Here is a 66402-nt window from a genome sequence, read left to right on the forward strand (position 1 = left end):
CCCCGCGGAGCCAGGGCTTTCTTCCGTCTTCTTTATTCTCCCTTCCTTCTTCTGCCTGTCTCCTCCGGGAGCCCAGGGCTTGTCTCCGCTGTCTTCTCCCTTCTCTTCCATTGGATGTTGACACGACGAGGTCCGGCGCTGGAATGCCGTCTGAGCAGTGGGCATGGACTTATATAGGGTAATGCCACCATGTGACCTCAACCCATGTGACATCACATTCCCATCATGCCCAGGGAATGTGATGTCACATGGGTTGAGGTCACATGGTGGCATTACCCTATATAAGTCCATGCCCGCCGCTGACACGGCATGTCAGCGCGGAACCTCGTCGTGTCAACATCGAATGGAAGAGAAGGAAGAAGACAGCGGAGACAAGCCCTGTGCTCCCGGAGGAGACAGGCAGAAGAAGGAAGAGAGAAGAAAGAAGACGGAAGAAAGCCCTGGCTCCGCGGGGGAGCCAGGCAGAAGAGGGAGCAGAGAAGACAGAAGAGAAAAGACCGGGGAGTTGGCGCACCCCCGGCAGAAGACCAGGAAGACCGGAACCCTGGCGGAAGGCACCGGAAAGACCGGGGGATAGGCGCCATCCCCCGGCAGAAGACCCCGAAGTCCGGATGCCCCTCCCTAATGAAAAAGAGCTTAAATGGGGTGGGGGCATCCGGCGGAAGGCTCCGGAGAGGACCGAGGGATGGCGCCCTCCCCCGGCAGAAATCACCGAAGCCCAGGGTCCCGGCGGAAGATCGGGAGAGAAGAAACCCCCCCTTCTAAGAGAGCTAAAGAAGAAAGGGGGGGGCTCCGGAGCAGATTAATAAAATATTTTATTCTGTGTGGTGTTTTTTTTTTACTTTACATTTCCCCCATGTGAATGGGTAGAGGTACGATGTACCCCATACTCATTCACATAGGGTGGGGGGCCGGAATCTGGGGACCCCTTTATTAAAGGGGTCTCTCAGATTCTGATAAGCTCTCCGCCCGCATACCCCGACAACCAACGGCCAGGGTTGTCGGGAAGAGGCTCTTGTCCCTATCGACATGGGGGCAAGAGTGCTTTGGGGTGGGGGGGGCAGTGCCCCCCTCCCCCACAGCACACACTCCCCCATGTTGAGGGCATGTGGTCTGGTATGGCTCAGGAGGGAGGGGGGCGCTCGCTCGTCCCCACCCCCATTCCTGTCTGACCAGACTGCGTGCCTGGGATAAGGGCTTGGTTTGGATCTTGGGGGGGGGCCCACGCTATTTTTTTGGGCCCCGGTTTAACCCCTTATGTTCCAGACCAAGCCTAAGAGCCTGGTATGCACCTGGAGGGAACCCACCTTATTTTTTTTGGGGGGGTCTGGAGTTCCCCTTCATGAACAGCGATCTGTCATTTACACATGTCAGTCCCATCCCCCCCCCCTACAGTTAGAACACACCCAGGGAACATATTTAACCCCTCCCTCGCACCTAGTGTTAACCCCTTCCCTGCCAGTGGCATTTTTTGAGTAAGCAATGCATTTTTTACAGCACTGATCGCTAGAAAAATGCCAATGGTTCCAAAAAAGTGTTCGATGTGTCCGCCATAATGTCGCAGTACCGATAAAAATCGCTGATCGCCCCAATAACTAGTTAAAACAACAAAAAAAAAAATTTGTAGACGCTATACCTTTTGCAAAAACCAAACACTAAACGCTATTTGCGAATTTTTGGAACCAAAAAGATGTAGAATACGTATCGGCCTAAACTGAGGGGTTTTTTAGTTTTTTGAATATATATTTTTGGGGATATTTATTATAGCAAAAAGTAAAAATATTTTTTACATATGTGGGCGGGACTTACGCAAGTCCCGCCCACATATATAAACATCGTTCAAACCACACATGTGAGGTATTGACGCGTGCGTTAGAGCGAGAGCAATACTTTTACCACTAGACTTTCTTTGTAACTATAAACTGGTAACATGGAAAAAAATATAAAAGGTCGCCTATGGGGATATTCACGGAATTCATTTTGGCCCCATTGCAGGAGTGTTTCCAATAGTAAAGCGTGACATGTAAGGTATCTATTTACTCAGTGTAACATCATCTTTCACATTATCCCCAAAAATTGGGCTCACTTTTGTGTTTTGTTAAATTTTAACCACTTGAGCCCGGACCATATTTCTGGTCAATGACCGGGCAAGTTTTTGTGATTCGGCGCGGCGTCGCTTTAACTGACAATTGCGCAGTCGTGCGACGTGGCTCCCAAACAAAATTGGCAACCTTTTTTTTCACACAAATAGATTATTAAATGTGCGTGTTTACTTCTGTCTTTAACACCTCCCCTTCAGGCTGGAAAGCATCAGATCAGGGGAAACAAAAAAAAAAGCTCTCATTCCATTGCAGCTTGGTTCCTACATGTGTGATGAACTGAGCATGCTCAAACACTTAGAAAAAAATTATCCTTTCTTTTTAAAAGGTGAAAAACACTCATTGGATGCTCATAGAGCGTGGTTTGGATTAATTGCAGGTGTGCCCAATTACAAGCTCACCCAAACTAGAGACTGCAATTTGTTCATGTGATTTCAATTGCTTCATTACTAGCACTGTTATAAAAAGCTTGGATCGATCAGTCCTCAGCTGCCCTCAGAAGGGGCAGGCTGGCAGAAATGCTGTTGCTAAACACAAATGTGGTTTGTTGCATGGGTTTTGTTTTATTTTGCCAATGGTTTTGGTTTATTTTTAAATAATGTTCACTTTGATGTATTTGTCTATGTGGCCTTATTTTATGAAAAATGTGTAAAGCTATGGTTAATTAGAATTTTGAAATGTATTTTTGTTTGTCTTTTTTTGCTTTCCTTGTTTTGTTGACCAATAAAAATTACTTTAAAATTGTTAAGTTTGTCTTTTGTTACTTTTTCATGCTACATATGTTGACAGCTGCAGCTGAACTAGGTTTGGGCCTAACAAATTATGTGTGATTTTTGTCTAAGCTTCTTTCCTGGTGTGTAATCATGAAATGTTTGCCATGTTTATTCTCCCTGACTTTAAAGACAAAAACTGGTAAGTATTTTATTTATTCTGCAGTGGTCCTCAGCCCTCAAGTACCCCCGACAGGACATGTTTTGGGGATTTCTCTTATCAAGAATTGCTGTCCAGACTATTTTAAAGCACATGTGCAAGATGAAGGAAAACCTGCAAACATGGCCTGTGGGGGGGGGGGGTTTGCTATTGGTGGACAGGCTTGACGTGCTGATTTACAGCACTGTGCTTAAATCTAGCGCAAGGCAATCCTATTCAAATTGTGGGTGTTTGAGGGAAGCCAAGTGAGTGTTAGAACCCCTGCTTTGTGTTTTTTTATTTTTGTGTTGAGCTTTGTGTCCCTTTTCTTAAAATTGGCTTCACTTCCTGTCACACAGCTGAACAGGAAGTGAGGTTAAAACCCTACCAGTGTCATTTCTTGGGGACACCGGTCAATCTAACTAGTGTCCCTATTAAGCAAATTGCACTCCAGCACTGCTGTGTACACCCCAAATCATGGGTCTTCAAACTACGGCCCTCCAGTTGTTCAGGAACTACAATTCCCATCATGCCTAGTCATGTCTGTGAATGTCAGTGCATTACAAGGCCTCATGGGATGTGTATTTCTACAACAGCTGGAGGGCCGTAGTTTGAGGATCCCTGCCCCAAATGATTATTTAGTTTGGGGTTTAGTAAAGGCAAAGCCACTCTGCAGTACAAGCATAGTTGCTGAAAATCAGAGAGGAAGCACTGATGGTTTTAACATCCAATCCTGTAGAAGCAAAGTTGTTTTGTTTTCTTTCTTCCTTGCTTTGCACTTGTAGGAGTGGATTTGCCTTTAGTAAATGGACCCCAAAGTCCAAGATCCCTAATAATTTGGGGTGTACACAGCAAAATGCTAGAGTGCAATTTACATAATGGGAAACTATTTAGATTGATCTGTGTCCACAAGAAAATATATTAGTAAGGTTTTACCCTCACTTCCTGTTTGGCTATGTGACAGGAAGTGAATGAATTAGAAAGGGTGAAGACACCTCACAAATGTTGTCACTATCAGGGGTGCAGACATCCCCAAAAAAATGAGCAGATAATACTTATTTGCAAATTAATAATTTTTTAGTTAACATTGGGTGGGGTGCTCTAACACACACATTCCTACATATTAGCAACGCTCTATCCTGGCCTATTGGCATGGTTATATTTTCTTAGGGCTCTCAATAAAACTCTATGAAATTTGTGCTTAAACTAGAACCAGGGGCGGACTGACAACTCATGGGGCCCCCGGGCAATAGAAGATTATGGGGCCCCTCTGGCTTACAGATGACCACCACGCCAGGAGGTAGTGCAGAGGCGGGCAGCTAAAATCTTGGGATATTCACATTAAAAGCATGTCATTTTCGGACATATCAGGGACAGATCTAAAAAAAACAGATTTTTACATACTGTCCCTGGTTTTACTGAGCCTGGCAACCCGGATGGGGCCCCCTAGTGGCATGGGGCCCTCGGGCAGTGCCCGAGTGACTCAATGGTCAGTCCGCCCCTGACAAGAACTATAATCAACAAGTTTTATTTTCTTTCATTTTGGATAGAGTGAGGGAGGGTTATAGGCCCTGTCAGTTTATTTTGTATTATCTGTGTCCAATTGGGGAGATTTGCCTTCACTTCCTGCCCCATAGCCAAACAGGAAGTGAGAGAAAAACTATGCAAATTAACCACTTCCCGCCCAGCCTATGGCCGATTTACGTCCGGGAAGTGGTTACACAATCCTGACAGGACGTCCTGCAGGATTTCATGCCGCACGCGCCTGTGGGGGCACGCAGCGCGGCGATCGGTGATGCGGGGTGTCAGTCTGACACCCTGCATCTCCGATCTCGGTAAAGAGTCTCTCACGGAGACGGAGACTCTTTACCACGTGATCAGCCGTGTCCAATCACGGCTGATCACGATGTAAACAGGAAGAGCCATCGATGGCTCTTCCTCACTCGCGTCTTACAGACGCGAGTATAGGAGAGCCGATCGGCGGCTCTCCTGACAGGGGGCGTTCGCGCTGATTGTTTATCAGCGCAGCCCCCCCTCGGATCACCACACTGGACCACCAGGGATGCCCACCCTGGACCACCAGGGTGTGCAAAAACAAAAAAAATATAGAACAAAAAAACAAAAAGCATTAAAAAATAAGAAAAAAGATGCCAATCAGTGCCCACAAATGGGCACTGACTGGGAAAATCAGTGCCACCCCACAGTGCCCATCCATGCACAGTGCCCACCTATCAGTGCCCACCTGTGCCACCCATAAGTATCCATCAGTGCCACCCATAAGTGCCGCCCATAAGTATCCATCAGTGCCACCCATAAGTGCCGCCCATCTGTGCCGCCCATGAGTGCCCATCAGTGCCGCCTATGAGTGCCCATCAGTGCCGCATAGCAGCGCCGCCAATCAATGCCACCTCATCTGTGCCGTCAGTACTACCTCATCGATGTCCATCAGTGCCATCTCATCGGGGCCCATCAGTGCCGCCATATCAGTGCCCGTAATTGAAAGAGAAAAACTTATTTACAAAAAAATTAACCTAAAAAAAGAAAAAGGTTTTTTTGTTTCAAAATTTGCAGTCTTTTTTTAGTTGTTGCGCAAAAAAAAAACGCAGAGGTGATCAAATAACAACAAAAGAAAGCTCTATTTGTGGTGAAAAAAGGACGCCAATTTTGTTTGGGTACAGTGTTGTATGACCGCGCAATTGCCATTCAAAGTGCGACAGTGTTGAAAGCTGAAAATTGGCTTGGGCGGGAAGGTGCGTAAGTGCCTGGTATGGAAGTGGTTAAGGGAATCCAGTGCCCCCCCAGAACTAGTGTGTGGGTCCCCTGAAAATTACTGGGCGGGGTTATACAAAAACAGGGTGTGACCTTGACAGGAAGGGGTGGGTCATTTTTCTATTAGGAGGTGCAGATATGTAGTCAGGCCTAGGGCAGAACCAAACCTTAATATACTACTGCATATTAGGGCTTATTTAGACCGGAACCGATTTACAGCGTGTTTTTATATTGTGGGAGGAAACCCACGCAGGCACAGGGAGAACATGCAAACTCCATGCAGATGCTGTCACGGGCGGGATTCGAACCAACGACTCTTTTGCTGCTAGGTCAAAGTGCTATACACTACACCACTGTGGTGAACGAACATGATTGCAGCTGAAAGCATGAGATCTTTTTTTTTTTTTTTCAATACCATGCTTTCCAGCCTTATTGACCCCGCCTCTCTCCATAAAGAGGACCTGTCACACACTAGTCCTATTACAAGGGATGTTTACATTCCTTGTAATAGGAAGAAAACTGATAATTTTTTTTTTATTTTTTTATTTCAGTGTAAAACATTATAAAACTAAATAAAAATAAATAAGAAAACCCCAAAAAAAATTTTTAAAGCGCCCCGTCGCGACGAGCTCGCGCACAGAAGCAAACGCATACGCGAGTAGCGCCCGCATATGAAAACAGTATTCAAACCACACAAGTGAGGTATCGCCGCGATCGTTAGAGTGAGAGCAATAATTCTAGCCCTAGACCTACTCTGCAACTCAAAAAATGCAACCTGTAGAATTTTTTAAACGTCGCCTATCGAGTTTTTTAAAGGGTAAAAGTTTGACGCCATGCCACGAGCGGGCGCAATTTTTAAGCGTGACATGTTGGGTATCATTTTACTCGGCGTAACATTATCTTTCACAATATAGAAAAAAATTGGGCAAAATGTATTGTTGTCTTATTTTTTAATTCAAAAAAGTGATTTTTATCCAAAAAAAGTGCGCTTGTAAGACCGCTGCGCAAATACGGTGTGACAAAAAGTATTGCAATGACTGCCATTTTATTCCCTAGGATGTCTGCTAAAAAAAAATATATAATGTTTGGGGGTTCTGATTAATTTTCTAGCCAAAAAATTGTGATTTTCACATGAAGGAGAGAAGTGCCAGAATTAACCCGGTGGGCAAGTGGTTAAAGTACTCATGGCTATAAAGAATAGAGTCATTGCTCATTAAAAAAAAAAAAAAAAAGGGGGTCCCTCCAAATTAAATTACCAGGCCCTTCAGGTCTGGAATGGATATTAAGGGGAACCCCGCCGTAAAAACCCCCAAAAAAAAAGACGTGCGGTTCCCGGCAAATATCCATTCCAGACCCTTCAGGTCTGGTGTGGATTTTAAGGGGAACTCCACCCCAAATTGAAAAAAAAAATGGCGTGGAGTCCCCCTAAAAATCCACACCAGACCCTTATCCGAGCACGTTGACCTGGCCGGCCGCAGAAAAGAGGGGGGGACAGAGTGCGGCCCCCCCCCTCTCCTGAACCGCACCAGGCCACATGCCCTCAACATGGGGAGGATGTCCCCATGTTGATGGGGACAAGGGTCTCATCCCCACAACCCTTGCCCGGTGGTTGTGGGGGTATGCGGGCGGGAGGTTTATCAGAATCTGGAAGACCCCTTTAACAAAGGGGACCCCCAGATCCTGACCCCCCCCCTGTGTGAAATGGTAATGGGGTACATTGTACCTCTACCATTTCACCCCAAAAAAAATGTCAAAGTGATAAAAATGACAGTAGCCGGTTTTTGACAAATCTTTTAATAAAGTCTTCTTTTCTTCTTTCCTTCGGGGTTCTTCCGCTGCTTCTTCTCGTCCACATCTTGCCCGACATCTTCTTCTATCTTCTCCGTCCGTCCTTCCGCCTTCTGGTACCGCATCTTGCCCGTTGTCTTCTCCGTCCGCCTCCTCGTCCGCATCTTGGGTCTTCTGCGGTCTTCTTCTCGGTCCGCCACCTTCTCGTCCCCTGCGTTTGAATTGTAATTGGCCGCCGTTTTCCCGCTCCTGGGACCCGCCCCCCTCTGACGCCACAAGTAAACTCCTTAGAAGGTCATGTGCGTCAGAGGGGGGCGGGGTCGCAGAGCGTCACACAGCGGGGGAATTCAATTTCAATCGCGCCGCCCGGAGAAGAAGTTCCCGCCGTGTCACACTCATGTGACCCCGCCCCCCTCTGACGCACATGACCTTCTAAGGAGTTTACTTGTGGCGTCAGAGGGGGGCGGGTCCCAGGAGCGGGAAAACGGCGGCCAATTACAATTCAAACGCAGGGGACGAGAAGGTGGCGGACCGAGAAGAAGACCGCAGAAGACCCAAGATGCGGACGAGGAGGCGGACGGAGAAGACAACGGGCAAGATGCGGTACCAGAAGGCGGAAGGACGGACGGAGAAGATAGAAGAAGATGTCGGGCAAGATGTGGACGAGAAGAAGCAGCGGAAGAACCCCGAAGGAAAGAAGAAAAGAAGACTTTATTAAAAGATTTGTCAAAAACCGGCTACTGTCATTTTTATCACTTTGACATTTTTTTTGGGGTGAAATGGTAGAGGTACAATGTACCCCATTACCATTTCACACAGGGGGGGGGTCAGGATCTGGGGGTCCCCTTTGTTAAAGGGGTCTTCCAGATTCTGATAAACCTCCCGCCCGCATACCCCCACAACCACCGGGCAAGGGTTGTGGGGATGAGACCCTTGTCCCCATCAACATGGGGACATCCTCCCCATGTTGAGGGCATGTGGCCTGGTGCGGTTCAGGAGAGGGGGGGGGCCGCACTCTGTCCCCCCCTCTTTTCTGCGGCCGGCCAGGTCAACGTGCTCGGATAAGGGTCTGGTGTGGATTTTTAGGGGGACTCCACGCCATTTTTTTTTTCAATTTGGGGTGGAGTTCCCCTTAAAATCCACACCAGACCTGAAGGGTCTGGAATGGATATTTGCCGGGAACCGCACGTCTTTTTTTTTTTGTTTTTACGGCGGGGTTCCCCTTAATATCCATTCCAGACCTGAAGGGCCTGGTAATTTAATTTGGGGGAACCCCTACACATTTTTTTGTTTGTTTTATGAATGAATCCCTTTAGAATTGTCAGAGCCGACAATTCATTATAGCCGCGTGTGAATTTTTAAATGACTTTTTTCCTTCAGAATGTCACTTTGTGCAGGGGGAGTTCTAAGTGCGGGAAAAATGCGCTATTTCACATGCTGACATTACACCCCCCCTAGGTACGAAATTTAAAGGAATATTTCACTTTTATTGTTTCACTTTAAGAATTATTAATTTCACTGCTCCCGAAAAAACGGCCGTTTTAAAAAATAAAAAAAGCATTGATACATGTTCCCTGGGGCAGGACTGAGGTCCCCAAACACTTTTTAGGACAAAACTTGCAGATTAGCCTTTAAAATGAACACTTTTGATTTCTCCCATAGACTTCTATAGGGAGTTCGGCGCGGCTTTACATATTACTTTCAATGCGCCGGCTGCTACGCTGGTTCATGCGCCTGATTAAGCCTCCACCCGGAGTACTAATTAATGCATGAACCAGCGCAGCGCACATAGCTTAGTAAATCAGGCCCAGTGAAACCTTCATATTTATGACAAATCTATGTTAAATGCCCATATATAAAATATATATATATATATTAGGGCTGTTACTGATCAAAATTTTTCTGTTCGATTAATCGTTTGTTTTTGTTTTTTTATCGATTAATCGACTAATTTAGATTAATTATAACGCACATACAGATCCAACTACTTTTAGCTGATCTCCTTGCAGGCTGATTCCCAGTGCAGCTACCAACCACTGAAAAAATGGATAGCAGGATACAAAAAACACACAAAGGCAGCTCTCGATGGGAATAGCATTAAAACTTTTATAGTCTTCAAGTAGGTAACCAAATAAATATTGCACTGGAGATAAAATCGATGTAGCTACATAAACTGTAAAAATGGTGCGAGTAATACCAAACGGTACCAAAAGCAGTCATAAAACCATGTAGCTAAGTATGATACTGGTATAAAAATGTGTACAACGATACCACTGCTGAATCCAGATGAGGAGGGGTTAACATCAGTCCGTCGGCATGTAGATGTCCCATGAAGGGAACTATCACAACTCCCAGTGGATGGTTGTAGAATCCCAGGTTGATAGAGGGAAGTGTAACAGCCCTTGCGTGTGGCAGATAGTAAGGTCCCGCCGGCATGCAGATATGAAGGCACGGCAAAGGAGCCCTTCAGATGGACACGGCAAGCCCCGCCGGTGTCCGTGACGTTACTGGATCTCCGACGGATCTCCCTGAAGGCCCAGAAGCCGGCGGAGAGGTGAGTACCAATCAAAGGAATTTTAATCGATCAAAAAGGTTTTGATCGATCAAAAAAATTAAAGATTAATCGATTAATTAAAAGTAAATTTGCACAGCCCTAATATATATATATTGTAAAAGAGGAAATAGGCTATATATGGGGTACAAAAAAAGGGTGGTCTAAAGCGCTGGCCAATAGTGAAACGTGAGGAATAAAATTAAAGTGAATATACAGACTAACTGCTGCTCGAATCTAAAATGTTACTAACAACAAAGCAAATGGTATGAATAAGAAAGTGATGAGCGCAATTATATACTAAGGTGATAAGCCTCAGTGATTCTGAGAGCAAGTGCAAACAAATAAGTGCAAACAAATGTGACTAATCAAAACAGTCAATAAAATACCACTCAAGGGTCAAAGTGGATAAAGAAACCCCAAAAAAAAATATGAAGCTTACGCATTGCGGAGCCTCTGATGAAGTCACGTGCCGTGACGCAACGCGTAAGGCCGTAAGCTAGACGTAAACCGGAAGTGACGCGGAGCCCCGTTCGTCTATCTGGAATCATTGTATTTGGCGTCTGGTTGTTTTATGCGTGTAAGCATATTTTTAACTTAATAAACTGCTCCTGATTTTTACATCTTCACGATGGGAGTTCCCTTTCTCTTATTTCCCTATTTTGGCTATTAATCTACATCCCCTGGTGAGCCTCCATCTTTCTGAAGCCCGACATTGCGGATCATAGTGGAAAAGCCCAGCAATCTTCATTACTCGTTCTGCGGATGTATTCAAGGCATTTCCCCCACATCAGGGAGGTAAGCGCTCTGTGAGCCCAACGCCCTGGGAAGTTTTTGTTCAGTTATTATCACTTTGCTGTGTGATTCCCTTCAATGCTAGCAATTGATGGACTTTATTGATTCATTTATATGGACATTTCTTAGCTGTATAACAGCAGCTTCATATTTTTTTTGTTTCTTTATCCACTTTGACCCTTGAGTGGTATTTTATTGACTGTTTTGATTAGTCACATTTGTTTGCACTTATTTGTTTGCACTTGCTCTCAGAATCACTGAGGCTTATCACCTTAGTATATAATTGCGCTCATCACTTTCTTATTCATTATATATGGGGTACCTCATCCATGAATGGCATGACCAAGAGAAAAATAGAACCTTGTGGACTTTACTGGTACCTAGGGTTGCCAATTTTCTTTATTGTATAAACTATACATATATGTTGCTATTAAATAACATTTCTAATCATATGAAGTTAATAACAAGAGTAAAAAGGGGGCGAGTGGGAGCGAGGGACCAGTAGCTGAAGTTGGACCCGGCGCCACCCATTCAATGGTTTGGGAGGGACTATCTCGGTACTGATGAAATTGCATAAAACATGATAATGTAAAAAAGTTTATTGATGTATAAAAATTGCAGAACAGATAAAAACACTTCAATGATTGGTCAAACGTCGACTAGTTTCGCGGGGTTGCCGCTTCGTCAGGACTGCCAATCTATAGAGTAATGCAATAAAAATATGTAACAAACATCAGCTATACAATAAACAAATAATAAAAAACATTGATAATCGCTTACCAAATGAGTCAATTGATAATATGTGGAAACCAGGCGGCCCAGGGGGTTCCCCCCGCGGCGGACAAGGGGATGGTTGGTTGTGGAGATCTGGGTGTAGATAAAAGTAATATGTATATACATATATGTATTGAGCCTCATAGAATAAGTGGATGAAAAGGTACTATTTTTAATTCATACACTTGAGGCAATACTCCCCGTTTTGTTAATAACAAGAGTCCCACTTTACATCAGAGTCCACAGAGTTCTCCTTTTACTTTTGAACTCGCAGAGTATCCTTACTCTGTAAGGGAGGACTCTGCATACTCTGATGTAAGGGAGAGCTCTGGGGCTTCTAACATAAGGGGTGCTCTGGGAACCCTGGTTTAGGGGGAACACTGAGTACTCTGATGCACAGAGAGGACTCTGATGTAAGGGGTGCTCTGAGAGCACTGATTTGCCTTAGTGTACTCATGCAGATGTATCTGAGGCTGCTGGACTTCAAATTTCCGACCCCAACTTTCCTTTTCTAAAGGCACAGCACCGGAGATTGGAGTGTACACAGACAGAGGGGTAGTGGGGGAGGAAGAGGAGCAGGTTAAGCTCTCTCTCCTCTCCTGTGTGTGTAGTGTTGGCTTTGGGCAGTGTAAAGGAGTGTAACAAACACACTCAGCTTAGACAACTGCAGCCAGCAACCCTACTGGAAAGCCACAGTCCAGTCTGAATAATGTGTCCGGGTTTCAGGCAGTCTGAAACCCGAGCGCATGATTCCAAACCCAAACTGTCCAGGTGAATCCTTGACCAGTGGCAACCCTACTGGTACCAGAGAGAAACAGTCAAACATTTATATGTAAAAAAAATAATGTTTATTACAAAATGTAATTAAAAAACAATCTTAAAAGCATAAAAAAAGTACTCAAATTGAATGATACAGTCCATATAATCGGACCACAAGAGTAAATCTTTGCTATATGTTCCAAGAAATCACATATGTCCAGCCTATGACTTTACATTTGGCCTGTTGGCATATTGATCTCCATACAAATAGGTGGATTCAGAAAGACTTAGGCTGGCGTGACAGTAGATACGCCAGCCTAAGTCAGAATTTGCGTCGGCGCTAATTTAAGCGTATTCTGGTAATCAGATACGCTTAAATTAGGCTCAGATACGAGCGGCATAAGTGTCTTACACCCTTGTATCCTAAAGTGTAACTTTTAGGCTGACCGCTAGGTGGCGCTTCCATTGCGGTCGGCGTAGAATATGTAAATCAGTAGATACGCCTATTCACGAACGTACGCCCGGCCGATGCTGTACAGATATACCGTTTACGTAACGCATTATCAGGCCTAAAGTTATTCCATCAAATAGCTGGAATAGTAATGTTAAGTATGGCCGTCGTTCCCGTGTCGAAATTTGAAATTTTTACGTTGTTTGCGTAAGTCGTCCGTGAATAGGGCTGGACGTAATTTACGTCCATGTTGAAACCAATACGACAGTGCGGCGTACTTTGCCGCAATGCACACTGGGATATGTACACGGATGGTGCATGCGCCGTTCCTAAAATACGTCAATCACGTCAGGTAACCCCCATTAACATAAAATACGCCCCCTCAGCCGAATTTGAATTGGCTGCGCTTACGCCCGCCCGATTTACGCTACGCCGCCGTAACTTAGCAGGCAAGTACTTTGTGAATCATGTACTTGCCTCGCTAACTTACGGCGGCGTAGTGTAAACACGATACACTACGCCGCCGCAAAGTTAGAGCGGTCTATGTGAATCCAGCTAAAAGAGTTTTGGTATACAAAGAGATTGGGGACTGAAACCGAAGTTCTTCTTCAACACCCAAGTATACCTGACAGGACAGGATAATTCATTGTGTTTTCCTCAGTTGTGAGAGTTTGCCTAGTGAAATTTACCTGCTGATATCAACTGGTGGTGTACTGCTAGCTGATTGGCTGCAAGTACTTGTGGCACCTATTGTTATACAGTGGAACCTCGGGATACAAGCATAATCCGTTTCAGGAGAATGCTCGTAATCCAAAGTACTCGCATATCAAAGCGAGTTTCCCCATTGAAGTCAATGGAAAACAAAAATAATTTGTTCCGCATTGACTTCAATGGCATGCAATACTGTATGCGGCCAGAGGTGGGGGGGGGGGGGCGCCAGAGAGCCTCGGAAATGGCCGGAAAGGCCCGAGGACACCTTGGCTGACCTCGGCAAACCTCAGAAAGGCTCGGGAACAGAGTATTTTCGTGTCTTTCCGAGTCTTTCCAAGCATTACCGAACGGTGCCAACCGGCTGCGATCGGCGCCGTTCGGGTCCGGCGCCCCCCACCTCAAGCCAAACACGGTACTGCACACCGCTTTGACCTGGATCCTGCTCATTTTGCGAGACAAACCGAGTTAGGATTTTTGTTAAAACAATGCTCGTATTGCGAAACGCTTGTTAACCGCGTTACTCGCAATCCGAGGTCCCACTGTACTTTATTCCTCTCCGTGCAGGATTTTGAGAGGACTGGAGGTATAGTGGGGTTGAGATCCCAGATGAGGAGCAAGGAGAAGTCAACCTTTTTTTATTATGTGGTTCTTTCAGGTGCTGTTGCCATCGTCCTATGTCTTGTCAAGCATATGGTGCCCAAGCGGGTGCTGGTCTGGCCATGGTTGATCCACTTCAGACATAGATTGCAAACCGTGTCGAAAAAAGCCCACACCAATGACATTTTGGAAGTCAGCGAGGAGCAGTGTTGCCAACCTACCAGATTGAAATTTACTGACACAACAGCCACGTTTTTACAAAATTACAGTTTTAAGTGCAAATTAGAGTACTTATAGCTAGATTCAGGTAGATGTGTGTATCTTTGAGGCGGCGTAGCGTATCGTATTTACGCTACGCCGCCGTAAGTCAGAGAGGCAAGTGCTGTAGTCACAAAGCACTTGCCTCCTAAGTTACGGCGGTGTAGCGTAAATGGGGGCGGCATAAGCGTGCCTAATTTAAATGAGGATGAGGGGGGCGTGTTTTATGTAAATGATTGGTGACCCGACGTGATTGACGTTTTTTACGAACGGCGCATGCGCCGTCCGTGTACATATTCCAGTGTGCATTGCTCCAAAGTACGCCGCAAGGACGTATTGGTTTCGACGTGAACGTAAATTACGTCCAGCCCCATTCACGGACGACTTACGCAAACGATGAAAAATTTTCAAATTTCGACGCGGGAACGACGGCCATACTTAACATTGACTAGTCCAGCTATTTGTTCGACTAACTTTACACCGGAAAAAGCCGTACTTAAAAAAAATGCGCCGGGCGCACGTACGTTTCTGAATCGGTGTATCTAGTCATTTGCATATTCTACGACGAACTCAAAGGAAGCGCCACCTAGCGGCCAGCATAAATATTGCACCCTAAGATACGACGGCGTAGGAGACTTACGCCGCTCGTATCTTAGCCTAATTTAAGCGTATCTGGTTTTAAAAATACGCTTAAATTTAGGACGGCGTAGATTCAGAGTTATGGCGGCGTATCTACTGATACGCCGGCGTAAAGCTATCTGAATCCAGCTATTAGGCTACAAACAAATACAATATGCAATTAGCAATATGATTTAAGGTAGATAATAAGGCAAAAAACATATTTCTTGTTTTATTTTCGATATAGTAAGTAAGTCGCTCAAGGACAGGAGATAGGAGGGCAAGAAATTAGAATGGGCGGCACACACACATAAAATTGACTCTTCCAGTGACACTGACAGCAGTGTGCAGCGGCACAAATGATGATGAGACTTCACTGACACAGCACGTCCCCTCCTGAGTCACAGTGACAGTCTCTCTCCAAGCCCAGTGGTCCCTTCAGTCCACTCCAGTCTAAATAGCAGTGACGGCCCCGGTCCCAGCCTGCCTGTCTCCCATACTGCAGGCCCACACACAAGGCTCTGGTCTCTTTGGCTTGGCTCCATTGCACTATGACATCACAGTCAGGCACCGCCTCCGCACTCGGGTGGTCTGAGCCAGCTCCGGACCAAGCCGAGTGTCACAGCCATATTTTTTACTGGCAAACTTTTACTGCCATTTACTGGCAGAAGAAAATTGCCAGATTTTTACTGGCTGCCAGAAAAATAATTGACGGTTGGCAACACTGGCGAGGAGTCAGCAGCGCCTTGCACCTGTGGAGCTTTGAGGTAGAGAGGGAGAGGGGGAGAGACCAACTTTCAGCTGCTGGAGGAAGAGTTCTGCAATTGTCGCCCATCACTAATCCCTCCTTCCGTGTGGGCCCCCCTGTGTGCTCGGGCCCCCTACAAGAGGACCGGTGGTCCCCCCCTATCAGCAGCCCTGTATGGAGGTATTAGAATGGCATCATGTTTGCTACTCAACTATATGAATGGGTTATTGCAATGAAGTGTCTTTCATGCTCAGTCTCATTTTCCCTTACACAGCGACATTACCATACACCATCACCTCACACCTGGCCCCTGTGAATTGGATCCACTTGCTCAGTGCTTGTAATTAGAACAGGGATGTGTATTGATGTTTCCGCAATTACAGTTCCAATAATGAAAGACACGGGTCAGGTAGGGGAGCAGAATATTGACCGATTGTGTTATATGCTGCTTAGAGGTGAGGAAGGCAGAAGCATGTTATATGTACTGTATATGTAATAAACCTTTCTAGAAATAATGAATAGACTCTGGATGATTATCAGTAATCAATAGGCTACATTAATTATACTATACCGCTTGTATAGATGAGTGTAAATATAACATTTTGATGCTGTGTATACTTGTGTGATACTTGTGTATACGGCAAGCTTACAGTATGAGGACAGCAAACTGTTAACTGTTGTAACAGGGGCAACTGCCCATCTACCCCCCCAAAAAAAATCCACTCTCCCAATACAAAAATACCTCCCCCATTTCCCTTCTCCCACAGCAAATATCCCACACCTCACCCCCACAGCAAACATCCCACACCTCACCCCCACAGCAAATATCCCACACCTCACCCCCACAGCAAATATCCCACACCTCACCCCCACAGCAAATATCCCACACCTCACCCCCACAGCAAATATCCCACACCTCACCCCACAGCAAATATCCACCACCTAGCCCCCACAGCAAATATCCACCACCTTGCCCCCACAGCAAATATTCCACAGCTCACCCCCACAGCAAATATCCCACACCTCACCCCCACAGAAAACATCCCACACCTCACCCCCACAGCAAACATCCCACACCTCAGCCCCACAGCAAATATCCCACACCTCAGCCCCACAGAAAATATCCCACACCTAGCCCCCACAGCAAATATCCCACACCTCAGCCCCACAGAAAATATCCCACACCTAGCCCCCACAGCAAATATCCCACACCTAGCCCCCACAGCAAATATCCACCACCTCGCCCCCACAGCAAATATCCCACACCTCACCCCACAGCAAATATCCCACACCTCACCCCCACAGCAAATATCCACCACCTAGCCCCCACAGCAAATATCCACCACCTTGCCCCCACAGCAAATATCCCCCACCTCGCCCCCACAGCAAATATCCCACACCTCACCCCCACAGCAAATACCCCACACCTCACCCCCCACAGCAAATATCCATCACCTCACCCCCACAGCAAACATCCCCCTCCTCACCCCCAAAGCATATATCCCCCACCTCACCCCCACAGCAAATATCCCACACCTCACCCCCACAGCAAATATCCCACACCTCACCCCACAGCAAATATCCCACACCTCATCCCCACAGCAAATATCCACCACCTCGCCCCCACAGCAAATATCCCACACCTCACCCCACAGCAAATATCCCACACCTCATCCCCACAGCAAATATCCACCACCTAGCCCCCACAGCAAATATCCACCACCTTGCCCCCACAGCAAATATCCCCCACCTCGCCCCCACAGCAAATATCCCACACCTCACCCCCACAGCAAATACCCCACACCTCACCCCCCACAGCAAATATCCATCACCTCACCCCCACAGCAAACATCCCCCTCCTCACCCCCAAAGCATATATCCCCCACCTCACCCCCACAGCAAATATCCCACACCTCACCCCCACAGCAAATATCCCACACCTCACCCCCACAGCAAATATCCCACACCTCACCCCCACAGCAAATATCCACCACCTCACCCCCACAGCAAATATCCACCACCTCACCCCCACAGCAAATATCCATCACCTCACCCCCACAGCAAATATCCACCACCTCACCCCCACAGCAAATATCCACCACCTCACCCCCACAGCAAATATCCCACACCTCACCCCCACAGCTAATATCCCCCACAGCAAATATCCCACACCTCACCCCCACAGCAAATATCCCACACCTAACCCGCACAGCAAATATCCCACACCTCACCCCACAGCAAATATCCCACACCTCACCCCCACAGCAAATATCCCACACCTCACCCCCCACAGCAAATATCCCACACCTCACCCCCACAGCAAATATCCCACACCTCACCCCCACAGCAAATATCCCACACCTCACCCCCACAGCAAATATCCCACACCTCACCCCCACAGCAAACATCCCACACCTCACCCCCACAGCAAATATCCCACACCTCACCCCCACAGCAAATATCCATCACCTCACCCCCACAGCAAATATCCCACACCTCACCCCCACAGCAAATATCTCACACCTCACCCCCACAGCAAATATCCCACACCTCACCCCCACAGCAAATATCCCACACCTCACCCCCACAGCAAATATCCCACACCTCACCCCCACAGCAAATATCCCACACCTCACCCCCACAGCAAATATCCACCACCTCACCCCCACAGCAAATATCCCACACCTCACCCCCACAGCAAATACTGTATCCACCACCCAACTCCCCTAGCAAAAATTTCCCATCCAACCGTCCCCACTAGCAAATATCCACCACCCAACTCCCCTTAGCAAAAATCCCTCGTCTAACCTTCCCTAGCTAAAATACCCCACCTAGTAAATATCCAAACCTCACCCCCACAGCAAATATCCCACACCTAACCCGCACAGCAAATATCCCACACCTCACCCCACAGCAAATATCCCACACCTCACCCCCACAGCAAATATCCCACACCTCACCCCCCACAGCAAATATCCCACACCTCACCCCCACAGCAAATATCCCACACCTCCCCCCCACAGCAAATATCCCACACCTCACCCCCACAGCAAATATCCCACACCTCACCCCCACAGCAAACATCCCACACCTCACCCCCACAGCAAATATCCCACACCTCACCCCACAGCAAATATCCATCACCTCACCCCCACAGCAAATATCCCACACCTCACCCCCACAGCAAATATCTCACACCTCACCCCCACAGCAAATATCCCACACCTCACCCCCACAGCAAATATCCCACACCTCACCCCCACAGCAAATATCCACCACCTCACCCCCACAGCAAACATCCCACACCTCACCCCCACAGCAAATACTGTATCCACCACCCAACTCCCCTAGCAAAAATTTCCCATCCAACCGTCCCCACTAGCAAATATCCACCACCCAACTCCCCTTAGCAAAAATCCCTCATCTAACCTTCCCTAGCTAAAATACCCCACCTAGTAAATATCCAAACCTCACCCTCATAGAAAATATGCCCCACCCAACTCTTTAGTAAAAATACCCCACCCAACACCCCCTAGCAAAATACCCCACTTAGCACAATACCCCAACAAATCCCCCCTAGCAAAAATCCCCCATCTAACATCCCCTAACAACAATCCCCTACATTGCAAATATCCCACACCTCACCCCACAGAAAATATCCCTCATCCAACTCGCCTCAGAAAAATCCCAACCTCACCCTCACAGCAAATAGCTCTTAAGCAAAAATACCCCACCCACCTCCCCCTAGCAAAATCCTCCACCTATCACATATGCCCCAACATACCCCCCCTAGCAAAAATCTATCGGGTTGAGGTCAGGACTGCTTTGTGCACTTGTGCGCAGTCATGTTGGAACAGGAAGGGGCCATTCCCCAAATTGTTGCCATTCCCAAATTCCCATAGACATACTCCTTGTGGACAGCCTTCCCAGAAGAGTTGAAGCTGTTATAGCTGCTCAGGGTGGGCCAACTCAATATTGAACCCTACGGACTAAGACTGGGATGCCATTAAAGTTCATGTGTGTGTAAAGGCAGGCGTCCCAATACTTTTGGCGATATAGTGTATCAGCTCAGTGTTTATCAAAAATGCCAACATTCCTGTGAAAATCATGAGGACAATTTCCCTGTGATGGGAAAAGATGAGGTGTATTTTGTGTGGACTGTCCTGCAAGCAGTAGAGACACTGGACAGCTATAATATTCAAAGGCAATGAGACATAGGCCTACCTATGCAATCCATTTAAAGAGGAACTGCAGTCTTCTGACAAAATTTGCAATAAAAAACATTTTTGCCATTCTGAAGCTTCCCTCCAACCACCAACATACTGTGATTCTGTTCTTGCCAAATATGCTGCAGAAATCTCCCTCCACTGTATCTGGCTGCAACCATTTTAACTGTGGGCAGCTGAAGCTGCTGTCTGTTCACTTCCTGATTTACACAGACACACAGAGGCGCACCTCCAGCTCTGCAGCTCTCGTTGGCTCTCTTATGACTCATCCTCCCTTCTTTCATGGCAAACTCTCATGAGAGTGAGAGAGAGAGAGAGAGAGAGAGCTGTGCATGATGTCATAATCCTAGGCTAATGACCAGACAATAAACAGGAAGTGGGTTTTATAAGGTACTTACTGGCAGAAAATAAATGTTATACTATCCAAAAAAAAAAAAAAAACAAGGGTAGAAGATTTAATAGATGGAAATATGAAAAAAATTACTGAGGTGTGCTTTAAATATTAATCAATCAGCTTGACCCTCCCGCTACATTTTGTGGACAGATACAAATTTGAAATAACATCAGTTAATGACCACCAGGTATCAGGAGGGTCTTCACTGTTGATTGTGCTTGTCTGCTATCTTAATAAAAGGGTACTCTTCTGCCACCTAGTGATCCTAAGAGGCAATGCAGGCTTTATTTGTCTCCTCAACCTTTTCAACACAGAAGAACCCTTGAAATAATAACTTTCCAGTGTTGGGGAATATAAAAATGATCATATCTACAATTCACGATACATTATTGTTTTCTTACAGAAAGCAAAAAAAATAAAAATAAAGGAATGGTGTCAGTGGGAGATAATCTGAGAGGCAGAAATTGCTCATTGCTCAAAAAAACAACAACATAGCAGCCTCTGGAGGAACCCTATTAGACAAAATCTCATCTAAAGTGACACTTACCATATTTATCGGGGTATAGCGCGCTCCCGCGTATAGCGCGCACCCCTAAAGTTGCCCGAATTCCTGTGGAAAAAAGTTTTTTTGTACTTACAGTTTTGGTGTCTTGCGCGGCGTCCATCGGCGGCCTCGTCGGGTCCGGCGTCCGTCTGCGGCTTCGGGTGTCCTCTTCGTCGGGTCCGGCGTCCTTCTGCGGTGTCCTCGCGTCCTCCCCGCTCGTTCCCCGCGCCGAGTTTGAATACTGCGCCGACATATACCGAGCGCAGTACACTCGTGTATCGTCGGGCAGGCTCGGCAACTCTCGCGCTGACGTCCTGTACGCTCAGGACGTCAGCGCGAGAGGCGCCGAGACTGCCCGAAGATACACGAGTGTACTGCGCTCGGTATATGCCGGCGCAGTATTCAAACTCGGCGCGGGAAATCGCGTATTGGCGTATACCGCGCACCCACGATTTTTCCCTGATTTTCAGGGCAAAATAGTGCGCGGTATACGCCGATAAATACGGTAATTTACAAAATCTATTCAATATTCATGTATGTAGATGACATTTTATTGGAACATGAAATATTTGTTATGTGATATCTTTGAAATTGCTATAAGAATACTGTTATTATGGAAAATTGCCTTGAACGTTGATATTGACATTGACAAGCGGAGTGCAGTACCGCGTTTGGCCTGAGGTAATGGGGCGCGAGAGCCGAGCTGAGCCGAATGGCGCCGTTCCCAGCCGATCGGCGCCGGAAATGCTTGTAAAGACACGGGAAATGCGCCATTCCCGAGCCATTCCGAGGTCAGCCGAGCTGTCCTCATGCCTTTCCGTGTGTTTCCGAGGCTCTCCAGCGCCCCCCCACCTCTTCCACCATGTGGTTTTGCATGCCATTGAATGCGGAACAAATTATTTTCGTTTCCATTGACTTCAGTGGGGAAACTCGCTTTGATATGCGAGTACTTTGGATTACGAGAATTCTCCTGGAACAGATTATGCTTATGATCCCAAGTTCCACTGTATGTATATATATATATTTTGAGTCACTTTTTTAAGACTTTTTCTTCATATATCCATCTGCATTTTTATGTTTTTTCTTATTCTGGCTAAATTTTCAGTTTATTCCAGAATGCCTTTTTTTGTTTATTATTAATTTATATGAGCACAATATCACTCACTAGCGCTGCACTGTTTTTTTCTTTTTTTCTTTTATATATATATATATGAACTAATACATATTTTTATATTTATTCATTGTTTACCACCACATGCTTCATATAAAGTCCCAGGGCCAGATTCAGGTACATTGGGCGTATCTGTGCGGCGGCGGTGTAACATATCCGATTTACGTTACGCCGCCGCAAGTTTTTCAGGCAAGTGCTTTATTCACAAAGCACTTGCCTGTAAAGTTGCGGCGGCGTAGCGTAAATCACCCGGCGGAATTCAAATTCGGCAGGTAGGGGGCGTGTATCATTTAAATGAAGCGCTTCCCCGCGCCGAACGAACTGCGCATGCGCCGTCCCTAAAATTTCCCAGTGTGCATTGCATCAAATGACGTCGCAAGGACGTCATTGGTTTCGACGTGAACGTAAATGACGTCCAGCCCCATTCACGACGACTTACGCAAACGACGTAACTTTTTAAAATTTCGACGCGGGAACGACGGCCATACTTAACATTGGCTGCGCCTATACGCCGGGAAAAGCCTAACGTATATGCCGGGAAAAGCCTAACGTAAACGTCGTAACTTTACTGCGTCGGCCGCGCGTACGTTCGTGAATTCGCGTATCTAGCTAATTTGCATACTCAACGCGGAAATCGACGGAATCGCCACCTAGTGGGGAAAAAAAAATTGCAGTTTAGATCCGACGGTGTAAGAGACTTACGCCTGTCGGATCTATAGGATATCTAAGCGTAACTGATTCTAAGAATCAGTCGCATAGATACGACGGGCCGGATTAGGACTTACGACGGCGTACATGGCGCTGCGCCGTCGTAAGTCCTTTCTGAATCTGGCCCCCAATCTCTTGCCCTTTTTTCTATTGATTAGGGATGGAGGCATAGGACCACATTTAGGCCTTGCTTCATTTAAAGTCCCATAAAACCCCAATAAATATTCAATATTTATCTGTAACTCAGAAAAGTACATTCTGTTGCTCTCAGTCTCCTCCAAATCTCCATATTCCATTGGTTCTCAGTGGTCACACTGTATGTAGCAATGTAGTCACCCTCTCATTCCTGAGATGAGCTATGAACTATGGGATGTACTGTATAGTGTTCATAAAGTAGCAGCTAACATGCACTGCTCATTCCAAACAAATAAAAATGAGGGGGAAGAGGAACAGTTCAAAATCTCAAGGAGAGTGACAGAAGGAGGTAGAAAAACACAGTAAGAAATGGATTAATGAAAATTGATTACAGGGCAATTAACCACTTGCCGCCCGCGCTACAGGCAAATGACAGCTACAGCGTGGCCGGCTAGTTCTGGGACGCCATCATATGACGGCGTCCCAGGGCATGGGCGGCGCGCTCTGGAGTAACAGTGTCCAGAGGACACAGCTGATCCCAGATTTAGGTAAAGGGCCAATCAGCGGCTCTTTACCACGTGATCAGCTGTGTCCAATCACAGCTGATCACTGATGTCAACAGAAGCCGGCTTCTCTAAAAGGCACATGTACATTGATATTTAGGGCACTGATTATTAGTGCCCACCAGTGCTGCCAATCTGTGCCCACAAATGCTGCCAATCAGTGCCCATCAGTGCTGCCTCATCATTGTCACCTATCAGTGCTGCCTCGTCAGCGAACATCAGTGAAGGAGAAAAATCACCTCAACCTAGGGCTCTTTCACACGTCCGTTCCGTTCGTCCGTTTTTTGGACGTCCGTTAACGGACCGCAATGCTTCCCTATGGGCTAGCGTCCGTTAGCGGATGAGCATCCGCTAACGTCCGTTAGCATCCGTCTGCGTTCAGTTCCATTTTTTTGGACGGAAGAAAACCCTATTTTTCTTCCGTCTAAAAAACGGAACGGACGAAAAACTGATGATCCGTTTATCAGGCTGGGTTCACACTACGGTTTTCCCGTCCGTCAGCCGCATACGATTTATATGAAAAAACGTATGCGGCTGAAACGGACGGGAACGTATGGAACCGCACATATGTACGTTTTCCATTGACATTAATGTTAAAGGAAAACGTATGCGGTTGCCATACTGTTTTAAAAACGACCGCAAAACCGTGGTTGAACACGGTTTTGCGTACGTTTAAAAAACGTTTTGCCAGCAAATCGTACGCACCCGGATGCATCTGAGTGCATACGATTTGCAATGCATTCTCTATCTATACGTTTTCCCGTCCGGGCCCGTACGTTTTCAATACTGAAATCGTATGCGGCTGACGGACGGGAAAACCGTAGTGTGAACCCAGCCTCATCCGTTCCGCTAACATCCGTTTTTCTATGTAAAAAGCCCCCCAAAAAAATAAAAAACGGATGCAAAAACTGACGAAAAACTGATGGAAAAACTGATGGAAAAACGGATCAACTGATGAAAAAAAAAATGATCTGAAAAACTGAACGGACGTGTGAAAGAGCCCTTAGGGCTCTTTCACACGTCCGTTCCGTTCGTCCGTTTTTTGGACGTCCGTTAACGGACCGCAATGCCTCCCTATGGGCTAGCGTCCGTTAGCGGATGAGCATCCGCTAACGTCCGTTAGCATCCGTCTGCGTTCAGTTCCGTTTTTTTGGACGGAAGAAAACCCTATTTTTCTTCCGTCTAAAAAACGGAACGGATGAAAAACGGACGATCCGTTTATCATCCGTTCCGCTAACATCCGTTTTTCTATGTAAAAAAAAAAAAAAAAAAATGGATGCAAAAACTGACGAAAAACTGACGAAAAACTGATGGAAAAACGGATCAACTGATGGAAAAAAAAACTGATCTGAAAAACTGAACGGACGTGTGAAAGAGCCCTTAGGGCTCTTTCACACGTCCGTTCAGTTTTTCAGATCAGTTTTTTTTTCATCAGTTGATCCGTTTTTCCATCAGTTTTTCGTCCGTTTTTCATCCGTTTCCGATCCGTTTTCCGTCCGTTAACGTCCGTTTTTCATCCGTTTTTCATCCGTTTTTGCATCCGTTTTTTCATCCGTTTTTTTTTTTTTTTTTTTTAGAACTTTATTACATCAGCTTTTCAAGAATGTTCCCATAATTCTTTGTTTCTCCCAGTGTGCATTGTGCTTTCTTCTTCCTGTATATTAACAGCAGGCTGTTTGCTTCGTGATCAATCGCTGCACTTGCTTATAAGATGGATTTCGGGCGATATTGTGATGATGTGACATCATTTGTCATGCTCTATTATATGAGGAGAGAAAAAAGCAGGACCAGAAACATGTCTGCGAGGAGACGCAGGTACTGGGCACATCCCATGCTCCTCAAGAGGCCAACAGAGGGTTTTTTTTCTCTGCACTACGCAGATTTGCGACAGTACCCTCAAAAGTTTTTTAATTTCACCAGGATGAATATTTCAACTTTTGATTATTTGCTAGAAAAGTTGCATCCAAGGTTATACCGGACAAACACAGACATGAGACGTTCTGTGCCTCCAGAGGAGCGACTTCTCCTTACCCTCAGGTAAGCCAGCCAGCCTTTTTGCTTGATTATCCACTTGCTAACTGGGCACATAAACCCCCTTCGTTCTCAGGTGAAATTTCAGCTTCCGGCACTGAGTCGCTTTAACTGACAATTGAGCGGTCGTGCGACGTGGCTCCCGAACAAAATTGGCATCCTTTTTAACACCCAAATGGAGCTTTCTTTTGGTGGTATTTGATCACCTCTGTGGTTTTTATTTTTTGTGCTATAAACAAAAAAAGAGCGACAATTAAAAAAAATATATATATTTTTTTTACTTGTTGCTATAATAAATATCCCAATTTAAAAAAAAAATCGCAATAAGCGACTTGTTTGCGCAAAAGTTATAGTGCCTACGAAATGGGGGATAGATTTTTTTTTTTTTTTTAATAGTAATGTCGGAGATTTGCAATTTTTTTGTCAGGGCTGCGATATTGCGACGGACGTATCGGACACTTTTGACACAATTTTGGGACCATTCACATTTATACAGCGATCAGTGCTATAAAAATGCACTAATTACTGTATAAATGTGACTGGCAGTGAAGGGGTTAACACTAGGGGGTGAAGAAGGGGTTAAATGTATGCCCTCATTGTGTTCTTACTGTGTGGGGGGAGGGGGGTGACTGGGGGAGGTGACCGATGCTGTGTCCCTATGTAAAGGGACACAGATTGGTCTCCTCTCTCCCTCACAGCACGTGGAGCTCTGTGTTTACACCCCATCATTACACACAGAGCTCCACGTCCTGCTGTGTTACCGACGATCGCGAGTGTCTGGCGGACATCGCAGCCGCCAGGCACTCGCATCGGCTCCCGAGCGATGCGCCGGGCACGTTGTTTCCCCGCTGCGCGCCCCCAGCGAAAATACACAAATAGTGGCAGGTGACGTGGCCAGTGGAAAATACACAAATAGTGGCAGGTGACGTGGCCAGTGGACAATACACAAATAGTGGCAGGTGACGTGGCCAGTGGAAAATACACAAATAGTGGCAGGTGACGTGGCCAGTGGACAATACACAAATAGTGGCAGGTGACGTGGCCAGTGGAAAATACACAAATAGTGGCAGGTGACGTGGCCAGTGGACAATACACAAATAGTGGCAGGTGACGTGGCCAGTGGACAATACACAAACAGTGGCAGGTGACGTGGCCAGTGGACAATACACAAATAGTGGCAGGTGACGTGGCCAGTGGAAAATACACAAATAGTGGCAGGTGACGTGGCCAGTGGACAATACACAAATAGTGGCAGGTGACGTGGCCAGTGGACAATACACAAACAGTGGCAGGTGACGTGGCCAGTGGACAATACACAAACAGTGGCAGGTGACGTGGCCAGTGGACAATACACAAACAGTGGTAGGTGACGTGGCCAGTGGACAATACACAAACAGTGGTAGGTGACGTGGCAGGTGACCGCCAACCCCCCCTTAAGCCACAAACTACTTACCACGTTGAATACGGTCCTTAGTGCTCATGGTTCCCCAGGTGGGTGTCACCGCCTCAAAAATCTCTTCCCACTTCGCATTGCTAACATTCCGCTCACTGTATTCATTGACCCTCTTGTCCCATATGGCAGGACGCTCGTGTACAAGCTGGATCAGCTCCTCATGTGACACGTCTTTAGCCATTTTTTTGAAAGTGAATCTGCAGGCACTGTGTACACTGTGTTCTCTAGAGACACTGGGCTCATGTGACATTCAGACTTTTAACTACCTGGGTCAAAGGTTATTGTGATGTATGCATATTGAATGCATATTAAAGTTTATTGAATTTAGTTTTTTTACATATTTTGAAGAAAAACGGACGTTAACGGAACGGATGATAAACAGATCATCCGTTAACGTCCGTTTTTCGTCCGTTCCGTTTTTTAGACGGAAGAAAAATAGGGTTTTCTTCCGTCCAAAAAAACGGAACTTAACGCAGACGGATGCTAACGGACGTTAGCGGATGCTCATCCGCTAACGGACGCTAGCCCATAGGGAATCATTGCGGTCCGTTAACGGACGTCCAAAAAACGGACGAACGGAACGGACGTGTGAAAGAGCCCTTAGGGTCCTTTCACACGTGCGGACCATTTTTTAGATCAGTTTTTTATCATCAGTTGATCCGTTTTTTCATCCGTTTTACATCCGTTTTTCATCAGTTGTCATCCTTTTTTCATCCGTTTTACATCCGTTTTTCATCAGTTGTCATCCGTTTTTCATCCGTTTTTCATCCGTTTTTCATCAGTTGTCATCCGTTTTTCATCCGTTTTTCATCAGTTTTTTCATCTGTTTTTTTTTTTTGTTAGAACTTTATTTTTATTACACATTTTGATGAAAAACGGATGTTAGCGGATCGGATGTTAAACGGATCGTCCGCTAACATCTGTTTTTCGTCCGTTCCGTTTTTTGGACGGAAGAAAAATAGGATTTTCTTCCGTTCAAAAAAACGGAACTTAACGGAGACGGATGTTAACGGACGTTAGCGGATGCTCATCCGCTAACGTACGCTATCCCATTGGAAAGCATTGCAGTCCGTAAACGGACGTATGAAAAAATGGATGAACGGTCCGCACGTGTGAAAGGACCCTTACTATAAAAAAAGTTTTTGATTTTTATTTCAAAATATTAAAAAATGCAGTGTTATTTGAATACCACCAAAAGAAAGCTCTATTTGTGTGAAAAAAATGATAACAATGTCATCTGGGTACAGTTGTATGCAAAAAAAGCTGAAAATTGGCCTGGGCAGGAAGGGGGTAAAAGTGCTTACCTGAGATCGAAGCCCCCGCAGGGGTTACATCCGGTGCTGTGATTGGCCGGAGCTGCGATGACGTCACACCCGCACGGGTGCCGCCGGTAACGGCACACAGACTGAAGCAACGGCACATACATGGCATTGCTTCAGCTTGCCCCAGTGCCTATGTGCCAATGACATCGGCACATGCAGGGGACAGGGGATATCTCCTAAACCGTACAGGTTTAGGAGATATCCTGAGTAGCTACAGGTAAGCCTTATTATAGTCCTACCTGTAGCATAAAGTGGTCTGTAAGGGCTTACAACCACTTTAATAGTAAAGAATCGAGATTGCGATTCTTTCCCCATCGCACTCTTTGCTCAAGCCAACAGCTGTAAAAAAAAAAAAAAAAAAACAGGTTCTGGTAACAGAACAATACAAAGAATAGTTCTGTCATTTGGGTGTCTAAAAACACCCTCACCTGTTTCAAGAGTTAATGAGATAGAGAAAAGAAGTTTGCAGTTGGTTCTAGACAACCTTTAATTATTTCTTGATCTATTCTGTTATTCATTAAATGTTAATTGTTAACTGTCAAATGTCATAAATGGGAAAGGTTAATCTGTAATGTGCAGAGTTATAAATATACATGTTACTGTGTAATAGCATGCATACCGATCAGAAGGAGGCAACCGGTTCCAGGGACGGCCCGTCTATTAAGGGCACCCTCCCATCCATACGTCCGGCCCCTTTCAGGATACTAGATGCATGGATTACAATGGGAGGGGGTTTGAAGCACCGAATAGAGCCGGAGGACAGAAGATTTAATAGATGGAAAGTTGAAAAAATTACTGAAAGTCCACTTTAACTGGCATTAACTGGCATTTTGGCATGGCCTTGCTCATCTTCAAGCTATGAGGCCGTTTCCGCGGACATGTCTGACCGTGTGTACGGCCTAGCGGACAGGTTTCCAGCGGACAAAAGTTTCTTAGCAAGCTAAGAAACTTGTCCGCTGGAAACATGTCCGTCGGACATGTCCGATGGTTAGTACACCTAATCGGACATGTCCGTTGGTTATGACGTGTAACCAGCGTCCCGAAATCCTGTGAATGCGTCAAATTGATTCGACGCATGCGTTGAAGCATTGCACTTCCGTGTTTGAGAACGTCGGTGTCTTCTACGTCACCGCGTTCTCTGTCCGCGGGGATTTTGGTCTGATGGTGTGTACACACATCAGACCAAAAGCTCCCAGGAGACATGTTTTCATCGGACATGTCTCCTCGTGTGTACGGGGCCTAACACTAAGTACTGGGAGAATGGCGTGATATCTGCAGAAAACTCTCCTTTCTGGAGGCTCAGATACCAAAAAGAGTGTATATGGAGCTGGGATTATTCAATGTGTCCAATGATTCCAACCTTCATAGAACTGTATAATATATAGGAAAAAAATAATAAGGGACTTTAGGTACCGAAGAGAATACATGAGCTCGAGTATGTACTATTTTATGATTGTCTAAATAAAAACCACCAATTCTATTATACTGTATGGACTTTGTGACGCCTTTTCCGATATCTTCAAAGCTCCTTATGCCGCGTACAGACGGTCGTTTTTTGTGATGAAAAAAAACGACGTTTTTGAAAACGTCATTTAAAATGACCGTGTGTGGGGAAAACGTCGTTTTATGTCTTCTGAAAAACGAAGACAAAATGTCTTCTGTTTTACAAAAAATGACCGTGTGTGGGCAAAACGACGTTTAAAACAACGTTTTTAAACCCGCACATGCTCAGAAGCTAGTTATGAAGCGAGCTTCAATGGAAAAGAGTGGTGAACGTAACCACGTTTTGCTAGAGCATTTTGGAAAAACGATGGTGTGTAGGCAACGTCGTTTTTGAAAATTATACAAGAGACATCAGGTAACTTAAAGTGGAAGATGTTGGCCATTTAAAATGGAAGCTCAGTCAAATACTAACCAAACCTAAACCTGCTCCCTCCCCCATAGGACTAATGCCCATGGGTGTAGGAACCTTTACAAATCTGGGGGGGACAGCATTTTTACTCGCCAGGTATATTCGTATCTCAAGCCAATAAATCAAACTATTAAAGCAATCCAGAGAGGGTAATGCGAAGAGCAAAATCCAGCAATAAAAAAATAAACCATCATAGCATTAGTAAAAATAAACCGACATATAGCATTAGTAAAAATAAACCGACATATAGCATTAGTAAAAATAAACTGACATATAGCATTAGTAAAAATAAACCGACATATAGCATTAGCATTTTTTAATATACAGCATGGTGGCGAGGGGGAGGGGGGTAAATGTCCTGCACTGGTCATAGTAACTCCTATTAATGTCCTGCACTGACATAATTGCATGCGTTAATATGACCACTGACCAGTGCACCCACCTGGCACTTTAAGGGTATATATACAAAGAAAAATGTGAAGGTTTTTGTTGCCAATCCCCTTAAAGCGGGAGTTCACCCCAAAAAAAAAATGTAATGTTTGCACTGACATTTTTTAATGGCTCCCCAATGCACTAAAGCAGGGATAAGCAATTAGCGGACCTCCAGATGTTGCCAAACTACAAGTCCCATGAGGCATAGCGAGACTCTGACAGCATCAAGCATGACACCCAGAGGCAGAGGCATGATGGGACTTGTAGTTTGGCAACAGCTGGAGGTCCGCTAATTGCTTATCCCCGCACTAAAGGAACACACCTGCATTGTAGCACTGGCACACCACAATGCATGGTAATGCACTACCTATGGCATATGTTTTCCTGACATTCCATATTGTGTACTCTCCTTCTTTTATTCCTTATTTCTTCTGCAAGCTAAATCCCATAATAGGCCGGCATGATAAGTACCAGGAATATAGAAAACTGTGTAACTGTTGACCATATTGTTCCTTTCCTGGTGGCTCATCATGTCACATGATGCCGGCCTATTATGGGATTTAGCTTGCAGAAGAAATAAGGAATAAAAGAAGGAGAGTACACAATATGGAATGTCAGGAAAACATATGCCATAGGTAGTGCATTACCATGCACCATGTGCCCAGTGCTACAATGCAGGTGTGTTCCTTTAGTGCATTGGGGAGCCATTAAAAAATGTCAGTGCAAACATTAGCAATGTGCAAAGTGCGTGATGTCAGCCTAGGTTTGCTTGATTGCTTTGGGGGCAATGTATTAGCTTATGAGGGTTGTCTTAACTTAAGGGCTAGGCCTGACTGAGACATTTTAAACTTGCCTTAACAGCGGCGATGGCTCCTCTAGGTGCAGCAGAGCAGCTCAGCCTCCTCCCATCAGTCCCACGATGATCCCCTCCCGGCGTGAGTGACGTCACGCCGCCAGGACGAGCGCCGGGCGGGGCTGTAAAGTGAGCAAATCATCTATTGGCTGGCGGCAAACTTTACATGTTCTGTTCCGCTCCGCTCCCGCCCCTGTTTGCCGCCAGCCAATCGGGAGCGGAGCGGAACAGAACATGTAAAGTATGCAGCAGCAGCAACACAGACATGCCGCACTCACAGACACAATAGACAGTGTCATCGGCAGCGCAGGCGGCCCTGGACCACCGATCGTCTGCGAGAGGCGGCCACGGCTCTAGTCCTTCTAACCTGGGGGGGATTTTACAATACCTGTCCCCCCCGCATTATTTCCTGGGGGGGATGCGTCCCCCCCGTCCCCCCCGGTTCCTACACCCATGCTAATGCCGCGTACACACCATCACTTTATGTGATGAAAAAAACCCGACATTTTCTGTGAAGTAAAAATGAGCAGAGTATCATCACAAAGAACTGGATAGACTAAGCTCTTCAGGACACCAGCCAATGTCTCCTTTGGTCAAACACACAGCTGACTCTCTAGCACAAGATGGGTGTCAGCAGCCCAAAAGTTTTTAAGATCTCTCATAGCAGTCTGTGCTCACACAATGTCCAAGGACAGTTGGTTGCCTCCTTCCAACATCCATGCGACACCTTTCTCCTGTGATACCAGACTAGATCTTCAGCAGACAGTCCCTCAGTCAGCTCTCTGTAGCTTTAGCATCCAGGCCTTCAGGTCGCCCACCTGAGGCCCCACAAACAGCAAGCACATGGCAGCACTGCCCTGGAGGAAAATACCCAGAAGCTCTGTGTCTCAGAGTATTTATACAGACTCCCAGCAGCCTTTGGGGCCATCCTCCCTGGGATTGGCTAGGGCTGTATAACTAGTCAAGCTGCTATTTGCATTGCTTCACACCTATGTTCCAGAAAGTTCTCCATTTCCTTGGAATGCAATCTAATAGCAGATGAAGCCCTGAACAGACATAACTAATATCATGCAGCTGCACTTATTACAGTGAGCACAGCTAAAGTTACCTAACACAACAATTATAGCCAGTGCCGGCCCAAGACATTGTGCTGCCTGGGACCAAGAATGAAATGCTGCCCCCCCCCCCCCCCAGAAAAAAAATCACGCCAACCAAAAGGCCCCCACATTCATTATTTTATATCATGATAACTAAAGGGGACCCGTCATGGCTCTATACATGTATAAAGGAGTATAACAAGGGCCTGTCATGGCTCTATAGATGTATAAAGAGGGCCTGTCATGGCTCTATACATGCATATAGGCGTATAAAAGGACCTGCCATGGCTCTATACATGTATCCAGGAGTATAAAGGGACCTGTGAATTGCCGGCGGCCACAATGTCTTTTGCGCAAACTAATCAATGTACGCTAATTGTGTTTTTTTTATTTTTTGGTACCAAAAATATGTAGAAGAATACATATTGGCCTAAACTGAAGAAAATAGTTTATTTTTCTAAATTTTGGGGATATTTATTATAGCAAAAAGTAAAAATATATATATATTTATAGCACAAAAAATATGCTGCCCCCCTAAAAGTGCTGCCTGGTACCCATGGTACCACCCGGTCCCATCATAGGGCCGGCCCTGATTATAGCCACGCTGGTTACAGTGAGACAAGCTAAATTTACCTAGCAAACAAAAATACAGCTCCACTGAACACAGTGAGCCAGCACTAAATCTACCTAACCCTAGCTCCAATTTAGTAGGGTGCTACAGAAAAACATTTGTAGAATGGTTTTAAGGTGACAGCTCTAGTTTTTCAGGTCCTTTTATTTTTTCCTGATGATTGCTCCCATAGTAACCTGGTTTCAAAGATCATGGTCTAATTGCTGGGAACATTTATGACTCCTGCCAGTGCAAGGTTCACTAGGAAAACTAGATACAAATATTAAATCCGGATGTGGACCTTGCCAGAGACGGCCCAGACCTACAGGCGTGAAGAAGAAGACCAGGAAATAACAGCAGGAATAATTAAGAAATGCCCTCGTCGCAGAAGACATGGTTGTTCTTAGCTGGCTTTATATCAAGCATCGGATCGTTCGCAATCATATGTACATGCTTAGGGACTCAGCAATGGGCTACCAGCATTGTCCAGTTCACAGGAGTGAATTATGGAGGAGAAGCCTACGTCAAACTTGGACTTTTCGTTGTCAGGCGCAATAAGACTATCACAAGCGGCACAGGACTACAAACTGAAGAGAGCTCCAAACAAGGTAAGGCCCGTCCTATGATTGCAGAATAGTGGAATAACCCATCAGCTGGTTGGACACATCTCCTGTGAAGCTCTGCTTTCGTCACAGTAAATTTAGCCATATGCTAGTAGAATTTTGTTTGAAAACGTTTGCTTTTCTAATCATTAGTGCAGTCAAATCAGTGAAGGCTGGTGATCAAAATTTTTGGGGGACCGCAAACAAACTGAAAAAAAATACCCCATCAATTGCAACCACTGTGCCCATCAATTTCCGCCACTGTAACCATCAATTTCCACCACTGCGCAATCAAACGCAGCCACTGTGCCATCAAACGCAGCCACTGTGCCATCAAACGCAGCCACTGTGCCATCAAACGCAGCCACTGTGCCATCAAACGCCGCCACTGTGCCATCAATCGCCGCCACTGTGCCATCAATCGCCGCCACTGTGCCATCAAGCGCAGTCACTGTGCCATCAAGCGCAGCCACTGTGCCCATCAAGCGCAGCCACTGTGCCCATCAAGCGCAGCCACTGTGCCATCAATTGCCGCCACTGTGCTATCAAACGCCACCACTGTGCCATCAAACGCAGCCACTGTGCCCATAAAGCACAGCCACTGTGCCATCAATTGCCGCCACTGTGCCATCACTTGCCGCCACTGTGCCACCAATTGCAGCCACTGTGCCCATCAAACGCAGCCACTGCGCCATCAATTGCCGCTACTGTGCCCATCAATTGCTGCCAGTGTGCCCATCAATTGCCGCTACTGTGCTCCATCAAATGCTGCCAGTGTGCCCATCAATTGCTGCCAGTGTGCCCACCAATTGCTGCTACTGTGCCCCATCAAATTCTGCCAGTGTGCCCACCAATTGCCACTACTGTGCCCCATCAAATTCTGCCAGTGTGCCCATCAATTGCCACTACTGTGCCTATCAATTTCCGCTACTGTGCCACATCAAATGCTGCCAGTGTGCATCGCCTGTCCGGCACTTACCTGTCTCGGTGGGGCAGCGGGTCACAGCGGTGCTCTCCACACTCCTCGATGTCTTCTCCCGTCCTCTGCTATGATTGGACGCCGGTGTACAATCTCAACGCCTGTCGTTTCAGCCAATCAGGTGACAGGTAACAGACCCGAGCACCTGATTGGCTGAGAGGTGGTACAGTGTGAGGAAAGCAAATATCGCTTTCCTAACACAACGCTGAGTGAACAGCGACCACCCAGCATGGTGCCCGCTGTTCACCTTTTTGGATGCCTATTAGAGCCTATGGCTCTAATCAGGTGCTTCCAAAAATACCCTGTTGTAATTCAGGTGCCCGGCGAAAAGGGGCCGGGCACCTGAATAGGGGGTGGCAGCGGTGACCATAGATGGATTCATGCAATGCATGATTCTATGGTGAGAGAGAAGTGGCAGGAGAGAGGGGGCGGTGCCCATGCTCCCTTTATGGATGCACCACCACTGGGTCAAATCAACGTTCAATTTTTACCATAGTGCCATAGTACCACCGCGAACGAGGTGTAGAGAACTTACCTGGTCCACGCCGAGCGAGATGTCATCTTGCCTCGGCGTATCTTAAGGGTATCGCCGCTCCAGCACTGTGATTGGCTGGAGCGGCGATGTCATCACTCCTGTGCATCCGCTCGGGAGACTTCATTCCGGCAAGGTCCGGTGGCTGCCGGGCCTTTAGCCGAGGATCCACGATGCGCATGTGCCGCTGCAATCAGCGGCGCATTGCGAGGGGAATATCTCCTAAACCATACAGGCTTACCTGTAGGTAAAAGTGGTAGTAAAGACTTTACTACCACTTTAATGGCATCCCAGTCTTAGTCTGTAGGGTTCAATATTGAGTTGGCCCATTCTTTACAGCTATAACAGCTTCAACTCTTCTGGGAAGGCCGTCCACAAGGTTTAGGAGTGTGTCTATGGGAATGTTTGACTGTCTTCCAGAAGCGTATTTGTGAGGTCGGCACTGATGTTGGACTAGAAAGCCTAGCTCACAGTCTCAGCTCTAATTCATCCCAAAGGTGTTCTATCGGGTTGAGGTCAGGACTCTGTGCAGGCCAGTCAAGTTCCTCCACCCCAAACTCACTTATCCATGTCTTTATGGGCCTTGCTTTGTGCACTGGTGCGCAGTCATGTTGGAACAGGAAGGGGCCGTCCCCAAACTGTCCCCACAAAGTTGGGAGCATGAAATTGTCCAAAATGTCTTGGTATGCTGACCCCTTAAGAGTTTCCTTCACTGGAACTAAGGGGCCAACCCAACCCCTGAAAAACAGCCCCACACCATAATCCCCCCTCCACCAAATGATTTGGAGCAGTACACAAAGCAAGGTCCAAAAAAGACATGGATGAGCGAGTTTGGGGTGGAGGAACTTGACTGGCTTGCACAGATTCCTGACCTCAACATGATAGAACACATTTGGGATGAATTAGAATGGAGACCTTCTCATCCACATCAGTGCCTGACCACACAAATGCGCTTCTGGAGGAATGATCAAACATTCCCATAGACACACTCCTAAACCTTGTGGACAGCCTACCCAGAAGAGTTGAAGCTGTTATAGCTGCAAAGGGTGGGCCAACTCAATATTGAACCCTACAGACTAATAGCTGGATTCAGGTACACGTGCCTAACGTTAGGCAGGCGTAGCGTATCTCATATACGCTACGCCGCCGTAAGTTAAAGCGGCAAGTGCTGTATTCACAAAGCACTTGCGTTCTAAGTTACGGCGGCGTAGCGTAAATGTGCCGGCCTAAGCGCGCCTAATTCAAATTGTGAAGAGGTGGGCGTGTTTTATGCTAATGAATCGTGACCCGACGTGATTGACGTTTTGAACGAACGGCGCATTGCTCCAAATTACGCCGCAAAGACTTATTGGTTTCGACGTGAAAGTAAATTACGCCCAGCCCCATTCACGGACGACTTACGCAAACGACGTAAACATTTTTAAATTCGACGCGATTCCGATGTCCATACTTAACATTGGCTGCGCCATCTTTTTGGTGGAATATCTTTAGGCCTAAAAACGCCTTACGTAAACGGCGTATCTTTACTGCGACGGGCAAGCGTACGTTCGTAAATAGGCGTATCTCGCTGATTTACGCATTCTAGGCGTATATCAGCGTTCACGCCCCTAGCGGCCGGCGTAAATAGACAGCTAAGATACGACGGCGCCGGCGGTCGTATCTTAGTTAGATTTAAGTGTATCTCAATTTGAGAATACACTTAAATATACGACGGTGCAGATTCAGAGTTACGACGACGTTTCTACTGATACGCCGGCGTAACTCTACCTGAATCTGGCTATAAGACTGGGATGCCATTAAAGTTCATGTGTGTGTACAGGCAGGTGTCCCAATACTTTTGATAATATAGTTTTTATTTCTACCTTGCCATATAGTACAAATTGTTTTCAAGTAATTCTTCTAACCCATCCCCCCCAAGTACTTGTAATATCGGGTTCTATTTGTGCTCACTGTTCATTCTTTGCTACCTTCTCTCATTTCAGTGTTTGACCAATTAAAGGAAACAAACAACGTGAAGATCGCCCACATCATCGTCATTCTTTTCTGTGTGCTCGCACTTGCTTGCTGTTTTATGGGATCACTGACTACCTGCTTGAATAGTGTCAGCAATCCTTACATAACCTTCTTGGGTCCCCAGGGTGTCTATGTGTGGAGTTCTATAAACGGTGAGTGGATGGTATGAAAGGGATCCTAAATGTGGGGGTGGGGTCCTGACAATGAACAATGATCTATAGGGGAGGGGCTTAGAAGGATGGTTCTCTCTAGAAGACCCCAATGATATCCGGCTAGCACATGCATCCTTTAAGAATTACGAGGCAAATGACCCACATGAAAAACATGCTTGACTGACATTCCAAAAGATATCTCCTATTTTTAAAGGGTGCATGCTGTGGACTATTGTGTAAAGAGGGTCTCTGCTCGCCAAAGCCTGCCCCCCTCCCCTTTAACCAAGTCCACAGTGCACCCCTTTTTATACACTGGGAGGCAGGAGAGACTAGAGAGGGTGAGCTTACCAGGATGGAGGCTAAAGTGCAGGCAGGCTGTTTTTGGGTTCAAACTTCCTGTCCAGTGCCCACACATGCCCGGGGAGTGTGGGCAGGGCAGACTCAGAAGGAGGAGGAGCAGATGAGCTCTATCTCTCCTCGTGTCTGTGCAGAGAGAGAAGGGGATGTCAGCGCTGCTGTGCGCTGAGGTTGAGCTATGTGTGAGACGAGACATAGCTCAGCTCTGCAGCCATCTACCTCGGAGCTGACACAGGCATGGCTGCACAGTGGGAGGTGACCTGTGTTAACAGAGCTCCAGCAGGCATATTCCTGCTCTGCAAAAACAGCATTTGGTAGTGGTGGCCGGTGGGTGTGCATAGTGTCACCAGCCCGGGGGGAGATTTGCACCTTGCCCCCCCTGCCAGCCCTCCCATGTCACAAATACAGTATGTAATCACTAATAGCAATTAGCAATGCTCTTTCCAGCTATCTGTAGAGGGGGCATTCTTTATACTGAATCCTAATGTAAGGAACATTGGGCCATATCCACAAAAGAGATACTCCGGCGTAAGCCGTCGTATCTCTGGTTCTAACTTTGGAACTGATCCTCAGAAGCAGTTTTCCTAAGTTAGGCAGAAGATCCGACATCTGTAAGGGACTTACACTGCCGGATCTTAGGATGCAGTACCGCATCCGCCACTGGGGGCATTTCGAGTCGAAATGCCTCTTCTAGTATGCAAATTAGCACTTAGGGCGATCCTCAAAGCTTTTGTGCCTAGTTTTTTCGCCGTAAGTGTTAGTTTGCCTGGTGTAAAACTAGGGCTGCTTTTACAAAGTGTAAAGTTAGTCACACCTTGTAAAGGCCCATTCAAGCGACGGCATTTGGTATGCATTCCCGAGGGAGAACTCCACGGCAATTTGTAAATTCCAAACCAGCATGGGTTCCCCCCCAGGAGCATACCAGGCCCTTAGGTCTGTTATGGGTTGTAAGGAGACCCCCCCTCCGCCGAAAAATCGACGTAGGGGGTCCCCCTACAATCCATACCAGACCCGTATCCAAAGCACGCTACCCGGCCGGTCAGGAATGGGAGTGGGGACGAGCGAGCGTCCCAACCCCTCCTGAGCCGTGCCAGGCTGCATGCCGTCAACATGGGGGGGTTGGGTGCTCTGGGGCAGGGGGGCGCACTGCGGGCCCCCCACCCCAGAGCACCCTGTCCCCATGTTGATGAGGACAGGACCTCTTCCCGACAACCCTTGCCATTGGTTGTCGGGGTATGCGGGCGGGGGCTTATCGGAATCTGGGAGTCCCCTTTAATAAGGGGTCCCCCAGATACCGGCCCCCCACCCTAAGTGAATGGATATGGGGTACATCGTACCCCTATCCATTCACCTGTAGGCAAAAAGTAAAAGTTATTAAACACACAACACAAGGGTTTTTAAAATAATTTATTATTCTGCTCCGGATGCCCCCCCTGTCTTCGTTATTAGCTCAATTACCAGGGGGGGCTTCTTCTTCCGCTCTCCGGGGGTCTTCTCCGCTCTCCGGGGGGGGGTTTCTTCTTCCGCTCTCCGGGGGGGGGGGGCTTCTCCGGACTCCGGGGGGCTTCTTCCATCTTCTCCCCTCTTCCGCTGTTGACTCGGCGAACCCCGGTTCTTCTGCAGCTCTCCGGTGCCTTCTTCTTCAGCGCTGGCTGCCTGCTATGTTTGTGTGTTAGCTCGATTTCAAACAGGCAGCCGGCGCGGTCTTCTGTGACGTCAGGGTCTTCTCTTCTGTTCTTCTCCCCTCTTCCGATGTTGACTCGTCGCCTGTTGTCGCTGTAATGATGGAAGCGCGCCTTGCATCCCATTTATATAGGCATCACCGTCCCATCATGCTCTGGTAGGTACCCACGTGGTGGGTGCACGTGGGTAGGCACCCACCACGTGGGTACCTGCCGGAGCATGATGGGACGGTGATGCCTATATAAATGGGATGCAAGGCGCGCTTCCATCATTACAGCGACAACAGGCGACGAGTCAACATCGGAAGAGGGGAGAAGAACAGAAGAGAAGACCCTGACGTCACAGAAGACCGCGCCGGCTGCCTGTTTGAAATCGAGCTAACACACAAACATAGCAGGCAGCCAGCGCTGAAGAAGAAGGCACCGGAGAGCTGCAGAAGAACCGGGGTTCGCCGAGTCAACAGCGGAAGAGGGGAGAAGATGGAAGAAGCCCCCCGGAGTCCGGAGAAGCCCCCCCCCGGAGAGCGGAAGAAGAAACCCCCCCCCCGGAGAGCGGAGAAGACCCCCGGAGAGCGGAAGAAGAAGCCCCCCCTGGTAATTGAGCTAATAACGAAGACAGGGGGGGCATCCGGAGCAGAATAATAAATTATTTTAAAAACCCTTGTGTTGTGTGTTTAATAACTTTTACTTTTTGCCTACAGGTGAATGGATAGGGGTACGATGTACCCCATATCCATTCACTTAGGGTGGGGGGCCGGTATCTGGGGGACCCCTTCTTAAAGGGGACTCCCAGATTCCGATAAGCCCCCGCCCGCATACCCCGACAACCAATGGCAAGGGTTGTCGGGAAGAGGTCCTGTCCTCATCAACATGGGGACAGGGTGCTCTGGGGTGGGGGGGCCCGCAGTGCGCCCCCCTGCCCCAGAGCACCCAACCCCCCCATGTTGAGGGCATGCGGCCTGGCACGGCTCAGGAGGGGGGGGACGCTCGCTCGTCCCCACTCCCATTCCTGACCGGCCGGGTAGCGTGCTTTGGATACGGGTCTGGTATGGATTGTAGGGGGACCCCCTACGTCGATTTTTCGGCGGAGGGGGGGTCTCCTTACAACCCATAACAGACCTAAGGGCCTGGTATGCTCCTGGGGGGGGAACCCATGCCGGTTTTTTCTGTGAAAATTGGCATGGAGTTCTCCCTCTCAGGAATGCATGCTGAGCGACGCTGTCATTTTTTTTTTTAATTATTTGTTTTCCCGGCGCGTCTTTGTTTTCACCCGTCGCAACTTTAGTGTCCCGTCGCAATCCACAAAGCCGCCTGGCGTCAATTACGTTCGCGCGATGCACGTCGGGAAAATGACGTCACACGCATGCGCAGTACGGCCGGCGCGGGAGCGCGCCTCATTTAAATTGTAAACGCCCCCCGGAGAGGAGGAACGCCTTACGACGGCGGCACTTAAGTTACACGGCTTGAAATTTTTACGTAAGTGCTTTGTGGATCAGGCACTTAGGTAAAAACTTTAAGTCAGTGTAACTTAACTGCTGAAAGTTAAGTTACGCCGCCTGGCTGAGGATTTGGCCCATTCTTCCCATTGACCATCAGTGTAATGCAACCCTTTCCCTCACATGGTCTCCAATGTAAGGTTGGTCTTCTTCGACTTACAACCAATCTAAGGGGGTTCTTCTCCACCGGCCACAAATCTTTTTCCACTCACTACCAATCTAAGGGGCCCTTATCCATTGATCACCAATTTAAAGGGGCCCCTCTCCACTGAGTGACCACCAATCTAAAGGGGCCCATCTCCACTGACCATCAATCTAAAGTGGGGGGGGGGGGGATTCTCTGCTCAAGTCACCACCAATCTAAAGGGGGGCCCTTTTTCCACTGACCACCAATCTAAGGGATGTTTTCTTCAACTAACCACCAATCTAATGGGGCCAATCTCCACTGCTCAACAACAAAGAAAAAAAACATTTAGAAGGGAAATCGAAGAAAAAGGTAAGTGAACCAACAATGCACTAGCTTAAAGGAACCTATTTAGAAAATAAAAAATTAACCTTTACAACCCCTTTAATTATCTACTTCAGTCATGTGTTTTTCGGGTGTGTACTCAGCATCAGCACTGATCTCATCGCTGTAATGGTATCAATATAGTAATATATAACTAAATAACGTTTTCTTATATGATACAGTAGGCTTGTTTATGGCAACTCAAGCTGCGATTAAAGATAGTACACAGACATATCTACGCAGGAAGCTCTCTATGTGTTATAATGACATCAAATACGGGGAAAAGAATCACTATATGAGTCACAATGTCAGTTGGAGACCTTATCTGAGCAAATGAGTAACGTGAAATATTTATAAGTGACATTATGACATTATGATATTCTTATTTGATACATATTTTTAGACATGTGCACAGAATTTTTTTTCGTTTTCTTTTGTTCTGTTTCGTATCGTTCCGTAGGTTCGTTTCCGTTCGTTTTTCGTAAGACGCCCGTTTTCCTGTTCGTTCCCGTTCGTTTTTCGTACGACGAGATTTTTTCGTATTCCGATCGTTTCGTATTTTCGTTACCGTTTTATTTTCGTACATGCGGGATGGTTCGTTATTCTGTTTAATTCATGTTCGTTACTTGTTAGACAATAATTTTCATGAATTTTCGTCAATGATTTTCATTCTGTGTTTTGGATTCCTTTTTCTGTTCGTGTTTTCGGTCGTGTGTTCGTGTGACATCTATGACAATTTGTTGTGGATGTCATGTGGGCATGCGACTGAAGATACGAACAGAAAAAGGATTTTCGTCATTTTGTACTTTCGTAAATATATCGCGGGATTCGCGGCACTTTCAACACGCGGCTCATCTATATTAACGATTGTTAAGCCCCATACACTTGGTTTAACAACAAACATAAAAACGATCGTTTTCCGTTCGTTCTCAGAAAATTTGTTCGTTTTTAAACATCAGAAAACCATTTTTGGGTTCAAAAGTCTGGCCAACTGATCTCCCTTCAGATGAAAATCCACAGAAAAGTTTATTTGGCTTTACTGTACTACTCAGCACAAAAGAGAAGCTGCTTCACTAACTACACTCACTGACAAGGGATTTGCATTCTGTGTTTTGGGTCCTTTTTCTTTTGGTGTTTTCGGTTGTGTGTTCGTGTGACATCTGTGGCAAAAGATTTGCTTTCTGTTGAATCCAAAATACGAACAGAAAAAAGGAATTCAAAATACAGGGTGCGGGTCTTTTGTTGTGGATGTCGTGTGAGCATACGACTGAGGGTGCGAACAGAGAAGGGATTCAAACAAGATACAGAGTGCAAATCTTTTGTTGTGGATGTCGTGTGAACATACGGCTGAGGATACGAACAGAGAGGGGATTCAAACAGGACACAGAATGCAAATCTTTTGTTGTGGATGTCGTGTGAGCATGCGACTGGGCATGCGGACAGGGAAAGGATTCAAACAAAATGCAGAGTGCGGGTCTTTTGTTGTGGATGTCATATGAGCATACGACTGAGGGTGCGAACAGAGAAGGGATTCAAACAGGATACAGAATGCAAATCTTTTGTTATAGATGTAATTTTCGTTCTTTTGCCGTTTTCGTTTTGTCGTATTTTCGTCAGATCGTTCGTTCGTATTTGCGGTTGTTCGTTATGCGGCTCATTCGTAATCCCGTCGTTTTCGTATTTTGGTGCTTTAATTTTTTCATATGTACACATTATTCTGCGGGTACGAAAATAACATTCGTACGAACGGGAATGCACATATCTACCTATTTTATTGTGGTATCTGAGGGAACCAAAACATTTTCATCTCACTGGAATCAATACTGAATATCACTACTATTTAAGATTGGACTTTTTTCACCTCATTTTCACATTTAGGCTGATTGTGGAAACCATTATTATTTACTTGTATTTTAAAATTTCTATATAATTTGATTGTCTGTTTGTTGTGGTTTATCACTTTAGGCACGTCACAATGTCTTATTCACTATTAGCTAGATTCAGGTAGAGTTAGGCGGACGGCGCATGCGCCGTTCCAAAAAAACGTCAATCACGTCAGGTCAAGCCCCATTAACATAAAACACTCCCCCTCAGCCAAATTTTAATTAGCCGCCCTTACGCCCGCCCGATTTACGCTACGCCGCCGTAACTTAACAGGCAAGTACTTTGAAAATCATGTACTTGCTTCGCTAACTTACGGCGGCGTAGTGTAAAAACGATACGCTACGCCGCCGCAAAGTTAGGACGCCCTACCTGAATCCAGCTATATCATTTTTTAGCGCAACTTCTGTTTTTTCTCATTTTTAGAAGTAGGCCAGCAATTGCAGCCTATGGCCCAGATTCTCAAAGGATATACGACGGCGTATCTCCAGATACGCGGTCGTATCTCTGAGTCTGAGCCATCGTATGTATGCGCCTGATTCTTAGAATCAGTTACGCATAGATTTGTATTAGATCCGACCGGCGTAAGTCTCTTACACCGTCGGATCTTAACTGCATATTTACGCTGGCCGCTAGGGGCGTGTACGCTGATTTACGCCTAGAAATATGTAAATCAGCTAGATACGCGAATTCACGAACGTACGCCCGGCTGACGCAGTACAGATATGCCGTTTACGTTAGGCTTTTCCCAGCGTAAAGTTACCCCTGCTATATGAGGCGTTGATGCGGCGTACCAATGTTAAGTATGGACGTCGTTCCCGCGTCAAATTTTTAAAATTTTACGTCGTTTGCGTAAGTCGTTCGCGAATAGGGCTGGGCGTCATTTACGTCATTCACGTCGAAAGCATTGGCTTCTTGCGGGTTAATTTGGAGCATGCGCACTGGGATACTTTCACGGACGGCGCATGCGCTGTTCGTTAAAAGCGTCATTTACGTGGGGTCACATAAAATAACATAACACACGTCCACATCTACCACATATGAATTAGGCGGGCTTACGCCAGCCTATTTAAGCTACGCCGCCGCAACTTTCGTTTGAGAATACGGCACTCGCCTGTAAAAGTTGCGGAGACGTAACGTAAATAGGATACGTTACGGCCGCACAAAGATACGCCAATCTACGTAAAATCCGGGCCTATGTGTTCTATCCTTTCAGATTTCTTTTAGCTGGACCTTTATGTATTATCATCATTTTTTAACATTTTATTTATGTTTTATTTACCTTTTTCCCAGCGATCCTTATACTCCTTGCCATGATTGTGTATGCAGTAAATATAGAAGTGAACAAAATGCCGAAGAGTTTGGTTAAAGCAATGGACACCACAAATGATGAATTTGGGACTAGTAAGAATACATACGGATACTCATACTGGCTCCTGCTCCTTAGTATCTTCCTGAACATGACCACAATAGGGATTATCTTCTTTTACCAGAAAATCAGGTATAGCAAACAGAAAGAACAGGAGAGACCGATGGAGACTGCAACTAAAGATTCCATCTTATTCTGAGACTGGGACCCCACACTGTGCAAGCTAGTGCTTATTACGCTGCCACCACCAACCGCTCACAATAAACCAGCGGGACCTTCTGGGAAAAAATGCTGCTTCTGTGCTCATTGAATACTCTTATAACACCATTATTATTACATGGCTGGGAATGAAGAGGCTTCATTGTTAAACAGACTTATTTAGCGTGCCGCTATGTATTCATGTATATGAACCTGTCATTTTTCATAGGCAAATTGTTTTATGTACTAAGCGTTGTTGTGTGGACAGACGGGGTGGTATGATTTGTAGAGGTGCATAACGGTTACAGTTACGTCTTTGGGCACTTTCATAAAAAGGTGAATGAGGTTAAAGGGGAACGAGGGGCAAAAAAATTACATATGATGCAATCTTTCAAAAGCAGTTTTTGTTTGTTGGATTGTTCAGTACCCCAGATTCACATATAATTACATCCTGGGGAGTGTAACGTATGTGATTTACGTTACACCGCCGCAGGTTTACAGCGTAAGTGCCTGATTCTCAGAACACTTTCCTGTAAACTTGCGGCGGTGTATCGTAAATGCGCTCGGCGCAAGCCCGCCCAATTCAAATGGGGCGGGCACCATTTAAATTAGGCGCGTTCCCGCGCCGAGCGTACTGCGAATGCTTCGTCGGGTAAATTACCTGATGTGCATTGCGCTAAATGACGTCGCACCGACGTCATTTGCTTAGACGTTAACGTAAATGGCGTCCAGCGCCATTCACGGACGTCTTACGCAAACGACGTTGATTTTTAAATTTCGACGCGGGAACGACGGCCATACTTAACATGGCTTAGGACAACTAGGGCTCAGCCCTAATTTTACGCTGCGTAACTCGACGGAAACGACGTACAGTTAGATCGACGGGCCATTCGGACGTTCGGGGATCGCCGTAAGTATTCATTTGCATATTCTACGCCGGCCGCAATGGCCTCGCCACCTAGCGGCCGGCCTAGGATTGCATCCTTAAGATCCGACAGTGTAATTCAATTACACCTGTCGGATCTTAGGGCTAGCTATGCGTAACTGGTTCTATGAATCAGCCGCATAGTTAGGACGGCCCTAACACAGAGATACGACGGCGTATCAGGAGATACGCTGTCGTATCTCTTTTGTGAATCTGGCCCATAGTTTTTTTTTTTTACTTGATGATCCTGCCACAGTAGTTTCTTCCAATTCCTGCAACAGGCACAGATGTCCAGCAAAAGTGACAGTTACAGGGGTTCTGACAACCATATAAAACTGGCAGGGTTGCTTACAATGGTTATATTTTATTCATATGGCTAAGAGCCTGTGTTGATGGGTATTGGTCTTGTGCCAATGGCATCTTTTTGAGAAGCTTCTGAGATCATTCATTGAAATGGAAAAACGTAACCTGCAATTGAACTCATTCTGACATGCATTTGACCTGCTTTGAGTGGGTTTTACGTTCCCCAAGGGCCCTTGAACCTTTCTTCTAAGGCCCCGTACACACGAGGGGACATGTCCGATGAAAACGGTCCGCGGTGGCCTTCCAGCTGTTGCGAAACTACAAGTCCCATGAGGCATTGCAAGGCTGACAGTTACAAGCATAACACTCACAGGCAAAGGCATGATGGGACTTGTAGTTTCGCAGCAGTTGGAGGGCCGCCAGTTTGGGACCCCTGGTTTAGAGTGACAGTCCATCAATGATTCAATTATTCAATGAGATGGCTCAGTTTCATATATATTCGTTTTTCCAGGTATATACCCAAACATATTCAAGCTATAGTTATATAATGGATGTGGGCTGAAAGTGCACACTCTCAGGTTTAATTTGAGGGTATGTACATCCAAATCGGAGGAAGGGATTAGGAATTACAGCTCTTAAGTATACCCACTCCCCCCTCCCTTTTGAAGGAACCAAAAGTAATTGGACAATTGAACCAAAAGCTGTTTCATGGCCAGGTGTGGGCTACTCCTTCATTATTTCTTCATCAATTTAGCAGGTAAAAGGTCTGGCGTTCACAGTACAGATGGACAATGATCCAAAACAAACTGCAAAAGCAACCCAGGAGCTTTTGAAGGAAAAGAAGAGGAAAATTCTGCAATGGCCATGTCAATCACCTGATCTCAGCCCAACTGAGCATGCATTTCACTTGCTGAAGGGAAAAATAAAGGCAAAAAGACCCACAAATAAAGAACAACTAAAGACAGCGGCAGTTAGAGCCTGACAAAGCATCAGATAGGAGGAAACCTAGTCTTTGGTAATATCCATGGGTTCTAGGCTTCAGGCAGTCATTCCCAGTAAAGGACTCTCAACAAACCATTAAAAATGTACTTTTTATTTATGATTATATTTATTTGTCCAATTACATTTAAGCCCCTGAAAATGGGGGGTCTGTGTATACAAATGGTTGCAGTTCCTGAAACTTGTACTTAATATTTATGTTCAAACACTTTAATTTTAAGCTGAAAGTCTGCACTTCAAATTTTGTTGGATTGTTTCCTTTTAATTTTATTCTTGTAGCATACAGAGCCAAAAGTATGAAAATTGTGACTGTGTCCAAATATATATGGACAAATTCTGTGTATATATATATATATATATATATATATATATATATATATATATATATATATATATATATATATATATATATATATTAGGGTTGTCCCGATACCACTTTTTTAGGACTGAGTACGAGTACCGATACTTTTTTTTAAGTAGTCGCCGATACCGAATACCGATACTTTTTTTTAAATGGGTCTCCATATGCAGCCATGTCTCCCCCCCATATCCAGCCATGTCTCCCCCCATATCCAGCCATCTCTCCCCCCCATATCCAGCCATGTCCCCCCATATCCAGCCATTGTCTCCCCCCATGCAGCAATGTCTCCCACCATATCCAGCCATTGTCTCCCCCCATATGCAACCATTGTCTCCCCCCATTATCCAGCCACTGTCTACCCCCATATGCAGCCATGTCCCCCATATCCAGCCTTTGTCTCCCCCCATGCAGCAATGTCTCCCACCATATCCAGCCATTGTCTCCCCCCATATCCAGCTTTTGTCTCCCCCCATATCCAGCCATTGTCTCCCCCCATATCCAGCCTTTGTCTCCCCCCATATCCAGCCATTGTCTTCCCCCCATATCCAGCCATTGTCTTCCCCCATATCCAGCCATTGTCTCCCATATGCAGCCATTGTCTCCCCCCATATCCCCCTTACCAGCATCCGCGCTTCCGCCGACTGTTTAACACGCGTGGGGAGTGTAATGATTGGCGCCGCGCTGCGTACAGACACTCCCCCTTGCTCGGGATTGGACAGTTCACCCGAGCAAGGGGGAGTGTCTATACGCGGCGTGGCGCCAATCATTACAGCTGTAATGATTCGTGCCGCGCTGCGGACAGACACTCCCCCTTGCTCGGGATTGGACAGTTCACCCAAGCAAGGGGGAGTGTCTATACGCGGCGCGGCGCCAATCATTACAGCTGTAATGATTCGTGCCGCGCTGCGTACAGACACTCCCCCTTGCTCAGGATTGGACAGTTCACCCGAGCAAGGGGGAGTGTCTATACGCGGCGCGGCGCCAATCATTACAGCTGTAATGTTCCCCGCGCGTATTAAACAGTCGGCGGCAGCGGCGGCGGCGGGGGGGGGGGGAGTATTCTATTTCGGTATCGGGGGTATTTGCGGGAGTACAAGTACTCCCGCAAATACTCGGAATCGGTCCCGATACCGGGACAACCCTAATATATATATATATATATATATATATATATATATATATATACATATATAGTACAGACCAAAAGTTTGGACACACCTTCTCATTCAAGGAGTTTTCTTTATTTTCATGACTATGAAAATTGTAGATTCACACTGAAGGCATCAAAACTATGAATGAACACATGTGGAATTATACATAACAAAAAAGTGTGAAACAACTGAAAATATATTTCATATTTTAGGTTCTTCAAAGTAGCCACCTTTTGCAGCAGACACATCTCTAGAACTGGTAAGAGGAGACTGTGTGAATCAGGCCTTCATGGTAGAATATCTGCTAGGAAACCACTGCTAAAGAAAGGCAACAAGCAGAAGAGACTTGTTTGGGCTAAAGAACACAAGGAATGGACATTAGACCAGTGGAAATCTGTGCTTTGGTCTGATGAGTCCAAACTCGAGATCTTTGGTTCCAACCCCCGTGTCTTTGTGCGACGCAGAAAAGGTGAACGGATGGACTCTGTGGGCTAGATTCACATAGATCAGCGGATCTTTAGATCCGCGTGACCTATGTGATTTAAGATCCGCTGCCGCAAGTTTGAGAGGCAAGTGGGTAATTCACAAAACACTTACCTCCAAACTTGCGGTGGCGGATCGTAAATCCCCCGGCGGAATTCAAATTCCGCGGCTAGGGGGAATGTAGCTTTTAAATCAGGCGCGTCCCCGCGCCAATTTTAAATGCGCACGCGCCGTCCGCGAATCTTCCCGGCGTGCATTGCTCCCAATGACGTCGCTAGGACGTCATTGGTTTCGGCGTGAGCGTAACTCGCGTCCAGCGCGTTTGAGAATCGGCGTACGCAAACGACGTAAAAAAAAAATTGACGCTGGAACGACGGCTATACTTAACATTGGCTGCGCCTCATAGAAGCAGGGGTAAGTATATGCCGGGAAAACCGATACGTAACGTTGTAACACTGCGTCGGGCCCGCGTACGTTCGTGAATTGGCGTATCTCGCTGATTTACATATTTCTCAACGTAAATCAGCGAGAACGCCCCCCACTGCCATTTTTAAATTGCAGTTAAGATCCGACGGTGTAACACAATTACACCTGTCGGATCTTAGGCATATCTATGCGTAACTGATTCTATGAATCAGTCGCATAGATACGACGGGCCTAAGTCAGAGATACGACGGTGTATCAGGAGATACACCGTCGTATCTCTTTGTGAATCTGGCCCTACATGCCTGGTTCCCACCGTGAAGCACGGATGAGGAGGTGTGATGGTGTGGGGGTGCTTTGCTGGTGACACTGTTGGGGATTTAATCAAAATTGAAGGCATACTGAACCAGCATCTTGCAGCGGCATGCTATTCCATCCGGTTTGCGTTTAGTTGGACCATCATTTATTTTTCAACAGGACAATGACCCCAAACACACCTCCAGGCTGTGTAAGGGCTATTTGACCAAGAAGGAGAGTGATGGGGTGCTGCGCCAGGTGACTACCTCTTGAAGCTCATCAAGAGAATGCCAAGAGTGTGCAAAGCAGTAATCAAAGCAAAAGGTGGCTACTTTGAAGAACCTAGAATATGAAATATATTTTCAGTTGTTTCACACTTTTTTGTTATGTATAATTCCACATGTGTTAATTCATAGTTTTGATGCCTTCAGTGTGAATCTACAATTTTCATAGTCATGAAAATAAAGAAAACTCTTTGAATGAGAAGGTGTGTCCAAACTTTTGGTCTGTACTGTATATATATATATATTTCTTGCACAGAGCATGGTGAACAAATGCCTTTTTAATTTGGGTTCTGTTTTTTTTTTTGACAACACAACATAATGAATGAATAGGTCGAAAAAAGACGATTTCGCAAAAAAAGGTGTTAACTGGGGATGACAAGGCGTAAATCGGGGATTGAGAAGATAAAATTGTTATTCTTAAAAAATGTGGGTCTGGTAACATTGTAATAACCACAATTACTACACTCAGCATAAAATAAGCCATTTTCCTACACAACCTATTTAAAAAATTACTTCTTATGGTTCAAATTAACCATGTGAACATTGATACATAGCATGCCAACATTTACAGAACTGATCCTGAAATTTGGATGGCATTATATGTGTACAGAATTTTATGAATTCATATCCCATGTCGAATACAAAGTTTAGTGTTCATTTTAGCAGTTCACGTGCGCAAAAAGGTTTTTGGAAGAGGGGGACCAAAGTTTGTTCTAAAGGATGTTTCTGCTGTTGCCAAAGCCTCCTTAGCTTTCCTACTATTGCTGCCAGGTCCAGTGTAAGTAAACGTTTTCAGCCAAGCGAGCTGCCATCTTTGCCTCTGTTTAATCTACAACTGCCATGATGCTGCATGTGATCAGTTTAGACACCAGCCATTGGATGGTTTGACAGTTTGGTTGAGAGCACAACCAATGGAGTGTTATATTTCTGGCACGTGCTGGAAATGAATGTTTTATGGATGGTTTTACTTTCGTTTTAATTGGCTTGTTGAAGGAAGTGGCTTGGGATGTTTTTTTGGCCCCATCATCTTGTCAGGCCAGAGTGAATGAATGAATGAAAAACGTATATCGCTGAATAACTGAATCGCCTCTGGGTGCCAGGAACTTCCAAATTTAAAAAAATGAAGCCACACCAGAACTGATTGAACTTTCTGTTCATTAATCCTTATTTATCTACACAAAATATCCACAATGTTTTGAACTTTTAAGGTACTGCAACCTTATATCATAAAATTGAATTTTTAATTATTATTAAAAGTTACATTAAAACAACATCTAACTGCATCTTCTTCCATTTTAAACCTCTACTCCTTTTTTAAATAACATTTTAATTTTCAGTATGTAAATCACCACTTTGTACATTGCTTGATGTTTGCATATAACTCTCAAATCAGAAGCAACACTGCAAAAAAATCGTAGCAGTAGTACATAATCTGATCTTTGCTTTTGTGATTACATGCTTCACCCAAAAGAAGAAAGATGAGCCACTTTCAGTCTTCATTTTAGAAGTAATTTCCAAGTTTCTTTAAAAGTTAAAAGAGGTGTATTGATGAAATCCTGCCTTAGAAATGTAAGTAGGCATGCATCTGTTTTTATTCGAACAATCTTCAAATATTTTGAATATGTTTAGTAGGATGTCGTTCTTTGATGTGAAACTTTTGATGAGATCAAGTGTGAAGCTAGCTGTTTAGCTACATTGGTCTCCTTCACTATTTTGTAGTAATTGTTTACAACTAATTTTCAAGAGTGATAGCTTTTTTTCTTTCAACATACAGTACATTACTATTTTTATTCTAGCCAGGGAATATGCACAGAGCACCCTAAAAAATAAAAACGATATTTGAATCAATATTTAGAATATACCGAAAAAGTAAAACGAAGGGGGTGAGAAATACTTCATCATATACTTTAATATACATTTTAGACTTTTTTTTATACAGGTTAAATCCAAGACACATGCACACATTATAAATATATACATATACTTTATAGAGTATATTTCACATACATTCAAAGCTTTATTAAATTGTAATACAATACAAGCTCAAAAATTAAACAAATTATAAAATTTTTAAAACCACCTAAAGTATATCTAAAGCCAAAACATATTTTATAATTGGATAGAGTATCAAACGCCTAAAAGTTTTTTTTAATGTTTGTGTTCCATTGGTAAGAATAAACTTCCTGTCCCATAGATACAACAAGAAGTAAAAGATAATCTCTACCAAAAAAAAAAGAAGAGATTTTGGTTGTCATCCAGAGCAAGTGCCCCCCATTGGAAGTTTGCCCGTCTATTCCTGTTCCAGTGCCAACTGAGAATTTTGGATTTTCCCTTAGTCATATTAAAGAGGAATAGAGGAATAAACTTCTTTTACCGACTTTTACCTATAGGTAAGCCTATAATAAAGCTTAGCTTACCTATAGGTAGCGTAAATATCTCCTAAACGGTTTACATTACATGCAGTCAGTGTGCATGCCATTCCTTTCCGAGCCCTGTGCCATGAACGGTGGTTCCCGTGAACATGTATGGGAGTGACGTCATCCTAGCTCTGGGCAATCACAGAGCCGGAGTCTGAGAACCCGGAAGCAAGATGGGTGAAGATGGAAGTAGCTGTAGCACAGATATCGTAGCGATGGGACAGCTTTGTTTTAAGATAAGTTTCACATAATATGACTTTACCTTGCAGGAAAAGAAAAGAAAAACATCCAGTGGTATACAACCGCTTTAACAATGTTCACCAGGAAAAAAAACAGGAGATTAAAACAGGAGTCTTCTAACCTGAAAGTAACATCTTAAATTTCCTGCAAGTAATATTAATATTGTAACTGGGATAATGAGTTCTAGCAAGGTTGAAGGTTAAAGGTTTTGCACAGTCCGCCACATGTATACAATAATGGAGCAACGGCTCCAAGATGAATGCGGCTGCGATAGATGTGAGCAGGTTGCAATTCTAGAAGCTCACATTAGAGATCTAGAAGAGCAAATTGCAACACTAAGTGGAACAAACAACCTTGAAAAGAGTTTTCTGCTCACTGAGCAGGTGGTAAAGGGGGCTGATGTGAAGGGTGGAGTGGTAAGTCAGAATTATCAGGTAGGAAGATGGATTAATGCATTTAGAATCACTTGCAGAATTGAGCGATCGCGATTTGTGGGGAAATTCATTATTAAACACTGAAAGTAATGACATCGACAATTCTGCAACTGAGCAAATTTTTTTTCAGTGTTTTTGATTTGATTACATTATTGAATCATTTTTATTATTATTATATTATTATTTGTTATAATGATTTATAGTTATTTATTATATTATAATTTATGATTTTGTGTTTAAAACTTTTTCATACCCGGGATGTCTACTAGACTCTTGTATGGACAGATTTAAGAGAGATATTACTAAGAATTAGAGGTCTACAATATAAAAACGCCAAATTTCCATGCAAAACTTTGTACCGCTTTGAGCATCAAAAATCTGACATAATTATACCGCCAGGGAGGTTAAGCATCAATTTAAAGAACTAGGCTGTAAGGGAAGGACTTCCAAGGTAATATACTGTGCCATGTGAAACACAGGAATGACAATGGGAGATTAGAGAACTGAATGGGTGGCTAAAGTCATGGTGTAAGAGGGAAGGATATGGGTTTCTAGAGCACTGGGGTACAACTCATATGCTAAAGCTGGTTTGAACGTAAATGGAAGAGGGTCTGCTGTGCTGGAAAGTGGTTTATGGGACGGCTGAAGGAGTATTTAAACTACAACTGAGGCCCCGTACACACGATAGAATCCATCCGCAGATAAATCCCAGCAAATGGGTTTCTGCGGATAGATCCTATGGTGTGTACAGGCCAGCGGATCTTTTTCCGCGGATAAATCTCCCCTGGGATGGATTCCAGCAGATCTGATATTTGCTGACATGCTCAACATATCCATCTGCTGGAATCCATCCCAACGGATGGATCCGCTCGTCTGTACAGACTCACCGGATCCATCCGTCCAAAGGGATTCCCCGCACGCGTCGTAATGATTTGACGCATGCGTGGAATTCCTTATATGACAGCGTCACGCCCGTCGCCGCGTCATAATCGCGGCGACGGCGCGACACGCCATCGCCAGAGGATTTCCGCGCGGATTTCAATGCGATGGTGTGTACACTCCATCGCATAGAAATCTGCGGAAATCTTTGAGAGGATTTATGCGTGGAAACGTTCCGCTGGACCGTATCCGCGGATAAATTCTCTCGTGTATTTATGGGGCCTGAGGGGGGAACGTGAATTAGAATATAATTGGTCAGACAGGTCAGACAGGTCAGACTTTTATATTGTAAATACTTTTCTTTCTGCCTGGAAACTTAAGATTGTCCATAGCAACCATAAAGTGTCCCTTTACGTCAAAAGTGGTTTTAGACAGCTAGAAAACAGCGATAGTAAATTACAATCACTTGCAGAATTGAGCGATAGCGATTTGTGGGTGGATTCATCATCAAACACTGAAAGTAATTACAGCGACAATTCTGCAATTGCAAGCCAGGGTATTTTTTTTTTGGGGGGGGGGGTTGTTTTGTTTAGTTGTTGTTTCTCTCGTCTTCTTTTCGGAGATTGGAGGATAATGTGTGTATGTGAGCGTTTCCCGTCACCCAAGGGTGCTCTGGAGGGAGGAAATAGAATGAAAAGAGCAAAACAGGAGGATAGATCAGAAAAATCCGAGGGGAAAGGGGAACGAGTGTCAGGCCCCGTACACACGAGAGGATCCATCCGCTGAAAAATCTCAGCGCATCGGTTTCAGCGGATAGATCCCCTGGTGTGTACGTTCCAGTGGATATTTATCCGCGGATATTTCCGATTTCCAGCAGATAAAAATTTGTAGACATGCTTACAAATCTATCCGCTGGAATCGGCACCAGCGGATCGATCCGGTGGTCTGTACAGACTCACCGGATCGATCCGTCCGAACCCATCCCTCGCATGCGTCGTAATGATTCGACGCATGCGTGGATATCCTTATATGACAGCGTCGCGCACGTCGCCGCGTCATCATCGCGGCGACGGTGCGAAACGTCACCGCAATGGGAATTCGGCGCGGATTTCGATCCGATGGTGTGTACACTCCATCGGATTAAAATCCGCAGAGGATTTATCCGCGGATACGGTCCGGCGGACCGTATCCGTGGATCAATCCTATCGTGTGTACCAGGCCTCACATGTTAAAAGGATTTATCGGGGTAAATTGTAAGCATTGTATTTGTCTGTCTCTGTTTATCGTTTTTTTTTATATAGATTCGATTGTAAAACGAGATCTGTTATAATAAAGTAAAAAAAAAAAAGAAATGAAAAACACAGTATACTGTAATCTTACAGATTACATTACTGTATCAAATAATTACACACCCCCTTTGTCCTTAGTGGTCTGTCCAGTGCCCTGCAGGCACTTTTATATTATAAAAACTTTTCTTTCTGCCTGGAAACTTAAGATTGTCCATAGCAACCAGAAAGTGTCCCTTTACGTCAAAAGTGGTTTACGGCTCCTCCATATACGTGTTGCGCCTCTGGCCAGACTCAAATTTTGGGTGGAAAGGGGGAAGATGGAGGAAGGGCTACGGCAGATGATAAGAAGGTTTTCATGATGCAAACAACTATTGGAAATTATAGTACTATAATATGCAAGATACAAGTGCAAAATGTGACAATGAACTAAAGTATTTGTTCATCAATGCCAGAAATCTGTCAAGCAAAATAGGAGAGTTGGAAGCTTTGGTGCATGAAGAGAACTATAATTACCGTATTTATCGGCGTATACCGTGCACTTTTTTGCCCTGAAATTCAGGGCAAAATCGTGGATGCGCGATATACGCCGATACCTGTTTCCCGCGCCAAGTTTGAACTACTGCGCCGGCATATACCGAGCGCAGTACACTCGTGTATAGTGAGGCAGGCTCAGCTTCTCTCGCAGTCACGTCCTGGACGTACAGGACGCACAGGATGTGACCGCGAGAGGAGCCGAGCCTGCCCGACTATACACGAGTGTACTGCGCTCGGTATATGCTGGTGCAGTAGTTCAAACTCAGCGCGGGGATCGAGCGGGGAGGACACCGCAGAAGGACGCCGGACCCGACGAGGAGGACACCATCGAAACCACAGACGGATGCCGGACCTGACGAGGCCGCCGATGGACGCCGCGCAAGACACCAAAACTGTAAGTACTAAAATCTTTTTTTTACAGGAATGCGGGTCCACTTTAGGGTGATGGTGTCTTTCTCTATGTGAGAAGTGATACCAAAGTGAGCGTGAAAGAGGACCTGGTTGATGGAGAGTGTGATGATGCTAAAGCATAATGGGTGGAACTGCATATGGGTGTGTATACTTCAAATTTAATTATTGGAGTTTGTTATTGACCACCCAGTATTAATGAGGAGTTGGAGACTCAGCTCCTTGCACACATAAAAAGAGCTGTAAGGGCTGGGACGGTGGTAATAATTAGGGTTTTTTACTACCCTGAAAATGACTGGAGTAATGGCACTGCTGATAGTGAAAAATAATCAGCGCTATTAAACTAAAAACAAAAAAGAAAAATACTCAAATTACAAGAAGTTGCTCTCTATGACACTCTACAGTGATTCACCCACCGCATGTAACAGTATAATAAATATAGTGCAGCGCAACCTATAGCAACAAATGCATACAACATAGAGTGCAATATAGTGAAGTATAATATAGAACTATCCCACAGTTCATTTAGACCAGGGGTCTCAAACTCAAATTACCTGAGGGCCACAAGACAAGTTTTCATATGCCATGGGGGGCCGCATGCAAACTTTCAAACTTCAAAAACAAAAGTACTGATGTCAGCGAACACATTATTAACCCCCAGCACTGGTGTCAGCGAGCGCATTATTACCACCAGCACTGGTGTAAGTCAGGGTTTGACAAATTTGCTTGGAATCTAGGAGCCAGCTAAAAAAGTTAGGAGCCAGAAAACGCGCCCCGTCCCGACGAGCTTGCGCGCAGAAGCGAACACATACGTGAGCAGCGCCCGCATATGTAAACGGTGTTCAAACCACACATGTGAGGTATCGCCACGATTGGTAGAGTGAGAGCAATAATTCTAGCTCCTCTGTAACTTTAAACATGCAACCTGTAGATTTTTTTAAACGTCGCCTATGAAGATTTTAAAGGGTAAAAAAGTTTGTCGGCATTCCACAAGCGGACACAATTTTGAAGCGTGACATGTTGGGTATGAATTTACTCGGCGTAACATTATCTTTCATAATATTAAAAAAAATGGGGATAACTTTACTGTTGTCTTATTTTTTAATTAAAAAAAGTGTAATTTTTTCCCAAAAAAGTGCGCTTGTAAGACCGCTGCGCAAATACGGCGTAACAGAAAGTATTGCAACGATCGCTATTTTATTCTCTAGGGTGTTAGGATAAAAAATATATATAATGTTTGGGGGTTCTAATTAGAGGGAAGAATATGGCAGTGAAAATACAGGGAGTGCAGAATTATTAGGCAAGTTGTATTTTTGAGGATTAATTTTATTATTGAACAACAACCATGTTCTCAATGAACCCAAAAAACTCATTAATATCAAAGCTGAATATTTTTGGAAGTAGTTTTTAGTTTGTTTTTAGTTTTAGCTATTTTAGGGGGATATCTGTGTGTGCAGGTGACTATTACTGTGCAGAATTATTAGGCAACTTAACAAAAAAAAAATATATACCCATTTCAATTATTTATTTTTACCAGTGAAACCAATATAACATCTCAACATTCACAAATATACATTTCTGACATTCAAAAACAAAACAAAAACAAATCAGTGACCAATATAGCCACCTTTCTTTGCAAGGACACTCAAAAGCCTGCCATCCATGGATTCTGTCAGTGTTTTGATCTGTTCACCATCAACATTGCGTGCAGCAGCAACCACAGCCTCCCAGACACTGTTCAGAGAGGTGTACTGTTTTCCCTCCTTGTAAATCTCACATTTGATGATGGACCACAGGTTCTCAATGGGGTTCAGATCAGGTGAACAAGGAGGCCATGTCATTAGATTTTCTTCTTTTATACCCTTTCTTGCCAGCCACGCTGTGGAGTACTTGGACGCGTGTGAGGGAGCATTGTCCTGCATGAAAATCATGTTTTTCTTGAAGGATGCAGACTTCTTCCTGTACCACTGCTTGAAGAAGGTGTCTTCCAGAAACTGGCAGTAGGACTGGGAGTTGAGCTTGACTCTATCCTCAACCCGAAAAGGCCCCACAAGCTCATCTTTAATGATACCAGCCCAAACCAGTACTCCACCTCCACCTTGCTGGCGTCTGAGTCGGACTGGAGCTCTCTGCCCTTTACCAATCCAGCCACGGGCCCATCCATCTGGCCCATCAAGACTCACTCTCATTTCATCAGTCCATAAAACCTTAGAAAAATCAGTCTTGAGATATTTCTTGGCCCAGTCTTGACGTTTCAGCTTGTGTGTCTTGTTCAGTGGTGGTCGTCTTTCAGCCTTTCTTACCTTGGCCATGTCTCTGAGTATTGCACACCTTGTGCTTTTGGGCACTCCAGTGATGTTGCAGCTCTGAAATATGGCCAAACTGGTGGCAAGTGGCATCTTGGCAGCTGCACGCTTGACTTTTCTCAGTTCATGGGCAGTTATTTTGCGCCTTGGTTTTTCCACACGCTTCTTGCGACCCTGTTGACTTTTTTGAATGAAACGCTTGATTGTTCGATGATCACGCTTCAGAAGCTTTGCAATTTTACGAGTGCTGCATCCCTCTGCAAGATATCTCACTATTTTTGACTTTTCTGACCCTGTCAAGTCCTTCTTTTGACCCATTTTGCCAAAGGAAAGGAAGTTGCCTAATAATTATGCACACCTGATATAGGGTGTTGATGTCATTAGACCACACCCCTTCTCATTACAGAGATGCACATCACCTAATATGCTTAATTGGTAGTAGGCTTTCGAGCCTATACAGCTTGGAGTAAGACAACATGCATAAAGAGGATGATGTGGTCAAAATACTCATTTGCCTAATAATTCTGCACTCCCTGTAGTGTAAAATGACATTAGAATTGCTGTTTAACTTGTAATGCTTAACTTGTAATACCAACGGCCACCACCAGATGGCGCCAGCTCACATCTGGTGGTAATAACTTGTAATACCAACGGCTCACCACCAGATGGCTCCAGCTCAAAAAAAAAAAAAAACATTTTTTTTTTTGCTCCCCTCACTTCCACCCTGCCTGCGGGCCATTTATAACTGGTCCGCGGGCCGCAAATGGCCCGCGGGTCGGTACTTTGAGACCACTGATTTAGACATAAAGTGCAAGGTAGTCCTTTGTAACACAATATTCAAAGTGCAATCTTTCTAAGCATTAAACCTCCAGGCCATTTCATGTGGCCCTCGCACCTCTCCTGCAGCAGCCCTCTGGTCCTCCTCCAGATGCTTACTTTCTGCTTTCAAGCAATGCATCCAGCTTTCTCCCAGCAGCAGCATAAGGAAAGGGGGGTAAACTGTGATGAGTGAGAGTGGGGGACTCAACTTCTGATGGTGGTGTGGCTCTTGACATCTAATGTAAGGGGAGGGGATGCGCTGGACATCTACTCTTACAGATTTTTGAGGGCAATCATAATGCTGATGTTGCCCACAATGAAATTGAGTTTGACACCCCTGCCATAGCAGGTTTATGAAAGATACAAAGGCACAAACATAGTGCACTTCCACTAAAACATTGTTTATTCCTACGATTCCTAAAATCAAATATTCACAAAGCGTAATACTTCTCTAGTCAGACGCCAGCTCAGCTCCAGGGTAAGAGCACGGTGTGACGTCATGAGCTCGGCTCCTCCATATACGTGTTGCAGCCCTGTGATTGGGTTTCTTCAGTAAGCTAGGCTAGTGCCAGATGTCGGCTTGTGCTAGGCAGGGAGACAAAGAGAACTTGCAGAATAATTATTATGGGGGGCAGTCCTTTGACATTTATTCTGCCGGGTATCGTTGGGGCCCTTTAAGAGCATCTTGGCACTTAACTTAACAACAGTCCCAGCTAACCTGCATGCTGTATAGGTACCGTATGGCCTCGGCACAGGTTCAAGGTTGATGTGGTTCAGATGCGGTACAGGCTCAGTATAGGGTTGTTATACGTGCAGTCTAAGTTTGGAATAAGTGCGGTATAGAGTGCAGTATGGGTGTGGTATGGATTGGCTACACTTGGTATCCTGCTCTCATTAGCTCAGTCTCTGCTAGCATTGTCAATGGTGGGAGGATAGCCCTTTCACAATTTCCCAGGATGCTGCTGTGGGCACTTGCTGTAGAAGGGGTCCTCAGTCTCTCCCTGAAAGCCTCCTGTGATCAGCGGTGGAAAGTAGAGGGTGAGTGGACGCTCCAGCCTCTCTGCAGCAGAAGTGCAGGATCTATGATGTTCGCAGTGCTCACTCTCAGTCCAGCATGCCTGCTGGCAGGTGAATACTTAGATAGAGATGCTCTGCTCTCCCTCTCTCCTCTGTGCCAAGAGGAAGAGCTTTCCATGGGCAGTTTAACAAAAATCCTCTCTCCACTCCTCTGTATCTGTAGTCCAAAGAGACTATGGGTCCCATTATATGGCTGCCACCCCAAATTACTACATTCCAGGATTCTCAATGTTCTGCATAGAAGTCTACTAGATGCTTGGCGTTAGCTCTCCCCTACTGGCCAGAGGAGAATGGTGCAGCATAACATCAGTATATCAGCCGCTACAGCCATGGTCCTGGTATCACCGCCTCACAAGGACGTACGGGTATGTCCATAAAATGGGAAGTGAAAGGTGAGTTCAAAGATAGGGTTTGGTAGGGAGCTGTGGTGGCTCAACGCGATTGGCACTGCGCTGACAAGCTATTCACCTCTGCAGCTAGGGGTTCGGATCCTGGTCTCGGCTATATGTGAATTGAGTTTGGTGGTCTCAGCCTGGCTCCCGGTGGGTGTGCTATGCAAAGTAAGCCTGCGCTCAGTACGCCCACCCCCCTCCCACAAAAACCACCACACTTACACGCACTCGAAATTGGGTTAACATGCACGCACTTTGACCACGCGGTCTCTAAAAAAAGAGAGGCGAAGGACTAACAGGGCTGGTTGAGCGGACTAGATCCTCTCACTCCCTTATAGGGAGTCCCTCTGCCCCGTTGGGCTTCAAAGCGGAGCAGGTAGGGCGGGCTGTGTGGGAGGACCCCCTCACACACCCGCCATTGCCACCCGGGGCATGGAGAAAGGTGGCAGATTGCCTCTGGGGGAGGCCTGCCTACTCCCAACTCCTGCAGTCCGGCTCCTCTCTCGAGTACACGCACAAATACACTTTAAAAAAAAAAAGATAGGGTTTGGTTCTTGAGAATTAAGGATATGGTATGCGTTCAGGGATCATTTTAAAGTTTGCAAACAGGTCACAGTTATGGATTCAGTTTATGGTAAAGGAGTTCATTTTAAGAGTAATGCTAAGTATTATTAAAGTGACAGGTGTTAGTTTATTTTCAGCAGGGGACTCTTGACACCAGAAATATTATACCACCATAAATGGTTTACAGAGGTTCTAACCCTTTCCCGCTCTACCCAACGCTAAAGAAATGTTAATACTTCATTAAAGCTTTCTGAATTTTTATTGCATTCAGATGAATTTAGAAACGAATTTGAACTCCTGGTAACTTCTGTTAAGTTTTGCTGATGGAAAAACATATCAGTACTTTTCTATAAAAATGCAAATTTTAATCAATGTTTCTCTTATTTAGCTCCTCTGAGAATTTTAAATAAGAATATCTGCAAGGAAACCTGCAGCGAGGGGAATATACTGTGTTCTTTATGTAACTCCACTTGTGGGTGGATGAATTGACTGGAGGGCCTGCAGAGTATCTATAGCTCTTAATATTTAACCTCCATCCTGCAGTATTTCTAAAAGAACAAATTGGAAATATAAGCAGCCAAGGAAACCCTTTTTTAAGGTGAGATGAGTCAGGCATCATACCGCAGTACGACATTACTGACTTAGAAGTCTATGTATGGCCAAGTCTTTTATGTTTTGGTAGGGAATCGATAAAAAAACCCCAGTCCCTTATTTTCTCGTATACGTTTTGTAGCGCTACCCCCAAAGGAGCCGCTGGTTGAATTTGGGGATCGGCCTATTAAGTTACCCTGGCGTTGTCTAGGGGTGTAATTGGAGAGACAAACAGTGAGCGAAGGTCCAGACAGTGAATAAAGGTTTTTTCCAATGCTTTATTTTCCAGGCCAACACGCCCAACATCAACATCAACTGGGAAGGACAAGGTTGATGAATAGAGAGAGAGAGAACCTTGCAGTATCAGGCCTGGATATTAGATAGAGCAGTCAGTACCGCTCTGCATAGTACCAATTTATAACTCGTCGCCACTCCAACTCAGTGGGTAAAGTGCCCCCGGACAGACCCCTCTTTACAGGCCTGGCAGCCGAGGTGTCACTTAGGATTTCTGGGAGGAACAGGCCTCTCTCACAGACCCGGCTCGGGCCTCTGCCACAGGCCAATTACAATAACTGAGCTAGATGGATAAATGGAGCGAATCCTCCCAGTAGATTTCTGCATTGGTCACCAGATGACAGCAAACATACCTGTCAGTACTCTGGTCACCGGATCCCCAATTGGTTTGTTCAGGCTCTGTTGGACGACCTGCCTCCAGGTCCTCCTCAAACCGACTCCCCAATCGTACGGCACCCAGCCTGGGATCCTTTCAATAGAATCGGGAACCCAGCAAGTCACTGGGGTCCCCTTGTACCTCCAGATGAGGTCCCAAGTAGTCTGCAATTATGGCCAGGTGGGCCACTCCGGCGGGGTCCATGGATGTGCGCACCCTGAAGTTGAATGCCGCACCTGGAACGGCAAAGATTTTAGAACACATGACACCTGTCACAGATATACTCCTCTCCAGCACGCCCCGCGAGGGAAAAAGCTCCTCTGATTGGCTGCTGGAGAAACTTGGACATCGATGCCATGTTTTCACGCTCGACATGTGATGTCATCGTCATGGCGCTGTAGCGTTGTTTAGCTGTCATCCGACGCCACCACGTGGTACCGGGTGGATGAAACGCCCCCTGTCATTTCGGTATTTATACCGGTTCAGTCCGGCGTCACTCCCTCCCTTCTCCTACACCAGTGGCAAGCACAAGGCATTGGTGATGGTCCCGGTCCTTGCCCCCGACTTGGGGTGTGGGTGGCGTATCATGAGCATCTCATGCTCCCCTGTTTGTCTCACTGGTGGACCTGGAAAACCACCATTCCCATCTGTGGGATTATCCTTTCACTTTTTTCTGCTTCTATGGGTTTGGTTTCAATTTTTTTCACTTTTCCTTTCAAGGTGTTATCCCACAGAGATTGTTATACCCATAACACACGGTTCTATTATTCTTTCACAGATGATCACAGGCCAACATGTCATCACTTATAAATACAGTGGAGTAACAAGGTTACCATGCTATTTTAAATAACAAGATTTTTTTTTTAATTCAGACTCGGTTTGCTAGTGTTGTCTCGCAAAACAAACAGAATTCAAGCTAATGGGGTGTGCAGTACTGCACTTGGCCAGAGGTGCGGGGGCGCCGGTGACACTCGGAACGGTTCGGAGCCATTCCGAGGCATTTGGAAATATTTGGAATCACTCGGAAATACTCTGTTTCCGAGTGTTTCCGAACCTTTCCGAGATCAGCCGAGCTGTCTCTGAGTATTTACGAGGCCTCTCCCCACCTCTGGCCACATCCGGTATTGCAAGCCATAGAAGTCAATGCGGAACGAATTATCTTCGTTTCCACTGACTTCAATGGGGAAAATCACTTTGATATGCGAGTGCTTTGGATTACAAGTAACGTATTTACCGGCATATAACACGCACAGGCATATAACACGCACCCTAACTTTAAGAGTGAAGTTTTAGTAAAAAAAAATCCACAGCCCCCTGCGTATAACACGCAGGCACAGTTTACTCTCTATTTTCAGGGTAAAAAAGTGAGTGTTATACGCCAATAAATACAGTATTCTCCTAGAACGGATTATGTTCCACTGTATTCCTTAAGATTTCACTTGGACGTGGATCCCTGGTCCGCCTTTTCCTTCCCCTCCTTTTTGTGAGGTTCACCTGGCTATTGAGCTGATATGTAAGTTTTAGGGCCCTTTCACATGTGCGGACCGTGGGCTAGATTCAGATAGGTTAGCGGATCTTTAGATCCGCGTAACCTATCTGATTTACGATCCGCCGATGCAAGTTTTTGAGGCAAGTGCTTTATTCAGAAAGCACTTGCCTCTAAAGTTGCGCCGGCGGATCGTAAATCCCCCGGCGGAATTCAAATTCCGCGGCTAGGGGGTGTGTAACATTTAAATCAGGCACGTCCCCGCGCCAATCGAACTGCGCATGCGCCGTCCGCTAAATTTCCCAGCGTGCATTGCTCCAAATGACATCGCTACGACGTCATTGGTTTCAAAGTGAACGTAAATTACGGCCATCCGTATTCCCGAACGACTTACACAAACGACGTAAAAAATTCAAAATTCGACCCGGGAACGACGGCCATACTTAACATAGGATACGCCGCATATAGCAGGGGTAACTATCCGCCGGAAAAAGCCAAACGCAAACGACGTAAAAAAAAAACGACGGGCGGGCGTTCGTTTCTGAATCTGCGGAAATCCTCATTTGCATATTCGTCGCGTGTAAAAAACAAAACGACACCTAGCGGCCGGCCTGGAATTGCAGCCTAAGATCCGACGGTGTAAGTCACTTACACCTGTCGGATCTAAGGGAGATCTATGCGGAACCTGATTCTATGAATCAGGCGCATAGATACGACGGACGGAACTCAGAGATACGACGGCGTATCAGGAGATACGCCGTCGTATCTCTATCTGAATCTGGCCCCGTATGTCCGCATTTTCATCCATCCGTTTGCGGATGAAAACGGGACATACATTGGTCCCTATGTGATTGCGGGTGTCAGCGGATGAACATCCGCTGACACCCGTAATCACCCGCCTCCGCAATGCTCCGATTTTGCGGACAGAAGAAAATTCTATTTTTTCTTCCGTCTGTGGATCGGATCGGATGAACACGGACACACGGTCCGTGTTCATCCGATCCCCCCATAGGGGAGAGCGGAGGAAAGACAGGGCGGTCCCTGCACAGTGTACGGGGACCACCCTGTCAGCCGCCGGCTCAGCAGGGATTTTACGGAGGATTCCCACTGAGCTGACGGACACACGGAGGCGGATCATTACTGATCCGCCCCGTGTGAAAGGGCCCTTAGAGTTTTGCCCCTATAATATCTTCCTTCTGGAATATGCCCATTACATATACGATTTCATTTTTTTTTTTATATATTACCTTGAAGCCTCGTACACACGATCAGTCCAAACCGATGAAAACGGACTGAAGTTCAGTTTCATCGGTCCAAACCGGCCGCGTGTACGCCCCATCGGTCTGTAGTCCTTCAGTCCAGAAACAGAGAACTTGCTTTAAAATTGGACCGATGGACGCCTGACCGATAGGTCAAAACCGATGGTTAGTACGCAAAGGCATCGGTTCCAAACCCGGGCATGCTCAGAATCAAGTCGACGCATGCTTGGAAGCATTGAACTTCATTTTTTGAGCACGCTGTTGTGTTTTACGTCACCGCGTTCTGACATGATCGGTTTTTGAACTGATGGTGTGTACGCACGTCAGACCATCAGTCTGCTTCATCGGTAAACCGATGAAACTGAATTTCAGTCCGTTTTCATCAGTTTGGACTGATCGTGTGTACGAGGCCTTAGACTCTATTTTCTGCATCTACTCCTGAGGAAGTGGAGATCAATCCACGAAACGTGTAGAGTTATAGGATGCTCAGAAAATCTTGGATCGTTATGTCATTTTGTTATGTATTCCGGTGTTTGGTTTTATCATGAAAATTTTATTAATAATTACATATTTTCAAGTATGATGAATTAGTTAATATGGTTCAGCTCAATGGAATGTTTTTACCCATATTCCATCATGTCTGTACATTGTTTTTTATATTTGTTATCATGTAGTAACATTTCTATTATGTATATACAGATTTTTCTAGTGATAAGCCTCATTCAAAGTACCCTAGACCAATGATTTTTTTCTTTTTTCTTTGC

General features: G+C 45.6%; 1 protein-coding gene across 1 annotated transcript; it reads left to right on the plus strand.

Moving 5' to 3' along the window:
* The first annotated feature begins 33563 nt into the window (after positions 1-33563).
* CLRN3 (clarin 3) lies at positions 33564-45205 on the plus strand. The gene is made up of 3 exons (XM_040322111.1): positions 33564-33886; positions 37374-37556; positions 44774-45205. Exons 1-3 carry the CDS (start codon positions 33652-33654, stop codon positions 45046-45048), a joined length of 693 nt encoding a protein of 230 aa, XP_040178045.1. The 5' UTR covers positions 33564-33651; the 3' UTR covers positions 45049-45205.
* Positions 45206-66402: the final 21197 nt, after the last annotated feature.

Source organism: Rana temporaria, chromosome 8 (genome assembly GCF_905171775.1).
Source record: "Rana temporaria chromosome 8, aRanTem1.1, whole genome shotgun sequence".
NCBI classification, from domain to species: domain Eukaryota; kingdom Metazoa; phylum Chordata; class Amphibia; order Anura; family Ranidae; genus Rana; species Rana temporaria.

Excerpts from the sequence above, each read along its gene's own strand:
- CLRN3 (XM_040322111.1), top strand. The coding sequence starts at position 33,652 with ATGCCCTCGTCGCAGAAGACATGGTTGTTCTTAGCTGGCTTTATATCA. Across the intron at positions 33,887-37,373 it reads TGAAGAGAGCTCCAAACAAG|TGTTTGACCAATTAAAGGAA; the intron begins GTAAGGCCCGTC and ends CTCTCATTTCAG. Across the intron at positions 37,557-44,773 it reads TGTGTGGAGTTCTATAAACG|CGATCCTTATACTCCTTGCC; the intron begins GTGAGTGGATGG and ends CCTTTTTCCCAG.